The 60,948-nt window shown below is 31.3% G+C and overlaps 6 protein-coding genes across 9 annotated transcripts; 3 read left to right on the forward strand and 3 right to left on the reverse strand.

Annotated features, from left to right (window-relative positions):
- Window positions 1-7,043: 7,043 nt before the first annotated feature.
- Window positions 7,044-11,021, forward strand: LOC109796155 (ubiquitin-conjugating enzyme E2-17 kDa). The gene is made up of 5 exons (XM_020355814.3): window positions 7,044-7,194; window positions 7,276-7,366; window positions 8,167-8,294; window positions 9,889-9,993; window positions 10,685-11,021. Exons 2-5 carry the CDS (start codon window positions 7,297-7,299, stop codon window positions 10,826-10,828), a joined length of 447 nt encoding a protein of 148 aa, XP_020211403.1. The 5' UTR covers window positions 7,044-7,194; window positions 7,276-7,296; the 3' UTR covers window positions 10,829-11,021.
- Window positions 11,022-15,884: 4,863 nt separating this feature from the next.
- LOC109796536 (ethylene-responsive transcription factor CRF5) lies at window positions 15,885-17,908 on the forward strand. Its single transcript, XM_029271197.2, has one exon. It carries the CDS (start codon window positions 16,145-16,147, stop codon window positions 17,036-17,038), a length of 894 nt encoding a protein of 297 aa, XP_029127030.1. The 5' UTR covers window positions 15,885-16,144; the 3' UTR covers window positions 17,039-17,908.
- Window positions 17,909-24,231: 6,323 nt separating this feature from the next.
- Window positions 24,232-28,036, forward strand: LOC109796904 (mitochondrial carrier protein MTM1). The gene is made up of 10 exons (XM_020356753.3): window positions 24,232-24,548; window positions 24,640-24,717; window positions 24,786-24,890; window positions 25,655-25,714; window positions 25,852-26,022; window positions 26,097-26,190; window positions 26,393-26,484; window positions 26,566-26,715; window positions 27,326-27,384; window positions 27,528-28,036. The coding sequence occupies exons 1-10, from the start codon at window positions 24,426-24,428 to the stop codon at window positions 27,661-27,663; spliced, it is 1,068 nt and encodes a 355-aa protein (XP_020212342.1). The 5' UTR covers window positions 24,232-24,425; the 3' UTR covers window positions 27,664-28,036.
- A 3,910-nt stretch (window positions 28,037-31,946) lies between these two features.
- LOC109797585 (tubulin gamma-1 chain) lies at window positions 31,947-39,016 on the reverse strand. 2 transcript variants are annotated; one of them, XM_083066123.1, is made up of 12 exons: window positions 38,674-39,016; window positions 37,720-37,920; window positions 36,734-36,845; window positions 35,929-36,329; window positions 35,624-35,677; window positions 35,443-35,547; window positions 34,808-34,882; window positions 34,652-34,696; window positions 34,345-34,473; window positions 34,114-34,218; window positions 33,966-34,042; window positions 31,947-32,370 (listed from the first exon to the last, which is right to left on the reverse strand). In XM_083066123.1, exons 1-11 carry the CDS (start codon window positions 38,800-38,802, stop codon window positions 33,980-33,982), a joined length of 1,419 nt encoding a protein of 472 aa, XP_082922249.1. In that variant the 5' UTR covers window positions 38,803-39,016; the 3' UTR covers window positions 31,947-32,370; window positions 33,966-33,979. The 2 variants fall into 2 exon arrangements, with proteins under 2 accessions (XP_082922249.1, XP_020213259.1); XM_020357670.3 differs by having other exon boundaries at window positions 31,947-32,327; window positions 38,674-39,014.
- A 2,349-nt stretch (window positions 39,017-41,365) lies between these two features.
- Window positions 41,366-45,514, reverse strand: LOC109795712 (Nucleotide-sugar transporter family protein). 3 transcript variants are annotated; one of them, XR_014430487.1, is made up of 9 exons: window positions 45,356-45,514; window positions 45,181-45,264; window positions 44,889-45,103; window positions 44,727-44,805; window positions 43,838-44,007; window positions 43,063-43,249; window positions 42,740-42,817; window positions 41,909-42,103; window positions 41,366-41,773 (listed from the first exon to the last, which is right to left on the reverse strand). XR_014430487.1 is itself a non-coding variant. In XM_083066112.1 (9 exons), exons 1-8 carry the CDS (start codon window positions 45,404-45,406, stop codon window positions 41,960-41,962), a joined length of 1,008 nt encoding a protein of 335 aa, XP_082922238.1. In that variant the 5' UTR covers window positions 45,407-45,513; the 3' UTR covers window positions 41,366-41,773; window positions 41,929-41,959. The 3 variants fall into 3 exon arrangements, 2 of the variants coding, with proteins under 2 accessions (XP_082922238.1, XP_082922237.1); XM_083066112.1 differs by having other exon boundaries at window positions 41,929-42,103; window positions 45,356-45,513; XM_083066111.1 differs by lacking the exon at window positions 41,366-41,773 and having other exon boundaries at window positions 41,787-42,103; window positions 45,356-45,513.
- Window positions 45,515-49,692: 4,178 nt separating this feature from the next.
- On the reverse strand, window positions 49,693-54,662 carry LOC109797315 (mitochondrial adenine nucleotide transporter ADNT1). The gene is made up of 8 exons (XM_020357320.2): window positions 54,252-54,662; window positions 53,800-53,848; window positions 53,462-53,625; window positions 53,163-53,200; window positions 52,509-52,621; window positions 52,243-52,356; window positions 50,750-51,094; window positions 49,693-50,028 (listed from the first exon to the last, which is right to left on the reverse strand). The coding sequence occupies exons 1-8, from the start codon at window positions 54,380-54,382 to the stop codon at window positions 49,945-49,947; spliced, it is 1,038 nt and encodes a 345-aa protein (XP_020212909.1). The 5' UTR covers window positions 54,383-54,662; the 3' UTR covers window positions 49,693-49,944.
- Window positions 54,663-60,948: the final 6,286 nt, after the last annotated feature.

Here is a 60,948-nt window from a genome sequence, read left to right on the forward strand (position 1 = left end):
TGCATAACATAAGCAAACCACCAGGGAAACTCAAGCAAAGTCTATCATGCAACCTAAGCGTAGTTCACTCATCGGTGTTTAGGCTCAAACCTCACCCGGCTATGCATCCACAAACTATCAAGCTCAGCTCAGTTCTATGATCAACATTGAAACCCGTATGCAACTAGTCATGAACTAAAGATCTAATGTGACTTGAAAATGTCTAAGGTACACACAACATAAACATCAAGCAAACTATAATCCAGAATCGACCACAAGCAAAACAAGTATCAACAAGATTAAAACCTGTGCTAAAACAGAATATTCACAAAAAGAACCAACAGTGTAATCACCAAAAGAGATAGATATAGAAATAGTTAAAATACTGAAAATAAAAGACAGAAAAATAAATTGCAAGAAACAAAGGCAAACTAAGGTGAGCTCCATCTGCTTCCATCTATGGGGTCTGGTCATCATCATCTTTAGGGGCTGCTCCACCATCAACGGCTCCGTCTGCATCAGCAGCTCCACTCCCCCAAACTTAGGAGCCTGGTCCCCAGGCCAACCAGTATATGCCTGAAAGTCCTAGAAACCAAGAGTGGTCGCGGAGTATAAGCATGAAAAAGAATGGTGAGCACAAAAATGTATACATAGTGATGACCAAGCAACTATAACACAATGGAGAATATCCTTAGACCAAAATTAAGCACAACATGCATGCACACGGAAATGAACTATAACAATGCAACATAAAGCACACAAACATACAACATACAACAGAACATAAAGAAACATGATTGAAAACAGATAAATATGGGCTGTCAGGAATGTCCTACGCCGGGCGCAACACAGATGCGCCGGGCTTCATATCAGTAAAATTCAACAAGGCTTCAAAATCTGATATCGCGCCGGGCTGGCGTTAAACGTGCCCGGCGTGGTGGGTTCCAGAGACCACAATTCGAGTCTTGCGCTGGGCGCGAGGTGAAGCGCGCCGGGCGCATAACCCTGATATGGTCAGTTTTGCCTAAATTTACTTTGAGATAAGGCCTGATTTCCACCTAGATACAGAGTTACCTCTTCCTCACACTCCCAACAAGATGTACCCTATATTTACCCACTCAAGCATGATTCTAACAATTAACACATAACACAAAATAATACATACCACAAACCAACATATAACACAAACACAACACATAATACAAAACAACACTTATAACACAGAACAACATGCAACAAAAATCTAAAACACAGTTCAGATCTATGGGTTGCCTCCCAGGAAGCGCTTGTTTACTGTCCCGAGCCTGACGGTGACCAACTTGAAGTGCTCTACTCTCCTTCTCCTCCTGTTGCTCTTGTTCCTCCTTGCTTTGTGCTCAATCTCATGATTGCTCAACAATTGCTCAGAGGGATTGGTCAATCTTGTTCATAGTACCTAGCATACAAGAGAAAGTAGAGGATTAGAGCGCCCAGGTCAGCTTCAACAATTCATTGCTACCTTAAAATGAAAATAAAAGTAAAAGAATAAGTCACAAATAGCTATAAATACTAAATCGCCATTCTAATCCCCGGCAACGGCGCCAAAAACTTGTTGAGATTTCCGTTGAAGTACTTTTGTTATAATTGAAATTTAGTTTAATTCTATCAACGGTCTCAAACACGGCAAGTATACCGGCCGTTCAAGTAGTAAAAATATCGTATCCACAGGGATTAGAAGGTAATATAAGCATTTATTGACTATTCGTGACTAAAGAATAATTCCAATTTCATAGTTTGTGCAGTGAATGCAAAGTTGTGACTATTGGAATGAAAGCTGTAAATAAATATTGTTTTGTGAGTGGAAAAGGTAAGGAATGGTATTGTGGTATTGTGAGGTTGTGGGGGTCAGATTTCACCAAACGTAACACTAATGTATCCTTAATCTCTTGTTGAATTCATTGCTTAGTCAACCCATAAGTTTACTCAAACCTAATCCCTTAGAGCAAGAGCCTAGATGTGGATATTGAATATCAATCCCTTGAGTACCCAATATCTACATCCGCATTACGGGCTAGGGTTTAAGACTACTAATGGGCTAAGCTCCATTCCTAGATACATTTCCCACTAGGCATTTGTTTCAGAGCTAGTTTCAAGGGTTATTTTCCAATACCCAATGGAACCTATATCATGCAATGAGATTAAATCCAAAGCAAGCATTAAGAATAGAAACAAACACAACAACGAATAAAACAACATGTATATATATCATTAAAACCGTAAAGATTACAATAGAGTACGTTGGTTACATCTAACCCCACAAAATGGGTGAAACCACTCAACAAAGAGGGCAAATACAAAATAGAGATGGAAGAGGAAGTGAAGAACCGAAGGAAAGATCCGCACACGGACGATCCCAAGCCCTGGGAATCCCTTCCGCAGCTCCTGGAGGCGCCCAATGTGTGAATGGGGGTTTCTCCCCCGAAAATGGCTTCAAATACGAGCTTGGGGAGTCAGATTAGGGTTTCGCGCCCGGCGCATAAGTCTTCGCGCCCGGCGCGGGGCCTTCCAGATACTCTCTGCCTTAGGACAAGCCCGGCGCAATTCACATTACGCCCAGCGCAATGGCTCCCAGAGACGAAATACTCTGCTTTGCTCGCCTGGCGCGGATCACCTTGCGCCCGGCGCAGAACCTCTTCTCTGCTCCTTAGCTTCTTAGATTTCCAATCCTAAGAGTCTTCAACCCTCAAGTCTCTAGCTCAATACCTGCACAAAAAATGAGATGTATTAAGGTATTGTTAGCTAAATTTGGGTTAGTTATATCTGCACACAAAATGAACCAAAAAGAGAACAATTATATTGCAATGGTTCAAAGGATGAGTGGAATTTGTTCAATAAGTCTCATCCAAAAAGAGGTAAAATTGAGACTTAACAGGATTCCAACGCCATAATCATCGCCTGTGACCACGAATGATAGTTACTGCCATTTTCATTCAACAGAGGAGTAACCAAGCTAGCACTTGGATTTTCACTAGGATGCATGAAAAAAGGACTTGTCGGATCATTGAGGTAATTCACCACCACATTAGCATTCGCCATTGATGAGAAGTAAGTTCAATCACTTCGATAACAGAAATAACAGAAAACTGAGAATTGTTGAAACAGTTCCCGCCAAAATTGAAAAAGAAATTTGCAAGTTCAATCGCAAGAACTCGATGTCTCCTTTGCTAAATCAAACTTCAATCAGAAAAAGAAAACCGAAGAATGAATCGATCGCAAGAAATCGATGTCTCCTTTGCAAGATTCAAATAAACGGAAAATTCGATCAAAAAAGATCGGAAGTAACAGATTGTGAAATAATCTGTGTTGAATATAAGAAGAGAATGGAGGATCAGAGATTTCGCAGCGGTAATCAGAAACTCCTTCAAAAGGAGCTCTGATACCATGTAAAATTGAGAATCTCCATGGTTGAGTAATTTGAGAGAAATAGAGAGAAGAGCTTAGAGCAAAAACTGAGAATATGTGAAAATGATTTTCATTCTAATCACTAACAAAGGAAGCTACAATATATATATTACATCATCCAACCGTTGATTTTTAACTAACTTGAACCAATCAATGGTTGAGATCAATCAGCTAACTATTAATAGCAAACTAACTAATTAACTTACATTCAGATACTTGCATATCAAGTAACTAACAGCTAATAATTAATACAATTCTAATAAAAATAACAAAACCGTTCGCAAAATAATTAAAACGGTGCCCGAAAGCAACTATTGCATACATTCAAGTAAAATACAATTACAACCATTATATGATTTTATATATGTTTATACTTTTTTTTTCTCAGTTTTACATTTAATATTATATGTTAATGTGACAACTTTAAATGAGAGGAACATTTGAACATTTGCCGGGAGAAATCTTAAAATAGTGCTCACCAAATTTCTCTTCAAAACGTTATGAGTGTGTCTGGTGGGTAAAAAATAGGTAAAAAAAATAGAAGAGAAAATAAAAGAAAATTTGACAGTTTGATTGATAAGAAGTGAAAGATTAAAATATAAAAAAGTGTGAGTTCAACCCATTTTTATTTTCACTTTAAAGAGCGAGGAAACAGCTGTGAAAACTGCATTTCACACTGCAATTTGTGGTATCGGCTTCCTAAGAGTTTCAAACTGCCAGAAAAGCGTTATTTATTTATTTATCTTATATTTTGGGGGCGTTTTAGAGGTGCTAGAAGATATTAAAATCGATTATATAAAATTCTTACCAATTATAAAAATGCTGCAGCACATATAAATTGCGCAAATTAATTTTTATTATTATAAAACTTACTTATAAATAATTTATTTATTTTTCTATGTCTCTTCACTCTATCCTTCTTTTTAAAATCAAACAATGAAATTTTTATTCTAGTTTTGACTTATTTTTATTCAATTGTATCTCTCTTCTCCATTTTTCTTGACTTTATTTTTCATTTATTTTTTTTTCCTTTCCACTAATTAACACTCTAAAAAAAATATGTACAAAAGTTGCCTGTTAACGTGGATATCAGAAGAGAAACCCCCTCAAGATCGATGCTTTTACTAGAAATTTTTCTAAAATAGAGGTTAGTCCATCAATTAAGCAGCTGTTTAGCAACATTTTGTTGGGAATTTTTGTCTATAAATAGTAAATTGAACGAAAGGTTCATGGCTTGAAAAACCACATTACTTTGTATTAATCGTTACCTGTACAAACCTACAACATCCACTCTTTCAAAACGTGAAATTGAGAGTGAAATCTCGAAAGGAAGGATTATAAAAAAAATAAAAAATAAAAAAAAGCAAAAGTAAGATGATGATTTCCCATTTCATTAAAGTAAATCTATGCATTAATTTTTGCACTTTTGAAGCGTTTGTTATTTTAATATCAATTTTTTATACATCATTTTAACATCAATTTAAGAAAAGGTAGAAAGTGGCAAAACTAAATAATTATTTTACAAAATTATACACTAAACAAGTATGAAAAAACTAAATACATATAAAAGAAATGTTAACGTCATATTTTTTAGCACATTTTTTTAAAAGATGTTATTATATTAACTAAAATTTATTAAAAATCACACAATTTTATAAGCCTCACTTCCTATTTAGTAAGTTTCATCACCGGTAAATTTCCAAGTTTCAATATTTAAAATAATAAAAAAGAATATATTAGTGTGTGTCTGATTGTACATCCATTTGCAAGGTATGTCCAATTAATACACAAGTGGTACCCCACTAATATAATTACGAAATTTCACAGCTTATAATGAATATTTAGGCTGATTATTGGACCCTTCCACGTAGCATTCTGAAAATAGATATAGGAACTACGATTCCACACCACACGTACATGCGACTTGCGCGAGTTTTCTCACTTCCTTAACTTTTCCAATAGAAAATTAAACACTAAACTTATTAAAATCCTTTTGGAGAAACAATAATTGTGTGGGATGCATCTTCCACCGCACGTATAAACAAAATTGGACGGTAGTTTGGGCATAGTTGTCTATCAGACTGAAATTCAAAAAATAATAAAAATACGTCATTAGTGAATTGAAGCAAAAGCAAAATAGCCCACCAATCCACACAAGGTGATCATCACATTTACAATTACATAAATTAATAAAATGATTGTTTAACTAATCTGCATTTCTATTCTTCTAATTGTCGACTTCTACTTTAGACAAAGAGGACAAAACATGGAATTTTTAAACTTCAATTAATGTATGTTTGGATTATCTTCTTTTAAAATACTTATAAAAGAAGAATAAAGTAAGAAAAGAAAATTAAATATTTCTCATAAGATAAAATTAACTAAAACATAAATTAAAAACATTTTTTTTTAAATAAACTAACACAAAAAAATTATATAAATTAATTTATGTAAAGTTAAATTTAGCTTACAGAAAAATTAACTAATTTTGTTTTTTATTCTATAACAATAATAATAATCTTCCTTCTATATATTTTACAGTTGCACAAAATTCCATCTATAAGCTTATTGTATTGTAATTATATATTAAAAATTTTATTCACCCAAATGATATTTAAATTTATTTATTATTAAAAATAAATTAAATTATGTAAAATATAAGATATTTTATGTAATAAGCCGAAATATGTATTGAGAGTAATTTATTAATAATTTATTACAAAAATAAAGATTTTTAGTTGCACTGTATTATATTTATAATATGAGATATTTTATCTAAACTTTAAAAGAATTAAATATTTTCATATCATCAACTAATTAAAAATCATCAATATGACTATAAATATATAATATAACATTTTGTGATTAAATAACAATATAAATTACATCACTGATATATGTATTATTTATTTTTATTTATCAATCTTTTTAAAATTTAACATAAGTGTTTATTATTATTATTTTTAATTATACCTTTACTTTTTACACTTATCGAGAAAAAGAAATCATAAAAATGTTAGAATAATAAATAATATAATTAAAAATATTTCTTAATTTCTATATTATAACTTTAAAGTAATATTAGGTTGACATAAATAGTCTAAAAAATTTGAAGAGAATTTTTGTTTGCATATTATTAATATATTTTTTAATATCTAACAAATTCACATAAATTAATATATTTAAATAATAAAATAAATATAAAATTACATTTAATTTAATTTAATTTATTATGTAATATTACATAATAAAATAAATATATAATTATAATATTCATATCTCTTTCAATAAATTTGTTGTATAATAAAACCAAAGTTATATATAAAATAAATTAAATATATGATAAATTTACTATATAATAAAGTACAAATTATACATATAATAAATATGATATAATTTAATTAAATTTAATAATAATAATAATAATAATAATAATAATAATAATAATAATAATAATAATAAATAATTAGAAAAATTAACCCGTCCGACCCACCATTTAGGGCATGTTAGGCGGGATAAGTTAAGGGACTAGGATGCTGACCCCTTTTACCATCCTACCTATGATTCTACTAAAAAATAAAAAAAAAACAAAAGATTAAATGAGAAATAATTTAGTGTAAGAAGGAGATATAGTGAAAGAATTAGATTAGAGGAGTGGATGTTTTGTTTTGTCCGCGGAAGAGTCGTAAAAAGGGATAGTGATTTCAAATTTCTATTATCTGAGAATACATTTATGTCTCTTTCCTTACATAGTCATTTCTGCAACTTGCATTGGTTTGGTTTCTCTTCCTCCCTTGTTTTCTTCAACACCGCTTTCTCTCTCTTTCTCACCCTTCCTCTTCCTCTTCCTCGTAGATCCAAAGGGATTCTTCTCCCATGGCTTCCAAGCGGATCCTCAAGGAGCTCAAGGACCTCCAGAAAGACCCTCCAACCTCTTGCAGTGCCGGTACAATTTCTTCTCTTTTCCCCCCCTTTTCTCTCCCAAACTTTAATTAAGCTTCCTATGTTGCTCGATCTATCACTTTTTTCAATTTATACGCATGTAGGTCGTTCTTGTTTTTTTTCCTCCTTGATTTTGCATGTGTGAATTTCATTAATTTACAATCTTTTAGGAAGTAGGATCAGATATTTGTTGCAAGCTTCACATCCCATGTTGTTACTTTAAAAGATTATCGTCAATATGATATTTTGTGAGACTTTTCTGGGTGTATGATTAAGTGTGGTACTGGTGACTAACTATTCATAAGTTTGTTGTTTGCTAATTTTTTTATTGATTGGTCTCAAATTTCTTCATTTATTTCAGAATTAACTCCTCTCTGTTCTTTCTGATGAAGCCTGAATCCTACTCCCTACGTTTAAAGTTCACACGTTGTGACCTTTAGAATCTCTCTGCTCTCGATTGCCTTCTTTTATTAGAGATTTTCTCCAAAGTCTAAATTATGGATTTCTAAGTTGTAACAACTATCATGGATTATAGAGACTGTTTTGCTTATCTCTGTCTTTGGTTGTAAAACTCCATTGGAATATAACTCTTACTTTTAAGATTATATTTGGCTGGTATTATTTTCTTTCTAGATGTTTATTATGTTTGAGTTGCAAAAATGTACTTGTAAAACGAGCAGATGTACGTTGTGAGTCAGTAGTGTACATATCTTTGGTCTGTTACATGTTATACATTATTTTCGGATATTATATTTGTAATTGAATCTTAACTTTGTTATTTTCTGGTGATTACCACCTTCACAGGTCCTGTAGCAGAAGATATGTTTCACTGGCAAGCAACTATAATGGGTCCCCCTGATAGCCCTTATGCTGGAGGTGTTTTTCTAGTTACCATTCATTTTCCTCCTGATTATCCATTCAAGCCACCCAAGGTATTGCCTAGTCCTGTTCAATACAATTTCAACAATTCCTCCATTGTTATATGCTTGAAAAATGCTGAACTTTTGCTGTTTATATTGTTAAATTTTCTATTTTTCCTGAATTTCAGATTGTTCCTTCTATTTGTTAATTAGATACTGTGGATTTTTATTTTTAAATATATTTTATTTTGCTTTTTTTTCAATCATCCAACCTGCCGTTCCTTTACTGTATTGTTAATCTTATCCATATTGTAAGTTTGTAGCAAAAATGCCTTCATTGAGGTTTTTATGCTAGTGATATGTTGAATTCTGGTGATGACTGATGAATGTGCGAAATCATAATCTGGTGGCATTTTGTGGATTGAGTCCTTACGAATGGAAATGCTATTATTTTATACGTAGTGGACTACTCTAGTTTTTCTATGGTTCTGCTTATATGAAAACAAATATTGATTTCCCATTTGGGAAACAACTTACACGCTGTTTTCACTTGCTAAAGTTTCTAACAGTTACCTGTAGAGACTGAGCTACTTCATTAAAACCAAATCTTACACAGAGTATTATAAAGTTAAAAAGCTAGCTAAATTATGAATTCTGCAATGATAAACTGTGAATGTGCTCGGATTGAATAGCCACCACTGAAGAAACCACTTGGAGAATGCAACTAGGAGTACTGGATGTTGTTTGGGGATTTACGTAGTGAGGGGACTGAAGGAGTTTGGAATAGTGAGTAATGTTAGCTTTTAAGGCCAACATTTTGGGGTCAGAGCAGCAATAGACCAATAGACCAATAGCTCTTGGGGGTAGAGGTATTAGAGACATGATTAAGGAGCTGGTGGTTCCACAAGATCTATACAACAGAAGAGAGCCTATTCTAGCCTGGCTGAGAGAATCCATTGACCACCAGAGAAATTCAGATCCTTTATATGGTGGGGTGTACTTTAGAGAGGAAAGAGTAATTAGTAACTTCTAATGAGAAAATAGAGTTTATTCTTATGTTTGGTGTTCATGATTTTCATCTACGTGTTTTTTTATTTTATAAAATATTATCATTTGATTTTTCCATCTACAATCATAAAATTCGTACTTTATACTTCCAAATTCACCATGAGTGGTGGTGTATGCAAATGAATTTACAGTGGTCGCTGCCACTGAGGGATGGTATCTATAAAATATCAAAAGAAGTTTGCACTTTCAGTCCAATAGAAAGTGCTATACCATCCCTCAGTGATCTGAAATAGAAAGTGCTATACCATCCCTCAGTGATCTGAAATATCTATAAAATGTCAAATAGAAAGTGCTATACCATCCCTCAGTGATCTGAAATAGAGTAATTAGTAACAGAATTAAAGAAGTGTTCTCTAGTCCAGTGATCTGAAATAGCACTTTCTATTTGACATTTCAGAATTCAAATATGAATTATTTGTTTAGAAAGCAGGTGTTAACCTCATTTCTGTTTTCAGGAAAACAAAGTGAGCTTTCCAATGACTTGTTTTTGTGTTACCCTGTTACTACTTCCTAGACATGGCTTCCAATTCACATAAAGCTCAATTTGTTCAAAATTTTAACCCTTCTTTTTCTGCCCAACTACCTTTTTTCCTTGCAGGTTGCATTTAGGACTAAAGTTTTTCACCCAAATATCAACAGCAATGGTAGTATTTGTCTTGATATCTTAAAGGAGCAATGGAGCCCCGCCTTGACAATATCTAAGGTCATGACTGTACTAAACTTTTTAACACTAATCTTCAATGAGCATCATTTGTGTTGGAATGAAAGTTTTGAAATACAGCAAAAATGCATATAAGGACTGAGGAATATTTCTATGAAGACAAATAATATATAGATAACAAGTAACCAATTCCAAAAGTTTAACATTTTAGCATCGTGTAGTACAAGGTTACAAACCTGTGGTCTATATGATGTTGTCTGCCATAATCCATAATTTCTTATGGATAAGTATGCTATGAAAAAGTAGAATGTGTTTAAAATAGCATTTATCGTTCTGTGAAATATATTGGGTCTATTTTGGTACTCTAGATTGCACACAATACGTGTAGTACACTAATGTTGTATTATACCATAAAATATTGATCGCATGCATGCTTGTATAATTTGATCCATAATCTAGATTCCAATGGCATCAGCAGATTCCTCTTAAAATTGGTTTGGGTGCCATAATCTAAATCGTATGCAATTGTTGCATCTTCAAAATCATAAGTTGTGGCTGGCTAGTAATATTAAATCATACAAGGAACATTTCTTACTTAATTTGTTCTTATTGTTGGGAAACTTTTTCTTTGAGAAAAATTGGATGGCCCACCATTGCAATGTATGGTTACTGTTTGTCTTGAACTATTGCTGTTTTTTAAAATGGGTGGGAAGGTTTGCGTTTCCTTTTTCAGGTGTTGCTCTCCATTTGCTCCCTATTGACGGATCCAAACCCAGATGATCCCTTGGTGCCTGAAATTGCTCATATGTATAAGACAGACAGGTCCAAGTATGAGACAACTGCTAGGAGCTGGACTCAGAAGTATGCCATGGGCTAGCATGTTGGAACAAACAAGGCATCATATTATAAGATAGGACGTGTTCCTTCCATTTGTTAAAGACAAGACACTATTTAATTTATAATCTATCTTTTCATTCCTGCTGCTGTTGACATTTTGAGGATAGGTCTCATGTTATGCTGAAAACTATATATTAAGTTATGAACTAAATAATTATCTTTTTGTTCTGCAAGTGTAAACAGTAAACCGTAAACTTGTTTCTTGGTTAACCTGCATTAAACTTTTAATTGAGTTTTTGTTACAACTAATTATTAATTTTCATTTCATTGACCACCAGTTAATTCGTATATTATAGATTAACGTCTGTACATTTGAATGTGAAGATGTTTTTCATTGTAATTCCTTTTCTTGTAATATGCGTCTATCATTATTTAATATATATTTATTTTTGAAAGTTAAAATTCTTAATTATATTCCAAATTTCTCATTTAAATTAAAGATTTTTTTCTTTCTTTAATTTCATATTTAATTGTTTTATAATTTTCTCTTAATATATTATTTTAAAATTCTGGTTATGTATACAGTTATGCTATAAAAAATTACTTCTTTTTTCTAAGTCTTATTTACTTGTATTTTTAGTTCTTTATTTAAACTAATTATATATGGATGAGTCATTTGTCTTGAAAAAATTGTACGAGTCATCCAATAAGAGTGTTGTTTCACTGAACTTATGACACTTGATAGGTATCTTCATTAATTTCAATGAATGATTTTGAAGCAATTTTGATGAAGATAATTCACCTATGCTGAAGTGCTATCATGTATATGTTTATTTTTAGTGTAAATTATACAATCATTTATTGAAGTTTTATGAAATTGTATTGATATTTCTGTTTTTTTCCCTGATGTTTACTATAATTTTTCGTGCAGGAGTTATAATGTAACGTTTTTTTAAAAAATAATTAAAGGTGTTAATGAAATGGCTAAAGAGTGTTAATGTAATATTTTTTAAATAATAAAGAAGATTATTGTAAGAATAAAAAAAATAGAAAGTGTTTATGTAATTTCATAAAATCTTCTAGAGTGTTAATTATTCTTGATTCTATTATGTCTCTTTGTGTGTCCTCTAAAGTTCATTGATCAAAAGGTTTTTTAAAATTTATCTTTAAGGCCTAAAAATCGACTTGGAATAAAATAAATAAACAAAATGTGAAAAAAAAATGTTAATTGATCTGTGTAAACAAAGGATGTTTTAATTAGAAGTGTTAAAATCAAGTGTCTAAGATGCATATGTTTATAAAATTTTAAAATAGGCGTGGTAATTTTTTTCTCACCATGTTATAATAAATATTGACCTTTTTTATTGATAATTAATTTTTTATGGAGAACTTAATTGAAATTTTTTAGTGAAGTTCCTCTTCTCAATTATATTTTTTATTTATAAAATTTAAATTTAATAATTTAAGTTGAATTCAACTTAAACTAGTGACATGTTGAGAATCACAATGTGATAAATTGAATAATATCTATCAAATTAATTTTTTTTCAGAAGTTTTTTTTAGAAACTTGGAAAAGAGAATCCTGTGCATAGTGTTTAATTGATTAAAAAAATTGTGGAGACTTATGTCAACTAACATCTTTTCATTTTAATTGGTTAAGACATGTTATAATTAATTATATTGTTCCTGATACAAGCTCATGTCTCTTTATAAAACCAAAATCAATTACAAGGAACCTTAATCACTTTTAAGATTATCTTGTAACGAAAATAAACTATCATTATGAGTTTGTTTCTTTAAGTTTATTTCAAGCTACATTCTCACCACATATATATCTATAAAAAAAAAATAGAGTTAAATTACATGAAAGAAACACTTTTAGATATTTATCAGTTGAGAAAAGAAAACAGATTAAATTGTATTTTTTTATTCTATTTTCATTAATATGTAATTTTGATTCTTTATTTTAAAACAAAAATATTTATTTTCATAATTTTAAAAATACAAAATTTAAGCCCTCTTATTAAATTAGTATCTACATTGAGTTTTAACGTTTATTTATATGACATTTAATAATATGACGTTTAGAAATAATAATAATAAAATATATATATATATATATATATATAAATTTAAATAAGATTTTTATTAATAAATAAATATTAATCAGTCATAAAAATAAATACTAATAAATAATTTTTGTATATTATTTTAATATTTATTCATATATATCACATATTTAAATGTCACATCATTAAAATGATGTCAAACTATTAAATAATGTCAAATTTTAACGATCAACGAACATCGAATTGATAAGTATATTAATATTTTGTATTTTACAAAATATGAGGACTAAATATCTTTATTTTAAACTAACATAACTAAAATTACAGATTGAAAAAAATAGAAGAACCCATAGTATAATTTAGCCAAAAAAAAATATGTTATTTAGTTGCATATCCATGATAATTTCGTTTATATTTAAATATTTTTTATTTGTAATATATATATATATATATATATATATATATATATTAGTCATTTTAAATTTTAGTTTCAATTATATTCCTGTATTTTTTATATTTTCTTCTTTATTGTCAAATTGAGCATTAAATATAATAAATAAAAAATAAAACATTACTCCATCCAAATTTAAAAAAGACCAAAACAAGAAAAAATAAAATTTAAAAAAATCAAAATGAAAATAAATTTTATAAGTTTAATTTATAAACCTTAATTTGCATAGATAGAGAGTAAAAATTCTAAACTTTTAGGCACTAATTATTATTATTATTTTTTAAAAAAACAACTTTAGGCACAAAGTTTTCTAGAAGTCATGTAATGACACAACTACCTTCAAGTTATGAGAATAAAAATAATAAATAGGGAATAACAAAAACAAAACATAAAATAAGACTAAGATAAATTCAAGTGAATGTGTCATTGTCATGATTTGAAAAATCGGATCGATTAGCTAATTCGATTAAATCGATTGAAAATTGATCTTTAATTGATTCAATTATGTCATAAAATTGTTTTGCATAGAATTGGTAGAAAAATCAACAGAATTGATCAAAATCGGTTAGAATTGATCTAATTATTTTTGAAAAGAAATTTAGAATTTAATATAAAATATTTTTAATAAAGATATTAATTAATAAAAATTTATAAATTAGAATAACTTATTTTTATTGCTTATTTTATAAGTATAATTTAATTATTTATGTTAACTTATAATTTTTTATATTTTTATTTTTTATAGTTTATATTATATTAATTTGATATATTTTTATTTAGATGTAAAATTTTTATTATTAATGGGTATTGTTATATTTTATTAAAACTTAATTTAAATATTATATTATATATAATTTAAAAATTTATGTATATATTAAATGTTAAAATTTTATAAATAATATTTTATTAAAATTTTTAGTATTATAATTATAATATTATATTTATTTAATATTCTTTTTTATTGAGCATAATAATAATAATTATTATTTTATTAATATCAATTAGATCATGATTTAATTCTGATTGATCTATTGAATCAGTGTCTAGACTGATTCAATGACTAATTCAATTTTAAAAATATTAGTCATTATATTATATTTACAAAGTTGTGCATTTTTAGATTATTTTTTTTAGTTATTAATATATTTGTTATGAGTTTATTTTGTCTACTCCATATTAACAAAATTAATGTATTTAAAAGTTTAAATTATATAAATTTGGTTCAAATAGACTTTAGTCCCAATAAAATATGATTATTTTCATTTTAATCATCTTAATTCTAGTTATTTTTATTATGCTATTTTTAAATTTTAATTGATTTCCTTCTTAATCTTCTCAAATATTAGTCCTTATAACTTTTGACTTTTCTATTTTAGTTTCTACAATTTTTTTTTAAAAAAATTTCTCTACTAGATTTGATGATGAATTTGACAAAGAGAATGAAAATGAAACAAAAATATTTTAGAGTAACTAATTGAAAATAATAATTCAAAAAGGAATGAAAACAAAACTTCACTATTTTACATAGAAGAAAAAATTATTTCATTATAAAAAATATTACATACAGTAACGCACAAAAAGTATTATTATAGAAAAAATACATATAAATATAAATTCATTTGATTTATAATTATATACATTTTTATTATTAATTTTGAATGAGATATAATAATATATATTGTGTGTTACTATAATCTATACTAATAATAATATACCAATACATATTATATTTATAATATAGATAAAATTAAATTTTAATAATAAATATTGTGTTACTATAATTACACACATTTTTAGTATTAATTATGAATGAGATATAATAATATATTATGTGTTACTATAATCTATATCAATAATAATATACCAATATATATTATATTTATAATATATGTAAAATTAAGTTTTAAAAGAAAATATTCAATCCAATCTATTAATCTAATATAATAGAGTGTATTATCTGATATAATTATAATGTAAAATATAAGATAATATTATCTTCTAGTAAAATAGAAAATATCATCCTTTAAATATTGCAGAATATTAAAATTTATCAAATTTACACACTATCAAGTTTTGTATCATTAGACATTATATTGATTGGCGTAAAATCGATACAAAGTCAAGAAGATAACTCTTAAATGTCGATAGAAATAATTTTGAATTGTTAAACATTATTAAAATTTATATCTTAATTAATTTCAATTATAAATTTTATATTAGAAGATAGAAAAAATAATTTTAATTGTCATCCATCCCATGAGTAAAGTAAATGTAGTACAGAAGGTTTATTGACTCGAAGATCAATCCTTTTTTAAAATTTTGAATTAATTTATAAATAATTCCTTTAAAAAAATATTCTCATTGCAAATAGGTTAAGAAAAATGAATAAATAAAATATTTATTAATTTTATAATTGACGAACAAAATCAGAATTTTGGTTTATAGTTGGAAACTTGGAATGAGGACAACCACTAATTGACTTTTTTATTTTTATTTTTACATAATCCTTAATGGACCTATGGAAGTAAGGACATTATAAACACTATGGAAATTCAATCTTTTTGACTAAAAAAAAGATTTTAAATAACATCCCTGAATAAATAACAATAGAAAATAACAGAAGAAAGTTATAAACAAATCAAATCATAATTGTTAACCAATTATCAATATCATTAAATTAACAATAAAATAGGGAAGGAAAGATTTGAAAAGAAAAAAAAAAAAGAAATTTAAACAATAATCCATAACGAATTATAAATAATTCAGAGCACGCAGAGTGTGTCCATAAAAGTGTTTTGTCCACAATGAGAGTACAGTGTTTGAGGAGATTCACTCCATGGAATCCAAATTGAGTGAGCAAAAAGTTGTCACTTACAAGCATGTCAAACCTTCCATTGTGAAGGCACTACCAAAGGTAGTTCGTATTTCAGTGACGGACCCGTATGCCACAGATGATGAAGATGAGGATGAAGATGAAGGGTTGGTTAGAATCAAGAAGTTTGTAAACGAGATCAGAATGGTGGATAATCACTGTTCAACTAACACTGAGTCCCCTGTTCATGTGAAACATCACCACAAGGAGAGAGTCATCACAGCAAAAACTGAGAAAGGTAATGGAAGAAAGTTTAGAGGAGTTCGTCAAAGGCCATGGGGAAGATGGGCTGCAGAAATCAGAGATCCTGTGAAGAGGACAAGAGTGTGGTTAGGGACTTATGACACTCCTGAAGAAGCTGCCATGGTTTATGACAAAGCAGCTATAAACTTTAGAGGCTCTAATGCTCTCACTAACTTCATCAAGCCTCCTACAAGTGAAGAAAACATCAACACTGATGTTGTTTTTGATTATGGTCTTAATGAATCTGAAGATAGTGTGAGTGGTTTGGTTGAGAATGAGAATGTGAGTAGTGGGAATGATTCAAGCAAAGAGTCTCATTTGCCTTCACCAACTTCTGTGCTTGGATTTCGACATTTTATGTTGGAGGAGATTTCTGAAACAGATGGTGTGATCAGAGAGGACCCAAGTTTGCTAGATAGTTTTTTGTTTTCAGATTCATCATCCATTGATAGTTATTTCAATTTTGAAACTCCTCCACCAGTTTTTCTTCATGAAACTAGTGCGACGGAACCTGTTTTTCATGACAATTTCAGTGATATTTCCCATCTTGTCAGTAAGGATTTTCAATTTTGTAATTGGGATATAGATAGTTACTTCAATGATCTTTTTCAGTGATGAGACATTGAATTGATCTTGATAGAGTTTTAAGGTTACATGAGTTATGTAAAGACGGAGATATTTTATGCTACATGAGCTGTCATGAGACATTTTGTGTCATTGTGAATTTATGCTTCCAATTTTGTTCTTTTACCATATAATGTAATCTTGTTTTCTGATTTTGCAATTTTTTGCCCCCTTTTAGGTATTATGGTTTTGATTAGCATTACATATCTGATGTTGTTATTTTGGAAACAGCTATAGTTGAAGGGTTGGTGGGATATTTTTCTCTGGCCATTGACATGCATTAGGCGCGGGTGCAAAAAAGCTGTCAGTCATGCACTAAGCTTATAAAGTTCAATTTCACGTGTCATGTATAATGTTTGGCCACACATCCTTAGCCATACTTTTTGGAGGCAAAGACCTTTCTTTTTTGAAAAAATAAAGAAACATTATAAGGCATTAAGCAAGACATATAATTTAATTAACTAGGCTTTTAATAACAAGGTTGGTTAAAAATATATATAATATATGAATGGTGGTATTTGTTACAAAAAAGCATGGAGAGAGTAGTTACAAGATAATATTGTTTATGGAGCTTTGTCTTTGTTAAAGAAGATGTCAACTTGTATACCATATCATGTGGCAGACTGACATCCATGAGGCCATGAAAAATATGATGTAGTCTTGTTTCACCAAAACAAATATGATATATGTCTGCAAGAGGTCCAAATTAGGAAGCCCTGCATGATATTTTGAAAAGAGGCAGTGTGGAATGTAGTAGGGAACCACCACCTAGAGCTAGGTACGAACAAAAGGTCTATTATGAAAACCAAACCAAAGCAAGTTGGCACACAGATTTTGGGTACCAAGGATGAGTCACTTAGACCCCACAGACATTGACCCATTTGAAAGGATTAGGGAGAAGAAACATAACAGACTGAATGCCTTGACTATTGAGTGGTGTTCTTGGAGATGTTTCTAGCTATCCAACAAAGAAAGATCATGGCTTCTTGGGAAGTGTGGGCTATGAGGGGAGGGTCCTAGAGTTGGCACTGGCTTTGATTTTGAAATTGTAAGAGTAGAATGTTAAGTTGCTTTTATGGTGAAAATATCTGCACGCTTCTTGAATGCTATAAATGGTGTTTTGGGTTTGGTCAAACATTTTGCAACAGACTTTTTTTTTTTTTTTTGGTTTGTCGGATGGTTACTTGTGTATATGTATGTGAAGGAATGAGAGCAGAGCAAGTTGCACTGCATTGCATGCCCTGTCTGTCTACAAAGCAAAGGTGTTCAAAACCAGATTGATGCTCATGCAATGCAAGCCTGTCATTGGTCCTTTTCTCAACACCTTTTACTGTTGTCATAAATTCTGATTTACAAATTAGAATTGCTCCACAAACCCACTTTTTACATGGGGATGAAGTTTCAACGCTTTTTCTTTCAATTTATTTTTCAACATGTAAAATAAATATATTAAGAAGAAAAAAATGTTAATAATACACTTTCTAACATATTTTTTAAATTTTAATCAATAAAAATGTGTGTTAAGAAAAATGTTAGGTTAAAACCCTATTTTGGTCCTTTATAATTTTTTTTTTGTTTCAATTTAATCCTTCATTAATTTTTTGTCTCAATTTGGTTCCAAATTAATTAATTGGTTTCAATTTAGTCCTAAATTAATTAATTGGTTTCAATGTGGGACTTTCCGTCCAAATTGCTTTAACGGTGTTAACTTTTGGCCACGTGGACGCCACGTAGATGCATACGTGGCATCCACGTGGATGAGAATTTTTTTGAAAATACCTGGATCCAGAACGGCCCGTTCTGAAGCCGGAACGGGCCGTTTTGGGTGCACTTTTGGTGTGTTAATTTTGCATCCGGAACGTCCCGTTCCAAGTGCAAAATTAACAAACCCAAAATGCACCAGAACGGCCCGTTCCAGTTTCAGAACGGGCCGTTCCGGTTTTATTTTATTTTTTTACATATAAAATATTAATAATTTTATAAAATATATATTATTAATTATATTTTAATTATGTTATTATATCTAATAAAATAAATATATTAATATTTTTATATATTTTATTTTATTATGTTTATCTTATTAATTTTTATCATTTTATTCCTTTAATCTTAAACAAGTTGCAAAAAATTATAAAGTGATATTCCTTTTATCTTATTAATTATTATATTTTTTAATAAAATTAATTAAGAATATTGGTTTAATTGCATTTTTTATCCCTCAAGTATTACAATTGTGCAGTTTTGTGATCTCCAAGATTTTAATTGCATAATTTTAGTCCTTTAAGAATAGCAATTGCGCGATTTTGGTCCTTCAATTTTTAATTGAACAATTTTAGTCCCTCAAATATCATAATAGTATGATTTTTGTTTCTCCCATTAAAAATTAATAATTTTAATATATATATATATATATATAATGTTTTAAAATTAAATAATTATTTATCTATTCAAATTAACGTATATTATAATTTTCGATATTATATCAATAATATTATTAATATATTTATAGATAAACTAATAATTTGATAAATATAACTTGTTATATATTAATATACTTTTACAAAAATATAAGTATATTAATTAGAAATATATATCTGATCTTATATATTTATATTTTTGTAAAAGTATATTAATATATATTAAGTTATATTTATCAAATTATTAGTTTATTTATAAAAAGGGTAAAAATATTATTGATATTAATTTATCAGTAATATTAAAATATTAATAATATATAAATTTTATTTATTTAGTAATAGTAAATATATATCATTTGATACATTAAAAAAAATATACGTTAATTTAAATAAACAAACAATTATATAGTTTTAAAACATTATATATATATTAAAATTTTAAAATTATTAAATTTTTAATGAGAAATACTAAAATTCCACAATTATGATATTTGAGAGATTAAAATTGTTCAATTAAAAATTGTGAGACTAAAATTACACAATTATAATCTTTTAAGGACTGAAATTACTCAATTAAAACCTTAGAGATCAAAATTGCATAATTATAATATCAAAAACACAATTAAGTAAATAATATTTTATTCACAGTTCTGGAACGGACCGTTCTGGTCTGAAACCAGAACGGCCCTTGCTGATTTCAGAACGGCCCGTTTTGAAAGCAGAACGACCCGTTCTTCTTCACTGGTGGTGTTTTAATTTTGCAACCAGAACGGCCCGTTCCGATTTCAGAACGGGCCGTTCTGGGTCCAGGTGTTTTCAAAAAAATTCTCATCCACGTGGATGCCACGTATGCATCTACGTGGCGTCCACGTGGCCAAAAGTTAACACCGTTAAAGCAATTTGGACGGAAAGTCCCACATTGAAACTAATTAATTAATTTAGGACTAAATTGAAACCAATTAATTAATTTGGGATCAAATTGAGACCAAAAATTAATGAGGGACTAAATTGAAACAAAAAAAGATTATAAGGGACCAAAATAGGGTTTTAACTAAAATGTTACTAGCATTTTTCCTAGGAGAAATTTGTCATAAGATAATTTTTTTTAAGTGAGTTAAATCTTAAAAACTTTTTAATATTAGAACAAGTTTCAAAACTTACAACACTTGCATAAAAATTTATTATTAATTGATAGTTATTTTTATGTTTATATAATTGATTATTTTAATAAAATTAATAAAATTTAATAAGTTAGTTGATATTAAATATATTTGTATATTAAAAATTAAAATTATTCTTAATTTAAAATGTATACCGAATGAAAATAATTGAGGCATAGAAAAATTTTTATAAGTTACAATGATATTTATAAATTTTCATCTACTAACTTATAAAAATTTACATAAAAATATAAATTTTCATCTTCTAACTTATAAAAATTTACATAAAAATATAAATTTATAAACTTAATAATATTATTTTTTATTTATGTTCATCTTATTAAAATATTTTTTTCATCTTCTAATATTTAATTTATATAAATAATATAAATAAAATACATAACTATTCTTTTATGATACTTAAAAAACTATTTATTTAATTTTATTATTATAAATATATTTTAATTGTAGGTAATATTAATATTTTTAAAAACACACACACACATATATATATATATATATATATATGATACATTCTAATTTATTAAATTTAAATTTTTTTCAAATAATAACTTATTAATTTTTTAACTTATTAAAATTATAACTTATTATAAATATAACTTATTAAAATTATTATTTACTTAAATTTTATCTTATATTTATAATATATTTTTGAACTATTTTTAATATTTAATTTATATATTTATATATATATATATATATATATATATATGTTAGAAATACTATAAATAAATAAAAGTTAAACCCTGCACGGAATCCAAATCTCAAAAATCAAATTCCAGCAAGAAAAATGACATATCCTTATAAATTAAATTAGAAGAAATGAATATTGTACCGAAATTCGACTCTTTAAAAATCAAATTTTAATCATATACAATAAAATAATTTATATCCGTAAATATATTATGAAAGTTTATTTTTATATTTTTTTAAAAAAAATTCTAACACAGTAAAAACTTGGTCATATCAGGGTAGAGGAGGTCCTTAATGGTTCTCTAGGACGGCTAGGGCTCTAATAAAGACGATCTAATCTATCTGCCTTTTCATGACAGTGCTCTGCTCCACTAACAATTAGTATTAGAAACTAGAAAGACGTTGTAAGACCCATGTAATGAAATTTTTATTCTTCTCAGTCGATCTCCCTTTAAAGTCTGAATCGTTCTCCTTTCGGTGTATCAGAAAAAAGGCTGCCACTGCAATCCTAGATTGGTTATGAAAGAATCTACACAAGTTGATCATGTGATTCGCTTCTTGTTCTTGTTCTTGTTCTTGAGAATTTATTACCATTTTCCTCTCTCCTATGTGTTCTGTTCTTTCTTTCATATTACATTAGTGAAACAAACATATATAGTTCAAGTCCAAGAAGATGCTTCCTCATGAGTCGTAAGCGATTAATATTTAACATGAACAACAACCTGATGCAAATGCATGTCCTCGTGCGTCAATTTCGTGCAAATAGTTTCTTTATGCCCTATCACACAATTCATACAGGGACCCTCTCATAAATGACCATAATGACAATGATTTTTTTCTTAATAAAATAGTATATATTATGTTTTCTTTTTTCCTTTTAAATATGAGGTGTTTTTATAATATTTGACTTTATAAAAATTAATAGTATATATATATATATATATATATATATATTAAAATTTTATGTTAATCTAAGATGATTTAATACTTTAATTTTATCAAATAAAATTAATTTAATATATACATTTCAAAATATATTAAAATATAAATACTTTAATTATTTTTAAATTATTATTTAATTTTAACAAATTTTGATATAACCATATAAAGTGATATGAACTTTCAATTTGAAGGTTGAATTTAAAAAATTCACATTTAATATAAAGTTATTAAATGATATAATACTTAGTAAAAGTCACAATACAGTAAAATATTATGTTATTTTTTATTATTTAATATAATAAAAATCCATAATTTTTAAATAACATTTTAAAGTATTCTTAAAAATATTTATGATCAATCAAATAAATTTTTATGATTTTTATGAATCATAATTTTTAGAATTTAATATTTTCATGAATCATAAGTTTAAGGATGAAAATAGTTTGTCTATGCCAAAAGCAATATTAATTTTTCTTGAAAAATGTTGTTATAAAAAACAAAAAAATTATTATATTGATTTTAGTAATTTGATTCCTTCCAATAACTTTTTCTTTTCTATATTATGTCTTGTTTGACAATTCAATTTGATTGCAAGCATTAATCTTCATAACGTTCGCAAAAAATGTCTTATCATGTTTGTTTAACCCCAAGCGTGTGGTTCAGTGGTAGGGGTTGATCCACGTTTGAGTAAGGTCAGGAGTTCGAATACTCCAGAGACGAATAAAAAAAAAATGTTTGTCTATCAAAGTGTTGTTTGATTATAATGAATGAGTGTCAGCTTTATAGTAAAAACTTAAAATTTTATACTCAAATTTTTCCAACTATTTTATTTATTTATAGATTTTCATTTTCATTAACTTTATTTGGTTGTATAATAACATTCATCTTTCTTTTTCCAAAACAAAATTAGTTTTTTAATTCATAAAAATAACTTAATTATATTAAATTACGTAATTATAAGTATATAGATTCTCACAAAATATTTAAAATTATTATTATACTTTTTTGATAATTTATCAGAAAATATCTAATCTAAAGGATTTAGTCAAAAAGATCTAATACAGATGATTTAGTTAGGTATTATATCTTTACCTTTTCATGTTTGTGATTGTTGAGTAAATGTGTCCTTCTGGTTATTTGTCATAGAAGGGATCTAATTACGAGTCTGGTCAAGTACTTCTATCAATCATACTCCTATCAAATCAAGTATTCAACTCTCTAAAATGTTAACACAAATTTGATTTCAAACTTATATTTAACACAATTTTCCTAATAATAATTATGATTGAATATCAAAATATGATATCTAATATCAAATAAATATTTGCAAAATTTCAAGATTCCCAATGCTCACAAAGACACAATAATTAGTAAGTAATACGTATAAAAATTCTCTTTCTACGCAAAATATACCTTTTAACATAATTATAAGTCTAATTGTTTAATTTTTTATATATATAAAAACACTTCTTTTTAATAAAATAAGTTTTTTTTATTTACTTTTTGTTATGTTTGTCTAAATTTTTATATATGTTAAATTTAATCACATAAAATGCAACTTTACATATTAATTTTGTGCAAGTGTTAGGTAGTTATTTATATCCTTTGTGACATTTATCATTTTTCATTGCATTGTAACCCTGTCAACCACTCTATCGTGGCCAACACCACCCATGCGCCGTGGAGTCAAAATCACAATTTACTTGACATAGAAAATTGGGTTTTAGCGAAGGGCATAAGGGTCAACTTGTATTATAACAAAGGGTAAAACAAATCTAATTAGAGATACATATATCCTAATAAAATGTAAAAAATAATGTTTATATTAAATCTCCGACAAACAAATCATTCAAATATATATCATAATAAAAGAAGGTTTTTTTTTTTTTTTTTTTTTTTTTTTTTTTTTTTTAATTTAAACTTTTTGAATGGACTTGTTTGGTTTGTAGGATATTGGTGTTGTGAATTAGGTTGGTGTTGGTCGGTCCAAGTGCAAAGTCCAAACCATTCTGAAACTTTCTGGCGCCCTCAAATTGACGCCACGAATCTCTCCAATTCGGTGAACAAGTATTTTAATTTTGAAGGTTTCTACGAACCAAACCTAAACATTACGAATGTTGATGTTTTGAACGAAAAGTTTTTCTAATGTCACCAACACATTCCAATACCAATTCCGACACGCAACTCAGAATCGGAGAACGGGCTTTTTCCGCCGCCGGTGCCGCCTTCTTGTCTGCCATCATCGTCAACCCCCTCGATGTCGCCAAGGTATCTATCAAATTCTTTTATTAATCATAGAAGCAAAACACAAATAAAAAATCCAATTTAATTATATGAATAAAACGTACTCTGCTTTCAGACAAGACTCCAAGCACAGGCTGCAGGTGTTCCCTACCAGGATGCTTGTCGAGTGCCATCATCTTATCAAACTAACACGGTAATCATTCTTCAAAGTTTTAGTTAAATTTGGCTATGTACAATTTTACTAAATTTGTTTATTTTCAGATAATTAGATGTCCTGCTATGCACTCATTTTCCGGCTCTGAATGTCCTACTGGATGTAACCGCTATAAAGGGACATTGGATGTTCTCTATAAAGTTACACGGCAGGTAAGTGCATGTGGTTATTAAACTAAATTGCAAGTTTAGTTTTTATTCTCTCTCAACTGTTGTGAAGATAACAACAGCTGTTCACTATGTGAGTGCTTCTGCTTAGCGGATTGTTTTCTCATACAATAGTAATTTCCAATGGGTTTGTATTGATTTGGGGTCATGTCAAGTCAAGGTGGTGTTTCCTTGTTATTATTATTTTTGCTTTAGCTAATACAAGGTGAAACAAAAAACATGGGAGTGCCACTTGCTGCGTAATATTATTGTGACAGTACCTTAACTTCCACTGATACACAAGACATGCACCTGATTGGGGATAGTATTAGATGGATAGAACTGTTTATGATGGAGAATATCCTTTTGGGTTGTTATAGGTTTGATATGGAAACTTAGGTAATAAGTTTTGCTTATTTATTATGTAGACATATGACCCTCTCAAGACTAGGTCTGTAAAAGTGGGGGTGGGGGAAATCGATTACTTGTATTTTTATAGGCTTTCATGATGAAGGGGAATTTCTGCGGGTACACATCTGTTTAGGTTCAATTGTAACGGATAACTTCCTTTTGATTTTAAGGATGAGATGTTGTAAGTCGGACCATAAATAGATTTATTCACAAATATGGTAGCTGGTAATTTTGTTCAAGCATGCATCGTGTAGAAAACATTGTGGAGTGAATTTTGTACTTGATTGCTTGTATTTTTTTTCTCTTCGGCTCACGTTAATAACTTACTATAAGAGGGTTCAAAAGGGTGAATTTTGCAGGAAGGCTTTATGAGATTGTGGAGAGGCACAAATGCAAGTTTAGCATTGGCTGTGCCATCTGTAAGCTCTCTTTCGAGATCTGGAATTCTGTTTTGAGCCTTACGGTTTACTTTAGGGGATGACACTGTTCATTTTGTCTCCTTATCTCATATATAAGTTATATACTAATTGTCTTTTGCTTTTTTGTTGTCAAATAGGTTGGAATCTACATGCCTTGTTATGATATTTTCCGTAACATGATGGAGGAGTTTACAACTCAGAATGCATCAAGCTTAACACCTTACGTTCCATTAATTGCAGGATCAATTGCACGCTCATTTGCTTGCATTTCTTGTTATCCTGTAGAACTTGCTCGGACTCGCATGCAGGTAAAAAAATTAAATGCTAAAATGGAGGGAGGTTGAAATTTTCTTTTCCTTACATGTTTTCTCTTGTGCTTTAGGCATTTAGAGTAAACCATGGCAAGCCTCCAGGGGTGTGGAAAACATTGCTTGGAGTCATCCACCCTGCTAATGGCACAAGTATTTTTGAAAACTGTAAGTGTACAATAGGCATCTTCTTTGATTTATCTCTGTTTAACTTTGGAGTTAATTCATGTTTAGGCACACTTCGCTTTATAACCTTTGTTTTTTAAATCAATTGCCAAATTTTCAGCTTCCATTGCACTGTATGATGTCCAGTTCTTTTGGTTGCATCTGTTAGTAAGTAGTAACAAATGTGATTACATATTTTGAACAGTACGGAGGTATCGTTTCTGGTGGACTGGCCTCGGAGCACAACTTTCTCGGGACGTTCCATTCTCTGCAATTTGCTGGTCAACCCTTGAGCCAGTAAGATTTTGTTATTGAAAAAAAAAAAAAGATTTTTGTTTGTTTGGGGAATTGTGTTTTGACTTTGAAGCTACTTCACAGATTAGGAAAAACATTCTTGGTCTCGTGGGTGATGAAACAAGTGCAGCCACTGTCCTTGGGGCAAATTTTTCTGCTGGTTTTGTTGCAGGAACTATAGCATCTGCTGCCACATGTCCACTGGATGTGGCTAAAACTCGACGACAAATAGAGGTTCTTTCTCAAAACCTTGCTTTTAGTGCATATCTTTCTATTCACTTCAATCAACCTGTCCCTACCAAGAAAAGGCAGAAATTTGGACCTTGCATCATTAGAAAGGTGAAATTTATGTTCTGAAAACACTATGCAAGCTGCTGACTTAAATCCAACTTCCGGTTTGGCCTTTAAAACCAGCAAGCTAAGCCTTAGAAATCAGAATAGTTTGTTCTCAGATAGATGTGTCATTTAAGAACAGTAAACAGTACCAACTTTTGACTCATTTTGGGTGTTCATATTTTCAACTATTCATGTTTACATTATCATGCATAAACTTGACATCGAACTTCAAATTCAATTAAAAGTTGTACGCAAGTGCGACCCAGTTAGAATTTTTAGCCATTGCTAAACTTTGTAGGTTTGGTTCACAAGGCAGATTAACACAGTCATTGATATGGATTTCCATCAAGTCTAATCTTTAAAAAATGATGAGTAGACAATTTTCTTTACAGGGACATTTTTCCAATGTTTTGGTGGGATTCACGTACATTGAATTAATTTGCATCCATAAAATATACAGTTTGATGACTTCATTTGCTAAAACATGGTTTCATTTGCATTTTCCCAGAAGGATCCTGAAAGAGCATTAAAGATGACTACAAGAACAACATTAATTGAGATTTGGAGGTATGTGCATCTTCCTAAACTGGTTATTGGTATGAATCATCTGATTTCTTGCTTTGTAGATCACATTATTTCTGGAGTAAAGAGGGAGTTTTAGGACATAGGCTTTGGACTGACCTTGGTACTCCACACTTTTCATGGGACAGGGATGGAGGATTAAGAGGGCTATTTACAGGTGTTGGTCCTAGAGTAGGTCGTGCAGGTCCATCGGTTGGGATAGTTGTCTCCTTTTACGAAGTTGTCAAGTTTGCCTTACAGAATAGACATCCAACTTCATCATAGAAGATACTTGCATTTATCATCTGGAGCTTTCAATTCCATTTGTAAAGTTAGCTTAGTAGTCAATTACATTACATCAATGACAACAATCTTTATCTCATGCCCAGAAGAACCATGTTCCTGACATTGCAAGTAGTCAGGGCACAAGAGGCAACAAAACACTCGGCAGTGGGCACCTACTAATAAGTAACAATCCATTTATTGTCTTCCACATGCCTTGACTCCCTTTAGATACGCATTAGTACAATTTTTCATCATTACATCCTTAATTATGAGGAAATTTAATGTGTCTTTGTACGAATTGAGACAGAGACGACCCTTACCAGCAAGGTGATTAGCTTGCTCAGAGAAAATAGGTTTCGTTTTGTTTGATTAACTATCACACGTCCAATTCATTAACTTTTACAGGCAAATATCTGTTTGCGAATATTATGATAGATCCATGTCTTAGGAAAGGAATATTTTTATGGAGTCTAAGCATTAGACATGAGAATTTCTAGTTCTGTTATGAATCAACGGACAAACAGGTAGATACAATTTTGATTATTTTACGTTACCTTTTTTGATATTTCTTTTACATCTTTGAGAAAGCAGATCTTTTTCTATCTTTTATAATACTTAGCATTTTATCACATTTAAAGGAGTGTAAAAGGATTATAGAAAAAAAAAAATCTGAAATGAACATTTTATTATCAATTTTGTTACTCTCAAGAGCCTAGCGCTGGGCCACATTAATGGTGAGACACTCTTTAAAGTACTAAAAATGTAATGATGGAAATGGGAAAAATATGAGATTAAGACGTACTGATATGTTGAGTGTATGTGTTTTGTTGAGTATTACAACTACGTAAATGTATCTCTCCCTTCTCCTCTAAGATAGAGATCTTAAAATATTATAAACATCAGTGGACTTTTAAAATTGGAACAGGACAGTAATTTTTTTGGTGTTTGGGTGTGCAACATTGAATTTTAAGTGAAATTTATTTTGAGCGAAATAATTTATGTTAGATGTTTTTAATACAAAGTTTCGGATCTAACACCAAATCAATTGTAAAACACAACGTATGGTTTAACCACTGAAATCTATATTTACGAGCAAACTCATGTCAACATTACGAAATAGCATAGAAGCACTAATGCATTATACACTTCGAGATTGATGTGCGTCAGGGGTATCTATTGTATAGCAGTTTTAAATTTGACACGGATCCATTGTATAACGTTGAATCAATGCACACTAAATATTTGAAGTTGTCAACATTTGGTGGGTATTTCAACGTTAATATTTAATTAAAACTTTAACGTAGTTTTAGACGATTCAAGGTAGGTAAATTCAATCGTACACTTGATAACATAAATTTTACGTAATACAATGCATTTAGAAGAATAATAAATTACCATTAAGGTGTAATGATAATGATAATAATAATCAAACTGAATACACTATTTCCTCCTCTAGCAATCATCCACCATCAAGTAACAATGAAAGAGGTAACATAATGTAAAATTTTGGGGGATTAGAAGAGAACAAAAGAAAAAAGGAAATAGAAGATATTTTAAAACACTCGTTATAAATTATAATGTCCTTTTCCATGAAATAAATTGAAGCTGAGCCCCTACTATGTTCAAATTCTATGATAAAGCAGCATCAGAATTGATGGGAAGAAGCATCAAAGGGGTGGATGAGGTACGTCAGCACCAGTGCCACAAGCATCAACACGTATGCAATCCCTTGGTCTATTGAAGTACCTGAAGAATAACAAGACAAAATAAAAACATCAGTTAAAAACAAAAAGAAATTCAGTTACTGTCATGTCGTGCTGTTTTATCCACCAGCAGAAAACTACATTGGAAAACAAGTGTCATTTCATTATAACACCTACGGTGAAAAAATACATGTTAAATTATCCTGGGATCTAGATCTCCTCAACTGAATTAGGTTCCAACACTACCACCACTTTTCAAAGACCATATTCAAGTCAAAATCTCACTGAATAAGTTTTTTCATAAGCATTTTTAGAATAGAAAAATAAAAAGAACAAATGAAATAAACTTCTTTATAAGTTAATTTAATTTATAAAAAAAACTAATATACACAAGGGAGGATTCGAACTCCTATCTTGTTTAAGCGTGAATCAACCCCTACCGTTGAACCACACGCTTGGGGTTAGATAATTTCTTATTAATAAAACAAAAGGCCGAACAATTTGTTGGAGACATGAACAAATTTTAAAATTGAATGCAACATTAGATTGTTGATTCTTTCACAAGGAGAAGGAGAAAAAACTTCAATAATTTTTATGAAACAAGGAATGGGAGAATTACCATCACTGGTTGGAGCAGGAGCAGGTGCAAGGGATTGTGCTTCAAGAACAGCAGGTGAAAAAATGGCAAAGACAAAAGTATAGATGGCCAAAACTTCGGAAGCAGCTTTGAAAAATGCCATTTTTATTTCACAGTCTCACTTGGAAGCCTTTCTAACGAAAAACAGTTCAATGTGTTTAGAAAACACTGAAATGGAGCCACTTTTATATGGAAGAAAGTCAGTGAGAGTCAGAGGTGTGGTAGTTTGATGTGAGCCGGTAAATATGAAATATGATGGCATCATTGTAGGGTTTTCAGTGTCTCTCTTCCTTCTCTTTCGTTCAAATGGGACCACCTGCACGTCTTTTCTTGTGTTAATTTGAATTGAAGATAACAAGGCCATGTGGTAGTTGTTTATTCTCTTTTCAGTCTTTTCTCTTTTTCATTTTGTTGTTAATTTGCTATATATGTATGTGACTTCATTAATCTTTCTACCCGTATGTGGTTATGCTTTGCAAAACAAAATTATAGTTTTTTCATTCAATAGACTCTTTTGCATAGACATCTTGTTTTTATTCTCTTAATGTTTTTCGTCGCTTTGACCAAAGGAGTGGAAAGAAAATACTATTTTAGTGTGACAATAAAATATTGTGGATCAGTTGCATGATCCCTATTTCTCTGAACTTGGAATTATTTAGAAGATAATGGTTCATTTGGCATTTTGAAATTATTGTTCGTAATATTAATTTTAATTTAATTTTTTTAGAACTAAAAAGAAGAGTTTTAATAAACAATGTTAGTTTAGGTAGCAAGTAGCAACGACTACGTTGACAATGGTATATGCTTTTGAGTCAATTGTTGATGCTTTGATAAACTCAAAACCCCTAAGAAAGTTCGAATTGGGTTTGTTTGTGGTGGAAAGAAAGAGGAATGAAATGCATTGGTTGTATGTGACGATGGACCACCTATTGATATTTTGAAGAGGCCACAAGATGTTGTAATGCATTGATCTTCATCTGCACTTTGGTTTGGAGATGGTGAATCCCGTATCTAAAGGTGTATAAACATTGAAAAGAGAACATCCCATGTGCTCTTGAATCATGATATGGCTTCACACTATCATATTCTTTCAACGCATTAGTACTAGCAACTAATAACTATTAACTAGTAATAATGCTTCTTGCTATCTTCTGCTAATCCTATCACAACATTTCCCAGCTACACCACACGGAAATAGATTCTCGGTTGCATCAATTATAATACAAATACTGACATTTATTTCATCTAAGTTCCTAACCTTAATCACTTGCTAACATTTTAGTCTTTAACTTTATGTCAATATTATCACTTAATTTGTTTGTTTTTTTTTTAAATTAGACTAATATGATCGACAGGTTGCACTTATAAAAATTTATTCAACTTCAAAGACTAATGTGACAATGTGTATGAGACTACAAGTTATGATGCATCGGAAATACTTAATGAAAAGGGGGTGAAAAAAATGGGAACTAGACGAAACACGGAAGATAGAATCTATGTACTCATAATTTATGTATGACAACTGAACCAACTAAGCTGACTTGAGAAGACATGTTAAATTTTGCACATCGTAGTTAGCTTTTTAAATAGATAATTATGCTATTGACATGCTTTGGACCGTTTTCGTTCAGACATTTTGTATCCGTTGTAATTGATTTTTTTTTAAGAAATTAATTATGATAATCAATTTTAAAAAATTAAAATAATATTGTAATTGAAATTAGGCCTTTTTTATTCTTTAGTTGCCAAATTGGTTTTTGGTTACACTACATTTGATTGTTACCAGATGAAATTAGGGCGCAACCATGTGTTTTTTTCTACCAAGTCCCTTTCTCTAATTTATTATTAGTAGACAAACGCCACTGGTCACGGTGTCGATAATTGAGGAATCCAAAGCAATTCAAAGGGACCGTATAATAAAAGGTGAATCTCTGCACCACGTGAATCGTGTAAATCAATGCCAACATCAATTTAAATGTTTTAAGATTCATGCTAAAGCAACAGCAAGATAACCTAACAAACACGTCAGATCCAGATAATAAAGCTAAGTTTCTTCATTCTCTACATTTCAATGACCAAACAACCAACCAACCAACCATATACATTGCTGAAAACGAATCAATACAGAGAGATTCTGTACCCAATCTCCCTTGGGCCCCAATGATTAGCAAACAAATACAAACCAAATTAATCACACGGCAAACCATCTCATAACACCAAAAAATATTGAAAACTTAATCAGAAACCTTGTTGATCTCACAAAAATCCTTTCCTTTTTGCGCTTCCTTTGTGGTACCTCCAGTGATTTGGTTCAGGCTTCTCACCTTCCCATCAAGTATTCAAAAGATTCTCAGACACATGATAAAACTATTTAAAAGAAACACTGTGAGGTTTAAATTATCACTCAACCATGTGGTTCTACCTATTTACGAAACTCCATAGATTTGACTTCAAGTGAAAACTCGACTGGCAACATAATAAGTTTCATTTTCAGCGGATCACATATTCAAATTTAAACTATTTTAATAAAATTGTGTATTGCAATATAATTCCTATTTACTAGTCCAACAAAAGACAATTGAGGCTATTAAATTAAATCATTAGAACATGCATTTTACCAACGGGTACGTGTGAAGTTAGATCTTACAAAGTACATCAAATTCACAAAAAATTATATAATTTAAAATTAATTGATACAATGATACACCATTTTATTTTAACATATACAATATTTAAAGTATGAGTAAATATATATAATTAGATTACATTCCTACAGATGTTGAAATTAGGCAAAATTAATCAGAAAGTCCCTGAACTATTTGAATATTTTTAATTAGGTCTCCAAACTACAAAAGAAAAATGTTAAGTCCTTGAAGTTAGTTTATGACAGTTTAAAATAGTAAGAAAATGATAAATTTTAAAAAAACTTGTAGTGAATACAAAAAATGAGGACTTAATGTTAGGTCCCTGATAAATCTTAAGGACTTAATTAAGAAAATTGTAAAAAATGAGTAAAGACTCAATTATTGAGGAACTAGTCAAAAATTCTCATATAATTCGGGGACCTATAGTTTAATTTAACCTTAAAATTATATAAAATTTAATATGCACGTATAATCATCAATGATAGTATTAAATGTTCCAAAACCCACCGTAAGGTGAAATAAAAAATGGAGAGATGGGGCAAGGCAGAATAGACAAAATAACACCGAAAGTAAAATATTATTTTTTTTATGGGAAACAGACTCAGACAGCATGCGCGTATACTTTCGCACGGTAAAGACATTTCAAGGAAAGCAAGCCAAAAAATTGCTCCAGGCGGATTTGAACCTAAATGGTGTGCATGCAAGGTAACCACATTTAACATTCAATTTCAATCTTCATCTTTTCCTATTAACTAGCAAATATCATTTTTTTTTAATATAAATGCAAATATTTAAAAACTACAAGTTCAGATTTAGAATTTGTTTGAATATAAGCTTATAAGCACTTTTGAAAGCTTTTCTACTCTCTATTTTTAATAGAGAAGCTCTAAAAAATACTTCTAACTTGTATTCAAGGAAACCCTTGGAGGGAAAAGATAACGTTTAAAAAAAATAATAATTTGAAAGTACAAGTATTTAAATTTTAAGATGTAGGACATTTTAGTATGAAAAAGATAAAAGTAATTTAAGAAAGTGGTGAGTGAAGGAGGGCAAAAAAGAGATTTTAATGCAAAATAAATATTTTATAACAATAATTTGAGAATTTTGCAAGATATAAAAATAAGTGATAAATAATGGTAAAGCCACATGTCACAAGAAAAAAAATAATAGAATGAGATATTCCCATGTCCAACCAAGGATAAAAAGAATACAACAACAGCAAAAGATTGCAATTTTATTTATCTTGATATAGAAAGAAAGTAAAATAAAATCCAGAAACATAAAGTAAGCCTAAATTATGGTCTAATCATAGCTTACTTGGTTTTTTCACGCTACTGATTTGGATCCAATGATCCCGTAGCATTGCCTTCTCCTGTTAGCATGTTGTTTGGATCCTAAAAAAGGGGGGAAATTAGCAGTATGCAAAATGAGCTTAAAACGGCAAGTGAGGTTATAGAGCATTTACCTCCATTCCCCATTTGATATAATCCGGGGACTCACAGGCTTTATATTCATCAACCAAACTCTCAATTATATCCCTTGATTCATCAAATTCTGAGAGGTCATTGTCCTGTCAATTTTTTATTGATGTTATCACATGAAATGACCAGTAGTACATGAAGATGCTACAGGCCAAAGAAGTATTTAAAGGATGCAGATTGGTATCAGATTATGCATATGAAAGTGTCACACTTACAGCAAACATTGGGAACTTCCTGTAGGCATCTATAAAGGCTTGTTTCTTTCTCAACTTCTCATACTGGCTCAAAGTTTTACTGAAAAGATGACGGATGCTAGTATGGCTTGCAAGCATAAGGCCACTGACCTACCAAATGTAGCACCTATAGGTTATTTCTTAACCCAATTTATTGATTTTTACCTCGGAATGTAAACCATTTTCCAAAAAAACATGTTGACTATCTTCAGTATAATAGATAAAATACGCAGGAAAGTAAGATAAGCATTACAAGAAAGACTGAAAGAAAAAGTATATAGAGTCCCACCCTGTGTGAAGTTTGAACATATGGAGACTTCCTCGATAGAGCAACCTACCAGAAGTGTACGAAAAGAAAAAATATCAGATTGTGTCTTAAAACTAAATATAAAGGAGACAAATTACCCATCCGCCACTTTAACTTGCTTTGCCACAGAATGCAGACCTGAATACTAGCAGGACCCCACTCAATAAAGTTAACTAGTTTTCTTTCACGTATCCTCTGCAAACTTTCATGAACCTAAATCCATTCAAACAGATAAAATCATGACATGGCACAGCGCTGTTAAAATATTTACATACTAGAAAGTAGAAACATGATAGTTCACTATCATAAGTCAATCTGGGCAAGCAGCAACTTGATGAAAACTTTTAAAAATACAAATAGCTAGAAAGGCTTGCCAACATCAAAGGAAGATTAATTTAAATTTTTCTAACACCTATAAATTTTTCAAGGATTTTGACTAAAGTATTGAATTGCTTAAGATTTTGTGACAGAAGAAGCAAAATATTTAATTTGAATAGAAGCAGCAAATTGGTGCTTCACACCTTCACCTACAAAGCAATTTATAAATATATATATATATATAGAAAAAAACTATCTCTTCATAATAATGTTTTTGCATAATTTTATTAAGAAAGCATCTCCTGAAAATAAAAATAGAAACATAAATCTCACGGCAGGACTAAAAAAGCATTTAGCAAATGGTTGACAAGATGATTTATTTTTTGTAACTTGGTACAATTTACTAACAGGTTAATTCAGAAGTATCAATAATACTGCATAATTATTCTAATTACCTGAGTTGGATCAACCTCTCCTTGGATGATATTCAGAATTGATATATATTTTGCTTGGCTAGCATCTTTGGTCCTAGCATAAGAAGAGACCATAATATTCTTTGCCTGACAGGAATATACATGTCAGTAGATCACATAGGCCACACAATATGAAGCTTAACTGTTTAGGCAGTCAATATACCTGCAGAAGTCTTCTCATAACATCAAGGACAGTGGTCTTCCGAATTACATTAGCCTGCAAGGAAATCTCATCAAGTTTTTCAATGTTTCTCCAGAAGTGTTGTTGTGCATCTATCAATCAGATTATAGTGATGTAAAATGGCAGGAACAAAGACAGAGACAAATTCATAATTTCAGTGCTGAACTCCTCCAGTTCAACAATTTAACAAAACAGAAATCATTACAAGTGAAGACACAAATTTAGGCAAAAAAATTTATGCTCCAAAATATTATTTTGGGAGAAAAAAAATGGCATGGTGATCTTACCTGACGTTCCACAGTCAAAGGCGTATATCCTGTCATTAGAAAATGGCATCTTGGTGTTGGAATCAAAGAGGAAAGAAGACCAACCAAGTCATTATTCATGTACCCTGGATAACGAAGAGTTGTTGTGCTGGCAGACATTACAGTAGAAACTAAGGAATTTGTTTGAGCAAATGTTGGATTTGATAAATGAAGCCGTTCCACAGCAATTCTATTTAGTGCAGTATTGTCAAGAACTACAACACAATCTGCATTAAGTGTCAGTCGCTTGAGTGTCAAAAGTGAATTGTATGGTTGGACCACCACATCACTTGTCTCCATTTGGTTAGGAAACACGCTGTATGTCTGAACCAGTTTTTTGCTGTAACGGTCATTCAAAGTCTCCAACAAGTATGAGCCCATACCTTAATAAAAGTAAGGAAATGTACTTAATACGCAACATAAATTAAATAATAATAATAATAATAATAAAACTACAAAGATGAAAAATCTCAACAACAAAAAAAATTCATCTTGTACATAGCAATTTCAAAGGCAAACAGGAATTCCAACCACTGTATTATAGGCAATTTTATTCCGAGATAAGCTAAAAGGTGTGATCCACTTCAATTTCCTCTCTTAACTTTAAGGGTAGAATTATAAGTTTTGGGTTAAAATTAAGAGTATAAATTAGGTGCAAATTTAGTCAACTAGTTTAGCAATCTTTTGCTTTTTCAGATGCACCCACTAAACAAATATTCAATTAGGAAGAGGGAAAACTGAAGAAACATATAGGATGTTTTCAGGCAAAGATGAGATGAAAAGACACCTGAGCCTGTCCCTCCAGCAATTGAGTGACATAGAACAAAACCCTCTAGACTGTCACTGCCATCTGCTTCTCTGTCAATCATGTCCATTATGTCTTCTTCAACATTTTTTCCCTGACCAGATAATAACAACCACATTAGTTAATAACTTTACCACTCATAGGATATTGCCAATCATAATCTTCCTTTATGTTTCAGAAAAGTTGAGCACAAAGTTGTTTAGTAGCAGAAGGTTGCCAATATCAGGTCAGACCATCTGAGGCATCTCTAGTTCTCGAAAACAAATAAATGTTATGCATGTATTATGTCTAGAAGTTTGGCCTGCAACTTTACATGATTTGCAAAGCAATATTTTTAAATTACCAAGTGTCGGTTAGGGCTTCAATAAATACCACAGCCATTTATAGACATCAATTACAACTGCATGTTACCCAACATTGCAGGATCATCATCAGTATCATAAAATGGGGACAAAAAAACTCATCACCAGTCTTGTGCTGTCAATTGTCAACATTGACCATCACATTGACTTAATCATCTGGTGTGTCCATAGACACACCCACATACATTGAACTTCTCTTTATGGCGTATAAACACCAAACAAATGGAGCATCAAATGTGCTACACTAAAGTACAAAAACATCTCCATATGGTGATACAGCATGAGTGTGGACTAGTGCCTGTTTGGTTTGAAGTTTGGTAGAATTGATTTTTTGAACCATTAAATGTGATTGAAATGTATGCCTAAGTTAATCTAAATCATATACTTACATTGGAACCTATGTTTTTCTATTGGAAAGTGCAAGGATTGATTTTGTAACTTTAAAGTTTAAACAAACAGGGACTCAAATGACCATGACACAATTTTACAATAATCAATTGTTAAATATTGAGAAGGAAAAATAATTCCAGGAAGTACCAAAGACGCAAAGTCATCAGTGGCATGCAAATCCTAATTACAGAATTCTCTAGTCACGTAGTAACAAACCTGATCGTATCCACTGGCCCAATTATTTCCGGCACCACCTCCATGATCTGAGACAAAGATGTTTTCATGATTGTAGAGATTTCGGTAGTCACTATTTTGAATTCCATTAATCACTCTTGGCTCTAAGTCAATCAGTAGAGCCCGTGGTATATAATGCTGATCATCAGCTTGGTAGAAGAACACATCTTTCCGATCACCCCCCTGCAGCATTTTAACCAAAATAAAAAAATGCAGAAGAACCAATCATCACCATTCACAAGTTGGGTATATGACGCATACTTATAGCTTCTAAGTTCTAACCATTCGTCACTCATTCATCATCAAAATTCATAGGACATGTTTGGATGAACTTTTGCAAAAACATTTTTGGGAGAAAAAAATAGTAAGAAAAATCAAAATAAATTTTTCCATAAGTTAAAACTAGCTTATGCATATGTTAAAAATAAGATTTTGGAGAAGCTAATAGGAAAGAGCTTGTACAAATTAGCTTAACTTATACATAAACTAATTTTAACTTATGAAAAAGCTTATTTCATTTTTACTTCATATTTTTCTCCCTAGAAGTGCTTCCGGAGAAGTTTATCCAAACAAAGCCTTAGTTGAATTAAATTCATTGTTGGATAAATGATTTCGGTAGTCACTTTTTTGGACTTATGGAAACTGGCAACTTAGCAAGCCAGCTACAGTAAGACAATGCTCAATGGGGACTAAAAGAATGCAAGGGTGAAAATTCCAAGTTTCCCATTCTTAAAATACCGTAAGATGGAAAAAGACAGTTAGATGCTATCTCGGTAACGAGAGACCAGAATTAACAAAATCTTGAACAGAGTCGAAAGTGAACCCAGGAGAAGTGAGATAAATGCAAAGATGGGAAATTGAATAAGTATCTAACATCGAGGGATAACTAGGAGAGAAAGCATTGGTGTAAGAATGAAAGGGTAAAAGAGAATGGACCTGAGTGGCGAAGTCTTCGAGGATGCCTTCTTTGCTGATGCCGTGTTCGAGGCAGAGCTGCTTCCAGAACTCCATGCCGATCTGATTCCCACATTGGCCAACCTGAAGAGTGATGATTTCCCTCGGCATTTTTCCTCTGCTAGGGTTTGCTCGCGGGGGAAAGCCCTTTTTCAAAAACTATATCAAAATGATGCGTTTCTCTCTCTCTCAACACTCAACACCTCACTCAACTCTTCTTCCACTGCTAATCTGTAATCATCATCTTTACCACACTCTAATTTCATCTCTTTATTCTCAAATTTATTTCTTTACACGCTTTTTCTTTTTCTCTCTATTTCCAAAACAAACTTTTTATTTTAATTTTCCTATAAATTATTGGGTGTTTATTTAGAAGTTAACATTCAATTGTGAATATATATATATATATATATATATATATGAGTAGGGTTCAAACGAAACCAGTGTAACTTTTACTAAGTGTTACACCGCTCAATAACTTTATATTAAATGTAAACTTTAAAAATTCAACCGTTAGATTGAAAGTTCATATCTCTTAGATCATATATGTCAAATTTTGTATTGATCCAAGAAGATTTGATACTTCATTCTCATAAAACAAAATTGACGTAATATATATATTTTAAAATATACTAAAATATGAACACTTTGATTTCAATCTAACGGTTGAATTTTTAAAATTCACATTTAATATAAAGTTATTGAGCGGTGTAACACTTAGTAAAAGTTACACCGATGTCATTTGAACCCTCCTTTATATATATATATAAAATATGCTGTCAATAAATTATATATTATTTTAAAATAACTATTATAAAAAATTAACAGTAATTTGTGATACAACAGTGATGTAAAATAAATAATTTACACTTTCAATTAGGGGTGAGCAACGGGTGGGTTTGGTCGGGTTCGGGTGAAAAATGTCCAACCCATTGTAAACCGACTTTGAAAAGTTGTGACCCATATCCGACCGACTGAGCTTTCGATTTGAGGCGGTTCGGGTTGAAACGGATTCGGATTTAAGCGGGTGGGTATAATCGGGTTTGAATTTTTTTGTAAACCAATTTACCTTAAGGAAGATGAAGCTTAAAACGATAAAAAAATATTTTTTAAATAGTGTATAAAAATAGAATGAAGGTGACAATAGATGGTGTAAGTAGATTCGTAGTTGAAACATTTACAAACTAAAGAAGCAAAAATAAAAGATAACAAAATTCATAGTTGTTACATGGAAAAGAAATATAAAGTTAGATTACAAAATCATAAGAAATCACAGTCACACAAAATGTACTCAAAATGGAGATAAGAAGATGGAAAAGAAAGACAAAGAAAGAAGCAAAAAGATAACTCTAAAAATGGACTAGTGTGTTGAGAAGTTGAATGAGGAAGGAGAAGACAAAATAAATATTTAAGTTATGAGAAAAAGGAAAAAAATAAGTTACAAATTGATGACTATATTATACTTGAAATAAAGACTTTTAAGTTTGGACCATTGTTGTTTAGTTATACAAAAGTAATAAAAATTTAAACTTATCTCATTTTCGGTTGGGTTCGGTTTTTGGCGGGTTTAAAAATTCAAAACCGAACCCGCCCAATATAACCCGTATAAAATCAAAATTTTGATTTACCCATAAGACCCGCCCGAACCCACCCAAAAACAATATTTTTTATCGGGTTTTTCGGGTTCGGTTCGGGTATCAGTTTAATGCTCACCCCTACTTTCAATATATTTTAATTAAGTTCTTTTATTTACTCTTTATTGTGTTGTATAAACATAATTATCCGGATGACCGTGGAACAACAAAGTAATAGAAATTGTTTGTTTTTGTCTCTAATTAAATGATTTATATATTTTTTTTAATGAAGTTTAAATATTGACAGTATTTTTTTTATAATCATAATATTTGTATAAAGTATTAATCATTAGAGATAATAATTAATCTCTGTCAAAGATCGTAAATATTAAATACAAATAATATAATGTATAATGTCATGTATAAAATGATTGGATAAAATTATACATCAAACAATTATAAAAAAAAATAATATCTTCTTTAATATACACGACTTTTAGCTATTTATTAACAAAATTCATTACTCGTCATAATTTGAAATTGAAAGTTATTTAGTAACTTAATTTTTTTCATTATAATCAGTGATATAAGTTTTAGTATGATTTGATAAATTATTTGTTATATTATTTTCATTGTTATTATTATAAAATTACACATTTTTAGACATAAAAATCATTTATGCATAAATTTATTATTTATTTAAAAATGTTTTTAAAAAGTGTTTTTATTTTAGACTTCAACTATATCGTTACGAGTTGTATTATATTTAACAGATGAATCAAGGGAGGCATAAAAATAGTAAAATATTGTTTTAACAAAATTCTTTGAGGTATATATGTCATGTAATTTTTTACTTTCCTTTAACTATACACTAATTAGTGTATGCTCAAAAATGGAATGTCTCATTAAGATTATTCATTGACCTGTTATTGGTTAATAAAACAGTAAAACCTCATTTTGGACAACTCCCAAGTCAAACTCATTACATGATAACATTCCACTCCACAACATTTTTTACCTAATAATTGCATATATAAAGATGGACCCAAGAGTTCCGTACGACCCGATCAATCGAAGTGCATTGGATATGAGCATCAAACTGTAAAAAACTCTACTTAAATTAATTAATGGTTAAGAATTGTTTAGTTGGTACATTGACTAGGTAGAAAGATAGACCACATAGGTGACTGGCTTGACTTCATGTGCTCGTGTCAAAGGTTATGACCCCTATCACTACCAGCTAGAGAAGTTAAAAGACTCACCAAAAGCCAAAGACAAAAATTAATTTCCGGCTCACTTTCATTCAACAATCTTTTCCTTCAATATCCTCCTTTCATATATTTAAACACAGACAACACATGGGATGTCCGAATTAGCTACATAGAGCTATCGTCAACCCATCCAAGATGCCTATGCTCTACAAAGTCACTGAACCAATGCAGCACGGAATAATATTCGGCATTTCTGCTATAGAAGAAATGACTTTAATAGGCCTTATAAGGAAATACCTGGGAAAAAAAATTAAATTATATAAAATGATTTTTATATATAGTTAATCTTAATGCCCCACATTGTGTAGCAATGTTAGATGTTGTATAAGAATATTTTGTTTGAACTATTCAGAAAATAAACCAAAACTCAACTGAAGTAAATGTTCATTTACCCAAGCATTGTACTCGGATGTCAATACAATATCATGAATGTGGTCTTCGATCAACAGAAACTTCAATAAGCTTCTCTTCATCTGATTTAACTGTTACTGGCATATCCAAGAGCATATTTGGTGGGGCAAAATACATGTGTAGAGACATCATACAAATAATAATGCCCAAAAAAAGCTGCAAAGAGAAAAAATAAAATAAAAAATTAACATCATGTTATGCAGTGAGAACATCATGAAAGGTTTAAAATAATCATGCCAACATTCAGCCTCAAGATTTTTCTGGTGGAGAGTATAAAGTGGGGGAGTTACAAGGAAGTTATAAGGCGGTCTGGTCATTGGAAGGAGGAACATAAGATTGGGTTCGAATCCCCCCCCCCCCCCACACTAATATAACAAACTAATTACAAAATAAATACAAACATTTGCCAATCAAGAAAAAAAAAATTCAGCCTCGACAAGAACCTGAATGATAAAATGTAAAACAAGAATATTTACATACAAAGAGTGACCACCATCTTGAATAAAAAATCATCTACGATAGGTGTAGTTAAAAAGAAATTTGCATATCACTAATCTGTTTAAATACGAATGACTAAAACAAGCATTCTACAAAATTTAAGAACAGATCCTAAACAAGAGCTACAGCAAAACAGCTAAGCCTATCCTGTGAAATAACATCAAAAAGTGTACCCTTGTGGTATCTAAGATTCTAAATTCTGTTCAACAAATTGATTTGGCTAAAAAGTTCTGTTGGGAGAAGGCATGGAATAGAAGACTACAAATATAGGAATTGCTTAGGCCGGAAATTTACCTGTAATGTAGGCTTGAAGTTGAATAGAAATAGCGAAATTATCATTGTCAGCAACATTGCCATTGATGTGGAATAGACCTAAAGAAAGTAGAAACAACTAACAATTAGGAGAGAAAAAGAACTGGAGATAAATAAACAAATAATGCCATATATTGTGATGTGATACTTCATTACTAATTTCAGTGTCATAAACTCATAATTATTTCCCTCGTATGAAAAATATTCTTAGGAGGTAAACTCAACATCGAGTTCTTCATCAAAATAGATGAAGTATGTGAACAAACACGAGAAAAGCATGCTAGCTGGAAGATCCAAGGATATACCTTTACAATATTATCAGCATGTTTCATTAACCACGAAACCAAAAGACCAGTAGATCCTAGATTCAATACCACCAACCAAGTAGTGATAGTGTATCCATTGAAAATACGTTGCCACCAGGGCCCATTTTCAAATCCACCTCTGAAATCATCCATAAGTAGTCGTGCCATATTGAAAATTGTACCAAACCTGGACAAAATTCCATTTAGTGTGTATTACCTCTAAGTAGTTGACTAGACAATATTTGACCATGGTAATCATATTCATTCACTGGAGTGTCATAACATCAACACTCAAGAAGCCCTTGTCACATAACATCTTCCAATTTTACAAAAACCTCAATTTCTCTCTAAGAAAGAACAATGCACAAATAAATTCCTCTTAATTAAAAAAGAAATTTCAGAAAGGCTAGCTAAAAAAAGGTACTGCATGTTTATTTTACCAGATATTCCAACAATCATGGAAATCCAAATGTAACAGCTACCCCACCCCCCCCCCCCCCCCCACACACACACACAAAAACCACAAAATTGTCATGTTGAAAGAGTTTTAGGAATCTACATTGGATGAACTACATGAATTCAACAGTAATATATGGTCTGCACCTTAGAAAGTGAAAACAAAGTATTCATTTCTTGAAATATTAAATAACCACATTCGTTTATTAGGCTGAGGGAGAAGATAGTTTGAAAAAATAAACAGTTCAAAAGATTAAAAGACTGACGTATGTGCCCATGCCTTTTTAGACATTGGACAAAATCAAGAAAAAATACCTACGTGTACAACTGTATATTCTGCCAGTATAAGCTGTCATTGTTTTTCTTCATCAAGAACTCGGTATAAATTCCAGCTAATGCTGAGAGACAAGCAGATAGGATTCCTAACATGTAGCCCTGAATTGGTGCTGAGAAAAGGGAATCACAGGAAGCCTCTCCACAGCCCCTAACCTAAAACAAAAAACAGAAGTGACTCCATCTAAATAACATTTTTATCATAGGGCTAATTTTCCTAATATACAGACCAGTGATCATAAAAAAAATATACAAACAGAACAGAACAAAGATGTATTTGGTCTTCAATTTCATATAATTTTATATGCTAGTTCATTACATCACTTATGCCTTGTACTCATGGTTATATCAAGGGAATTTCTGCTACTAACATGCAATGAGGACAAATCTGTTGAATTTAAGATTTGCAAACCACTTTGTCTCGCTGTTTTCTTCTCTCTTATTTAAGGAAGATTGCTTATCCTACCCAACAGCTACTTCTTCTCATGACCAAAGGACCATTCAGTTTAATCTCCATCAAAAGCATACATGTTCCATCTCTATTAATAGAAACTTTCTGATACTGTGTACAAATGTCAGCAGAAGAAGCCAAAGAGTCGATTGAATTTATTTGAAACCCTCTTCAAAAATTAAACTACAAAGAAATCATTCCGCTGTATGAAAATGAATCTATAAGATTTGAGTATCACATCAGTAAACGACATGTAAAATTTATCCAGACCTATTGCATCATAGGTACATGCCCGTACATAAGTTAGAACTAGATGTTCACCTAAGTCCATAACACTGATTTTTCAGTTCATAATACACAGCAAATGATGCATAAAGCATATATATCTTCTTAAAAAAACAAATTTAAAGCCACGAAATCAAACCTGACTTGTGGTTGTCCCAACAGCCAACATCACAATAGCCATCCACTGCAAGTTAGAAAGCCTCCTCCCCAAGAACAGCCTGCAAAGGAAAAGCTGTGAGATAACATCTCTAATTAAGGAAACAAAACACTGATTGATATGAATTGCGAAAAGAGAAGGTACCTGAATAGTATTCCAGTGGTGACAATCTTCAAATTCCCCATTATCTGATAGGTGGAAGTGTCCACATAAGTGAGTGTAGCAAACTGAACATTGTTGTGGATCAGATATATAATCGAAGGAATGGGGAACAGAGCCACCGTTTTCCACTCCGTCGTCATCTTCGGCGGCGGTGACTTTTGGCATTCCTTCCACAGCAACAAACTCGACACGGCAAGCTAAGATGAAACCACCAAACAGTGTTATTCAACATCGTATCGAATAAAATTGATGCAGTGAGTGCTTATTGTTTTACCTTGAAAACCTCGGCGAGAAATGGAACAGTGGCGTAATCATACTTGTACTCTCCGTTGCTTTGCGAGAGGGTTGTTAAAATTCCCTGTGACGTCGAAATCAAATTAACATGGACTAAGTAAAGTATGTGCGAAAATGTGTGAAATTAGGGTTAAAATGGGGAATGGGAGAGTGACCTGAGAACTGGTGAGAACGGTGAGGAGCGCAGCTACCAAGTACCACTGCATCTTCTTCCACTTCTGCAGATCCGCACACAGAGAAACACGCGCTTAAACGCACCGTTTTGGTGCCAACTTCCTTGTGCTAAACTAGAGGCTTTGGCGCGTGTCCTCGTTATTTAAGACCACAAAATTATTAATGAAGAAAGATTAATGCTATGTTTTTCAAATTTATTACTCATAATAAATACATGAAAAGCTGATAAATAAATTCAAAGAAGTAGTAATTTTACAAAAATTAATTTTATAATTAATCCTGTTTATTAGAAAGAATGTAATACAAAAATCACTTTTTACATAATATTATATTAAAAGTTAATATAACACTTATTATTTGAAAATCACTTTAAAATTAAATTACTTTCAGTTACTTAAAAAATACTCCTTCTCGATTTAAATATTAGAGAGAAAAAATTAAATTCACATAAAATAAATATTATATTCTTAAAATGTCTTTAGTCATATTTATTATAGATAATATTTTTGTTCATTATTTTAAAATATTTTTAGATTAATAAATTTAAATAAAAAGTTGTCAATATATCTACCCAAATATTTTATCAATAAATTGTGGGAAAAAAATACTTCGATCAAATAAGACAACCCACTAAAAGTGGGGAATAATTTCCTAATATCGAATATAATCAATTTTTTTAAAAAAATAACAACAACGCAAAATTCACGGTGATAATACTCAATTTTTATATTTTAAAATAATCATATATAAAAAAACTCATATCTAAATATAAACATAAAAGCTTTACCAAAAAAAAGACACTTTACCAAAAAAATATATAAACATAAAAAAAATATACAATTACAAATGCATCTCATTTTAAAATCATAGTTATTTTTAGACTTTAATAGTTTAATGAATATGTATATAAAAAATAATTAGATTGTGAACCAATTAAAAACTATATATATGATTTATTTGCATTTGAATGATAATATAAAAAAATTATATTTTTTTTATATAAATCATATATAACTTCCACTAAATAATAATTTTTTAAAAGTTTAAACAAAAGAACCTTATATTTTTTTTTTTATAATAATATAATTAATATAAAATATTTACTAATCTTATCGATGAGTATAAAGAAATTAGATGACCATTTTTAATGAAATATTTTTTCTTAATCAATTTTTTTTCATCTATATGACTTACACTTGAGAATTTGTTTAACGAAACTTAATTCAATTCTTTCTACTTAGAACAATAACCTGTTAAAATATATTTAGTTTTCTTACAAGAATTATATATAGTTATAAACTGTATATATTCTAAAATGATGAATTGCTATAAATTAATATGCTTATCTTACTTCAGGGTTGACTATATATTGAAAGAAAGAAAAGCAATCGTTGTGGCTAAAGTGGCGGCAAGCCTCAAAGCAACAAAGACTAAATCTAGCTCCAGAATCTATCACCATACATTGTATGAACCAATCAACAATAATCATTTAATAACCTCACATTTTGAAATAGAAAAATAAAATTGGAAACACAGAATTAATTGAGGACAAAATGTATCCAAACTTAAGCTCAGCTCAAATTAGGCCAATAGCTTTCTGATCTATTTATATTGAAGAAAATAAGTTTCAATCATGCATGTAAGCACACGTTAATAACAAATGCAGAAAGTTTGAAATCTTGGTTTGATTTGAAGACCCAAATATTTAAGAGAGAAAATGGCAGAAGCAGGGAAAGAAAGAGAGGGTGAGATAGATATGATGGAAGAGTGTGAAGAGGAAGAAAATAACGGTGAATTGGGTTATTCACATCTGCCAAACACATCTCTAGCAGAGCTAAACATGTTGCTTGTGTTGCTTTCGTTATTCTACTTTTCAAGCGATGAATGCATGGAGGAATATGAGGAGAACCATCATGTGACAAAAAAAGATGAGATTGCTGTAACTAAAACACGCGTAACAAAATTAAAATCCAAGAAACGAGACAAACATGAGCCTAAGCTTGGGAGGAGAAGACCAGTTTCATCAAGATTTCAAACTACCATAAAAGACTCGAGGTATGTTTCAACACGTCATTTTCATAACACGATACCTAAGAATTTCTCCAAGATTAGTAAAAGGATGGAGAATAATTTGGATTTTGGCATATCAAATCATTCATTCAGCTTGATTTTGTGAATCCAAATTAACAATAAGTGGAAGAAAACAATTCCTAACTTGTTTCCATTGACATCAAAGATTAAGCATTGTTCTTGTGTTCAGGCATGGAAGAAAAATGTAAAGCAAAAGCTTGCTACTGTGAAGGATTACAAAAATCCAACACAGAAATTATGGAGAAATGATGAGCAAACTAAAGCAAAGCATGGCAAGATTTTTGTTAACAAGTGTTTGTGTGCATGAAGGTATATAAATACCATTTTAGAAGGTGTATATATCATTGAAGGGACTTGACGGCGAAGTTCCATCGTCAAATTGCGGACTCTATCAGTTAACATTCATGATGCATTTACTGTGATTGAGAAGTTAATTAATACTTCTCCCTTGTAATATAGTAACAAACATAAAATAAATTTAAAACAGGAAAAATTTTAGGATACAAAATATATATAATTGATACGTTAAAACTTTAAGAGTGAATTGATTCGTAAATTCAATTTTAAGTCCGTGTTTGGTTTTTTTATATTTTGGAAAATTAATGGCTATTTTTGTCAATTTCCTAAAAAGAGAGATATCAAACAAAAACTAATTCATTTTATTATAAAGAAATCATCGTTTATTTATTTATTACAACTTTATAAGATATTCTTTATAAAATTTGTGATTGTTTTCTTTCTAATAAACTCCTCCAAAGGCCCAAACATGGGCTAAATACTAAAATAATTTAAATTGAATGAAATCTATTCATCCTTGTGTGTTAGTGCGTGTTTTTAAATTATGTTTTACTTAAATGATACTTAGCGCTGGCAGTGAATTCATTTTATTTAGATTTTTATATTTGGATAAATTTGTATATTAAAAGAATTCTAACTAAAACAGGCCAAAAATGTCCCAGATTTCGAGCTACATCGCATGTTGAATAAAAAGATTGTAAACAAAATTATGTAAGCATGAATTGCCAAATAATAGTAAGGTGTTAGTTACGCTTCAATGGCTAATAGTTGGGTGAGACCATATTTGACATTGACTGTCACACAGCTCCTGTCCTGTTCTTTATCGGATTCAAATAAGAATTCGGAGCGATAGAAATATGTTCGGATATTGACAGGTTTATTCAGATTGTATGGGTATATTCCATTTGGACTCCTTAGCCACATATTTTCAATGAATAACCACATAATGTATGTATTCCATTTCTATGGATCCTCTAATAAATCAATTAAAAGTTGCGTGGACCATTTTTATTTAACTGAAAGACCAAGGATCAAAATGACAACTTAAAATGTGCTGAAAACAACAAACTCCATTAACTCCCAAAATAAATGGGGTAATTTAACATTGTCTCCATTCGAATTTTTTTACGTAAATAATATTCTTTTTTAAAAAAATTACAAAAATAACATCTGTGCAACTTTATTTACTCAACTAGAACCAATCACTGTTCATGCTCAGAATTCGGTTCCCCAGGAACTGAATTCTGAGCTTCAATATTTTTTTCCCTTTTTTTTTGTGCTCAGAATTCGGTTCCCGGGGAACCGAATTCTAAGTTGTTTTAATTTATTTTTTTTTGCATTTGAGGCCCAGTTTGGGCGAATCTGGAAAGTGGAACGGGTCGTTCCGGAAACAGAACGGCCCGTTCTGCTTAAACACATAGAGTGTTATTTTTTAAATTGGAACGGGTGGAAAACGGGTCGTTCCAATTTCAAAAATAACACTCTATTTGTTTAAGCAGAATGGGCCGTTCTGCTTTCGGAACGGCCTATTCCACTTCCCAGAAACGCAAAAAAAATTAAAAACAACTCAGAATTCGGTTCCCCGGGAACCGAATTCTGAGCATGAACAGTGATTGATTCTAGTTGAGTAAATAATGTTGTACAGATGTTACTTTTGTAATTTTTTTTAAAAAAATATTATTTATGTAAAAAATTCTCTCCATTCTACATCTTTTGACTTATCCTGCCAATTGCATTGTAGTAAAACCAAAAGTAATACGTCCAATTTTGTGATGGCAAAACTTCAAACCTCATTGTGACAAACCGGCTGCTTAATAACTTGCACACAACAACGCTTATACGATTTCTAGAAGGGTACACAATAATCGGTCACCGGATATTCCACCGATAAATGGTTTCTTCACTCAGGCAGAAAGGCGGCATGCAGATATGTCCTTGCATTGTTTCTCTACAACTCTTATTGCCATAGAAGTCAGAAGATGAATACAAAGCTAAAAGCTACATCATGTTCACAAGGGGAAAAAAATGGGATACAAGGGAATTAATTTATACACACCAGCTCATGTGCTTCCTAACTCATTGAAGAGACGAAAAACAAGAAAATAACCCTAAATTATCATCTCTGCGTACCCTTGCCTACATGAAAACAACAGGCAATCAAATATCACATGGATACCAATCTTCAGTCTGATATTCTGATCTCCACTCCTAAAATGTCCTTCACCACCTCATATGTTACAAACGCAATTGCTATGGATGGGACCACCTGCAAGAGAGCAAGATTCAAGAGAGATCATTGCCATCTAAAACTAATTTCAGGTCAAAATTTTTTAAGAAAAAAAATCATATCACAATGGCTAAAGTAAATGAGAATTGAGATCATTTCTAAAACCAACCATCAGTGGAGGTGTTTAACAAATGGAACTATAAAAAGAACATCTTTAGTTGATTGTCTTACATGGAGGCTGCTATTCAGAGTGCACTGATTTGCGTGGTTTTTAACAAGTAAGAAAATTCCAACACGAAACCAAAACTTTTATGACCAAGGCATAAAATTAAGGATTTTTAAACAAATGTTATAACTTATGAGTTATGACTCAAGATTTTTATGACTCTTGAATTGACACAACGCCAGGCAAGTTTAATAATAATAAAAGCCTAAGATAGCATGTATTTATTGGTGGTTGATCAAGCATTTCATTAAACTAAGCTGGGGTAGTAAATAATTTAGGTTCAAACGGACCACAGACACTTGACTCTTACAATAACTCCCTGACAAGCAAACATTGTTCTTATCATGTAAAAGCTTGTTAAGTTCACAGCTATAATCAAAGTAACACCAACAGAGTATGATGTGGTAGAAAACTAATAATATCTTCTTCAAAATGGAGGAAAACCTTACTTTCTGAATATATGTTTTGCAGATAAGGTTTACCCACATTTTTTCAGAACAGAACATAATTCACGCGTATTAGATGAAGACCGACCTTTACAGAATTTGGCACCAGACCCTTGTATAATGCGCCAAAACCTTCGTATCTGACAGTTTTCCTAAAAGCATCAATCATGCCAGTGTATTCAAGTGGTACCTTCCCTCTCCCATCACCAGCTACAACAGAAGCAGCATGATTCCAACCCACCATCTGCATTCTTCGACGAATGACATCGAGAGGGTAAGCAACAGTTTGCCCAATAGTTCCAGCTGCGGCACCACAAGCTAGGCGAGTTGTCACACTCAACTCAGAATCTTGTACTAGACCCAATGGATTGGATTTAATTAACCAATCTTTCAAAGACTCGTACACAGCAAAGTTGAGACCCACATAAGGAATCTGAAAAAACAGGTAAAAATATAGGGTAAGAGAATATTAAGTGAAGTCAACAAGTCCAATGACAGCACCCAAAATTAAAAAGTAGAGCGAACTTTAGTTAGTTAAATTCAATTATGAAGCACACCAAATATTTTAGAAGAGTAAGTGTTCACATCTCTACAAACTTGTCAGGAGAGAGGGAAGAGGTAGTAAATTAGTACTGCTGGGATATTGGATACTTAGTTATAGGGAGTTAGTGATATAAATAAATAGGAGGAATGAAGGGAGGGGGGTTTATTTTGTCTGATACTATTTGTAAATTCAGCTTTTGCTCTTTGTGAAAGGAAAGATCATGTATGAAGGTGGAACCCCTAGGGGGGAGATTTCTCTCCTTTGTTCAGTTCATTTTCATTCAATGAATAAAATCTTTCTCTTTTTCCCCAATTTTTTCTGGATTTGTAACAAAAACTTGAGCACTTTACCCTGTCTTCTGTACCTTGATATTTTTCACCTAGAACCTACCATAACCAGGTAAAACCTTGTCAACAGGCCCCAGTAGTACTAATTATTAGAATTCACTACGAAGTTTGCCAAGAGAATTGAATAATAGCAAGTCTTTATGTAAAGAAATTACTTTTCCATGAAGCATTTAGAAATTCTAACACAGTAATACGTAGAAGCATAATTTTCAGAAAATATGGTTAAGTAAAAAATGTCTAACTGAATAAAACTCAACATGCCAGTTTAAGGTGCAGCCTTATGACCAATCCCACAGCCCCATGTTGATCCTATGTTCTGCAGAACTAAATGAATAGATGCTATCTATCAACAGATAATAACCAGGAAAAACTCGCTAAGACCTTAGTCACACATCCTTACCAATATACCCCACATCTATAATCAGCGCCAGAAAGCAATGATATTAAATTGTCCCCTAAGGATGGTAGACATTGACTAGCACTCAACAAAATTTGAAGTGTTAGTGCTTCAGAGGTTCTCCCCCTCCCCCAACTGCAGCCTGCAGGTCCTACATCGTTACTATCAAATGCAATATGAATTTCCCATAAAGCAATAGTAAAAGCATACTGTTAGAATTTTTTATAACAGTCTTTACAATTATGACCATAATCATCAACTTCCAAAAAGGAATTTCTAGAAACAATACTCACAACTCCAATGACTGAAGGAAGCCAACCCTTATATAAAGCACGTGGACCTTCTTCCCTGAGTACAGTTGACAGAGCATGAAACATTCCTCTGTATTGGTAAGGGGACTTCTCCGTCTGCAAATACGAGGAAAATCAATCTTAAATTAAGATAACAGAAAACATGGAGACACTTTATATGAATTTTCTTTCCATTTAATTTTATGCATTTGCAGCAAAACCAAAAGCAAGGATTTGAAGAAAGAAAATAAGGAAGAAAAAAAAAGCACCTGTACAGTTATCCTGCCTCGAACCATGTCCATTGGATAAGTTGCAGACATGGCAATTATTCCCGCACATGCTCCAGCACCAAGTCGTAAAAGAGGAGTCAGTTGAGCATCCTCTGCAGAAAGTACAAGAAGAAAAAATAAAACATTTAGATAAAAGGATTTTATTATTGAGAAATTTTATTTAGATTTAATTGTTACCATTTGATTGGGATTTTTAATATTTTTAGATATATTTTGCAAAAAATAAACTATTGAATTCAACCTAGTGTGTGTTTGAAATTTGGATTTGCTTATTTTGGGTTCAAAATAATTTATGATCGAAATCTTAATATAAGATATTATGAAAAAGGGAAAAAACTAAGATACAGTTCCTTACACGCTTGTGGTGTTGCTCTCCAATATAAAAACACAGAATGAACACTAATTTTTTTATCTCAACTATGAATAACTTTTAAAAGGAGGATGAAGTGGTTCAAAATTAATGCACATGTTATGATTTTATGGGAGAACAGCACCTAAAGAACTTCCTTCCAAAAAGGTGACTGCCCCAAAAAAAAAAATTATGCAAAATCCAAAGCATGCTACTGAACCAGCACTACTCCTCCCTCAACATGGACACACACCAGAAGGGAAAAATAGTAAACATGGACATACCGTTTCCAGTTTGCTTCTGATACAGATGTAGTATACCTCTGCCAGAAAAGTAACATTCAGTAAAAAGGAGGAGAAAGCGTTATATATGTAATACATAGAAATAAAATTTGGAACTTCTTTGCCACGGGAGTGGCCCTGCTTAAAGAAAACTGTTTTGAAAAACAAAATTAAAAAGGATTGCAGAATCCCATTATTACAAATTTATCCGCATAAAAGTGCACCAGAATGAAAACATAGCAAAAGAAAATCGAAAATAATAAAGCAATCACTACATCACGTATATCTAAAGGAAATCTTACTTGGAAGCTTGCTCATAACTGAAGAACTTGACTGCAGAATTAGGGACAATTCGAGCACAATTAGTACCATTCCCTTTGAACAGTCCACGGAAACCTTCGGATCTCCATATATATTTTAGACCTTGAATAGTTCCATTGTATTTTATGTTGTGTGGATTCTGAACCTGTAAATGGCGAAGGCACAATACATCACGCATGATAATGATACATCCCAAGCACAAACACTCCAACAGAAAATTAGTTTCTCAGATGCAATTCTTTTGCTTTCATTGCAAACAAGTAAAAGAATAAATGACAGCTAAATCCACACTTAGAGGTAAACAACTAAATAGATTAACCTGTAGTAAAATTTTCATCCGTTCCAGTGGAGCAACTGCCGTTCGTGATCTGCACAGATAAAAATAAAAAGTTCAAGTCAATTAAAAAAACAACATAATGCAAAATGGATGTTCGAATTATGAGCAAAAAAAAGTTTCCAGGAAAAACAGATTAAACAGTAACGCAATGCTAGTAAGGCACATAGAAATTACAAAAACAGAAGTGATGAGCTTTAAAGGCATATCTGAAAACACAAAATTCATTCCACCGACGGAAACAGAATTCAATACAAACCAGTGTTATACTGCTATGTGAATTCTAATAATTTGCCTCTCAAATAATTAACTATATTTTCTCATGAACAGAAACCTATTGATTTGATTGAAGAAACAATGAACACATACATGATACACTAACTAATATAAGTATGCAAAAGAAAGAAAAAATAAAGCATTGAGGAGATGGAACGGACAGTCCTCCGGCGACTCCACCGGCGACGAGGGACTTGCAGATGGTGGAAAAGGCATAGGTGGGAGCCTTGACACCTTCTCTGGCGAGCTTGGCTTCCTCGGCAAGATTGACGATCTTCGTCTCGGAAGCCATGAGAAGTGAAAAGAGAAAACCCTAAGCCAACGTAGCTATGTAGGGAAAAGTAAATAAGAAAAAAGAGTTAGCGGCGTCAGACTCAGGTTGGTGGCCAATACGGCTGAGGCCTGAGAGAGTGAGCCAGGCCACAAACAAACCTTTACCTCAGCACTCAGCAGAGTCACGCCGTTTCTTACACTTATATATTCTATTTCTATGCATCCCCGCGTAACATCAATTTCTCTAGTCCAATCCACTGTAAGAGTAGTAAACTGTTCCGGTAGTGGAGACCGCCGCCGAAGAACCCTTAGCGATACCGTGCTAAAGGTCCGGGCAGTAGTCTTAACCTACAACATTCGATGAGAGTAATCTGCCGCCTTAGACCTAATTATTGCTATATATAACGGTGTAGCGTTCTAGACATGAATCGCACTTATGATCCCATAAATCACGCCCCATTATGGACTCGTAACTCCCGGTATTTATTACCGTTCCCACGGATCGTGGGATTTTATTGATTGTCCGAGTGAGCCAGTTAATCTCTCCATATTTGGGTCCCTCATGTGTGATCGGCATTTTACCGACCTGCCTATGGTCGGCCAATATGGTCGGCCAATGGGAGACCACCACGGTACATAGCCCTCCATGCTCAAGCACTAAGGTGCGAAGAGCATGTTAGATAGGCATTTTGTTGATTTTTTCCGACCTTAAAATGTTATTCACAACTAAAGTGTTGGGTTATCTAAATTCCGACCTTAAAGCGCAGTTTACACTAAGGTTCGGATTTGTCGACCTTAATCTCCCCATATTTGGGTCCCTCATGTGTGATCGGCATTTTACCGACCTGCCTATGGTCGGCCAATATGGTCGGCCAATGGGAGACCACCACGGTACATAGCCCTCCATGCTCGAGCACTAAGGTGCGAAGAGCATGTTAGATCGGTATTTTACTGACGTGCCTTGGATCGGCCAATATGGTCGGCCAATGAGAGACCACCACGGTACATAGCCCTCCATGCTCGAGCACTAAGGTGCGAAGAGCATGTTAGATCGGTATTTTACTGACGTGTCTTGGATCGGCCAATATGGTCGGCCAATGAGAGACCACCACGGTACATAGCCCTCCATGCTCAAGCACTAAGGTGCGAAGAGCATGTTAGATAGGCATTTTGTTGATTTTTTCCGACCTTAAAATGTTATTCACAACTAAAGTGTTGGGTTATCTAAATTCCGACCTTAAAGCGCAGTTTACACTAAGGTTCGGGTCTTTCAATTGTCGACCTTAAAGCGCTCTTCACGCCAAGGTGTAGTTCGTAGAAAGTCCGACCGTGTAGATTGTAGAAATGCCGACCTTAAAGCGTTCTTCACGCCAAGGTGTAGTTCGTAAAAAGTCCGACCGTGTAGATTGTAGAAATGCCGACCTTAAAGCGTTTTTCACGCCAAGGTGTAGTTCGTAGAAAGTCCGACCGTGTAGATTGTAGAAACGTCGACCTTAAAATGCTCGTCGTACCAAGGGATTGTTTATTAGAATGCCGACCTTCGGATGCTCTTCACATCAAGGTTTGGGTCATTCAAGCGTCGACCTTGAGATGCTCTTCGCACCAAGGGGTTGTTTACTAGAATGCCGACCTTCAGATGCTCTTCACACCAAGGTTTGGGTCATTCGAGGCGACCTTGAGATGCTCTTCGCACCAAAGGATTGTTTATTAGAATGCCGACCTTCAGATGCTCTTCACATCAAGGTTTGGGTCATTCGAGTCGACCTTGAGATGCTCTTCGCACCAAGGGATTGTTTATTAGAATGCCGACCTTCAGATGCTCTTCACATCAAGGTTCGGGTCATTCAAGCATCGACCTTGAGATGCTCTTCGCACCAAGGGGTTGTTTACTAGAATGCCGACCTTCAGATGCTCTTCACACCAAGGTTTGGGTCATTCGAGGCGACCTTGAGATGCTCTTCGCACCAAAGGATTGTTTATTAGAATGCCGACCTTCAGATGCTCTTCACATCAAGGTTTGGGTCATTCGAGTCGACCTTGAGATGCTCTTCGCACCAAGGAATTGTTTACTAGAATGCCGACCTTCAGATGCTCTTCACACCAAGGTTTGGGTCATTCGAGGCGACCTTGAGATGCTCTTCGCACCAAAGGATTGTTTATTAGAATGCCGACCTTCAGATGCTCTTCACATCAAGGTTCGGGTCATTTAAGCATCGACCTTGAGATGCTCTTCGCACCAAGGGATTGTTTATTAGAATGCCGACCTTCAGATGCTCTTCACATCAAGGTTTGGGTCATTCGAGTCGACCTTGAGATGCTCTTCGCACCAAGGGATTGTTTATTAGAATGCCGACCTTCAGATGCTCTTCACATCAAGGTATAGATTGTTGAGAATGCCGACCTTAAAGCGCTCTTCACACCAAGGTTCGGGTCATTCAAGTGTCGACCTTAAAGTGCTCTTCACACCAAGGGATTGTTCGTCGAAATGCCGACCTTAAAGTGCTCTTCACACCAAGGTTTTTGTTCGTTAAAATACAAATCACATGCTTATAAAAATGTGGAAATATTTTAATTATCAAGAAAACCATAAAAATTTACCATGAACAGGCATGTAACATGTAGCAATTCTAAATATTTAATATTTAACATGAGCATAAACCATCATACTGCCATGTGCAAGATACATTGCTATATTTTAAAGGAGATTATATTATATACCGATTTATAATATTGAACGATTTCAATTCATCTGAAAACACAAAAATATAAAACGCATGCCTGTATAAATAATTTGTAACGAAACCATAAAACCATATCATGACCATAAATGTAACATAAAATAATTGTAATTGTACCAAATGCCTTTTATTATAAATTGTAAATTTAAATGAGGCAAATAACGTAATAAAATGAATTAAAGTGTGCGTTGGGCATCATATACCTTGCCGAGTTGACAATCGTTTGTCGTTTGGTTGAGCCGGTTTCCGAAACAATAACCAGTTATACGCAAAGCATAGTATAATATAAGAGAATTCAGAAAAAAGGAGAGAGAAAGGGAAGATGGCAACCAAAAGCACGACACAAGGGGGGAGATTCAGAGAATCGGGGCAAAAATAAAATAAACCCTCGAAACCATCTCTCCCCCAAACAAAAATCAATTAAATTTTTTTATTAACGCTTTTTGACCAGCCATGCAAGCGCGCCTGACATGGCAATGGTCTATTAACAATGGAACAACTACCTTCTGTGTATACACATGAAACAGTCCTCTCGTAACCAATTCAAGATACTCCAGTAATTGTAAATAACTTCATCTCCTAAAGGACTTTACCAATAAAACTATCATCATTACACAGCGAATATCACGTTGATTACTCTGTTTCGAGATGACACTATCAACATCCACCAAAGAAACGTCACGATCATCACCGGGGTCACGGAAACTTTGCGGAATTCTTGATCAATTTAAACGATTCTTTGCTTGATTCAAACACATCCACAGAATCTGCAATTAAACCTCTTAATAACCAAATCGAGGTTCAATTCGCAATACCAGATTCAAAACATTGACTCTGAAGCCTCTTGCGCTTTTGTTCGGAGTCGGCGCGTTGGGCGAGATTGGCGACCATGTGGAAGCGGCGGCGTGGATTTTTGACGACGGAGACGGCGGATCTCCATCGGAGGTTTCCGATTTATATCCCACGGCTGTGTCTTCCGCGGCCGCGTCTTCCTGTGATGCACCGTCGCTTTCTTCTGAGGCCGAGATGAACACACTATCCCGTCGCATTGCTTCTCAGAATCCTCGTCATTGCGACCTTCTGCTCACGTCCAACAACAAAGGTGTGGGATGCAGTTTTACCTGCCCCGCGGTGGGCGCCAAAATGTTCCGGTATTGGAGACCGCCGCCGAAGAACCCTTAGCGATACCGTGCTAAAGGTCCGGGCAGTAGTCTTAATCTAGAACATTCGATGAGAGTAATCTGCCGCCTTAGACCTAATCATTGCTATATATAACGGTGTAGCGTTCTAGACATGAATCGCACTTATGATCTCATAAATCACGCCCCATTATGGACTCGTAACTCCCGGTATTTATTACCGTTCCCACGGATCGTGGGATTTTATTGATTGTCCGAGTGAGCCAGTTAATCTCCCCATATTTGGGTCCCTCATGTGTGATCGGCATTTTACCGACCTGCCTATGGTCGGCCAATATGGTCGGCCAATGGGAGACCACCACGGTACATAAACGATTAAAGACTAATTTATATTTATAAAATTATGACTTTCATAATAATTATTTTAAAATTTATAAATATAGTTCATGTAATATTTTAAGTTGACGATCAAGATTAATTTATATTTATGAAAACGTGACTTTCTCTAGTAAAATTCATTGAATGGATAAAACATCGTCTAATGAAAATGTATTCGAGAGGACCCATACCGATTCGGATTTAACTAATGTCTCTTATATTATATGCCATCAAAATTCAAAACCATCTGTATCATAAATTATAGAAAAGGAAAAATAATTCCATTAATGGAAAGCATGACAGTATTTATAAATTCAAAGAAGCAACATTTAATAAAAATAAATGAGTAGAACCCAAACTCTTTTTATTCATCCATCAAAATAACAGAGAGAGGGAAGAAATAAATGCGACTAAATATATTGTCGAATATTTATTATTATTATTATTATTATTATTATTATTATTATTATTATTATTATTATTATTATTATTATATCTTTTGTAAATTAAATTATTGTTGTAGATCTCGCTTCTTATTTAACAAGCTTCATTCATGTAACCTCAAGCGTGTGGTTCAACGGAGGACGAACAAAAAAAAAATATATATATAAAAACTGTCACGTGAGAAATAAATACACGTGTTTCACACTTTTTTATTTCTATATTAATATGCGTAAAAATGTTGTGAAAGTTATTCTGATAGAATTTATTGGCAGTTTTTTTACAGTTTTAAAACCGTGAAAATATATATTAATTAATTTTTTAAATCAAAAACCATTACAATCATTTTTATTTTTTTAAACAAATATTAGTAGTTTTTTATCAATTAAAATATTAACGGTTTAAAACTGTCAAAAAAAATTATTCAAATAAATAAAATATTATACGAATGCATTTTAATATTTTCAAATTCGAATAAGAAACATCTATTCGAATACAAATTCTTTTTATTTGATTATAAAACTTTATATTATATTCGAATATTTGATATACTTTAAATTTATTTAATTAATTTAATTTTATTATTTTCACTAGTTTTCAATAAAAAATTACTCTATAATTATTTACTTACTTTTAATTATATATTTATTGTATTTTAAATATTATTTAGTTAGTTATATTATTTTTTATTTAATTGATTAAAATAAAACAAAATTTAATAAAAAAATATTTTGAAAATATTTATTTTGTATTTTTTAATTTTTAGTCTATTTTATTTTATTTAATAATTTATTCTCTCTTTAATATGTGATTTATTTTTCACATATTTCTCTTCAACTAAATAATCAAATTTTCACTTTATTTCTTCTTTATTTCTACCAATTTATTTTTCTCTTCTTTATTTTTCTCCACTTTATTTTTTACATTTTTATTTTTTTTATACCAAATACACTCTAAATTAAGAATATAGACATATTTTATTTTTTTAAGGTTAAATTATAATTTTTATCTCCTATAATATCAAATGTATAATTTTAGTCTTTTTATTTTTAATTTTATAATTTTAATCCTCCAAATTAATAAAATCTATAATATTGATTATCTTGTTAAATGTTCATTCATTACTTATTAAAATTATGAGTCTAATTATTATATAATGATTATTAATATTTAATAATATTAGATTAAAAAAATTATTAAATTTTAATTGTCTTATATATCATTTGCATAATGTCATATAATTATTAAAGTTATAATTTTAATAATCAATAGATGAATATTTGATAAGAAATTGAAATTAAAGACTTTATAAAATTGAATGATTAAAATTAAAAAAAAAAAAATAAAGGAACTAAAAACAACAAATTAATATTATTGAAGGGATGAAAGTTTTTTTTGGTTGAGTATTATAACTTTAAAAATTGTATGGTTATGGCATAACACAAGAACTTGCGGCAGAAAACAACGTAGATTGGTGTTAAATTCTTTTTAAATTAAGTTGATAAATTAATTTTAAATTATTAAATATAATTAAAAGTTTAAAACATGTGTTTAATTTTATTTTTTTTAGCAATTCAATTTCAATTTGAGAAGTGTTATCTCCTCTGAACGAAGAACGCGACTAATCTTCTAAACTAATAAATAATAAATATGTAACACTTATCAATAATTTCAAAAAATTTGGCATAAAAAACATGATTTTAAGAAAATTATTTATTTAATTTAATATTTAAAAATTGGGAGAATTATTCTGCCTCAGTTTTGAAGGAAATAGGTCAGTTGGTCTGTCTTCTAAATCCAAACGGTCGTCTCCGTAACAGAAACCTAAAAACTCCTGACGCCGTAATAATACTGTGCACTGGCACTGCTGCCTCCAAAGAAAGACCTTT

Source organism: Cajanus cajan, chromosome 11 (assembly GCF_000230855.2).
Source record: "Cajanus cajan strain Asha chromosome 11, NIPB_CcT2T_4, whole genome shotgun sequence".
Classification (NCBI taxonomy): domain Eukaryota; kingdom Viridiplantae; phylum Streptophyta; class Magnoliopsida; order Fabales; family Fabaceae; genus Cajanus; species Cajanus cajan.

Bases quoted from the DNA above. Each gene is read 5' to 3' on its own strand.
- LOC109796155 (XM_020355814.3), top strand. From the start codon at position 7,297: ATGGCTTCCAAGCGGATCCTCAAGGAGCTCAAGGACCTCCAGAAAGAC. The intron at 8,295-9,888 runs GTATTGCCTAGT...TTTTCCTTGCAG, and splicing joins ATCCATTCAAGCCACCCAAG to GTTGCATTTAGGACTAAAGT. The intron at 9,994-10,684 runs GTCATGACTGTA...TTCCTTTTTCAG, and splicing joins CCGCCTTGACAATATCTAAG to GTGTTGCTCTCCATTTGCTC.
- LOC109796536 (XM_029271197.2), top strand. From the start codon at position 16,145: ATGGAATCCAAATTGAGTGAGCAAAAAGTTGTCACTTACAAGCATGTC.
- LOC109796904 (XM_020356753.3), top strand. From the start codon at position 24,426: ATGTCACCAACACATTCCAATACCAATTCCGACACGCAACTCAGAATC. The intron at 24,718-24,785 runs GTAATCATTCTT...GTTTATTTTCAG, and splicing joins CATCTTATCAAACTAACACG to ATAATTAGATGTCCTGCTAT. The intron at 25,715-25,851 runs GTAAGCTCTCTT...GTTGTCAAATAG, and splicing joins TAGCATTGGCTGTGCCATCT to GTTGGAATCTACATGCCTTG.
- LOC109797585 (XM_083066123.1), bottom strand. From the start codon at position 38,802: ATGCCGAGGGAAATCATCACTCTTCAGGTTGGCCAATGTGGGAATCAG. The intron at 36,330-36,733 runs GTGTCTTTTCAT...ACTTTTATTAAG, and splicing joins TGCTGGAGGGACAGGCTCAG to GTATGGGCTCATACTTGTTG. The intron at 34,697-34,807 runs GTCTGCATTCTG...CACTTCTGGTAG, and splicing joins GGGGTCCTGCTAGTATTCAG to GTTGCTCTATCGAGGAAGTC.
- LOC109795712 (XM_083066112.1), bottom strand. From the start codon at position 45,406: ATGCAGTGGTACTTGGTAGCTGCGCTCCTCACCGTTCTCACCAGTTCT. The intron at 44,806-44,888 runs GTACCTTCTCTT...TTTCCTTTGCAG, and splicing joins ACCACTGGAATACTATTCAG to GCTGTTCTTGGGGAGGAGGC. The intron at 42,104-42,739 runs GTAAATTTCCGG...TTCTCTTTGCAG, and splicing joins ACTTCAAGCCTACATTACAG to CTTTTTTTGGGCATTATTAT.
- LOC109797315 (XM_020357320.2), bottom strand. From the start codon at position 54,382: ATGGCTTCCGAGACGAAGATCGTCAATCTTGCCGAGGAAGCCAAGCTC. The intron at 52,622-53,162 runs GTATGTCCATGT...TACTTTCTGCAG, and splicing joins TCAGAAGCAAACTGGAAACG to AGGATGCTCAACTGACTCCT. The intron at 50,029-50,749 runs GTCGGTCTTCAT...GCTCTCTTGCAG, and splicing joins TGGTGCCAAATTCTGTAAAG to GTGGTCCCATCCATAGCAAT.